General features: G+C 37.9%; 2 protein-coding genes across 4 annotated transcripts; one reads left to right on the top strand and one right to left on the bottom strand.

Annotated features, from left to right (window-relative positions):
* Window positions 1–23,915: 23,915 nt before the first annotated feature.
* On the bottom strand, window positions 23,916–26,161 carry htr7a (5-hydroxytryptamine (serotonin) receptor 7a). The gene is made up of 2 exons (XM_066686812.1): window positions 25,617–26,161; window positions 23,916–24,747 (listed from the first exon to the last, which is right to left on the bottom strand). Exons 1-2 carry the CDS (start codon window positions 26,159–26,161, stop codon window positions 23,916–23,918), a joined length of 1,377 nt encoding a protein of 458 aa, XP_066542909.1.
* Window positions 26,162–34,687: 8,526 nt separating this feature from the next.
* On the top strand, window positions 34,688–62,142 carry pank1a (pantothenate kinase 1a). 3 transcript variants are annotated; one of them, XM_066681671.1, is made up of 7 exons: window positions 34,688–35,239; window positions 44,219–44,571; window positions 45,570–45,823; window positions 48,979–49,155; window positions 49,751–49,874; window positions 51,741–51,866; window positions 54,006–55,907. In XM_066681671.1, the coding sequence occupies exons 1-7, from the start codon at window positions 35,026–35,028 to the stop codon at window positions 54,063–54,065; spliced, it is 1,308 nt and encodes a 435-aa protein (XP_066537768.1). In that variant the 5' UTR covers window positions 34,688–35,025; the 3' UTR covers window positions 54,066–55,907. The 3 variants fall into 3 exon arrangements, with proteins under 3 accessions (XP_066537768.1, XP_066537776.1, XP_066537785.1); XM_066681688.1 differs by lacking the exon at window positions 34,688–35,239 and adding an exon at window positions 36,592–36,642; XM_066681679.1 differs by lacking the exons at window positions 51,741–51,866; window positions 54,006–55,907 and adding an exon at window positions 62,013–62,142.
* The last annotated feature ends 858 nt before the right edge of the window (window positions 62,143–63,000 follow it).

The raw sequence follows: 63,000 nt of genomic DNA, 5'->3' as shown, positions 1-63,000 counted from the left end.
ACAAGGAATGGGAACAATTTCAGACCCTGCAAGCACTAGTTCTTTCTGTTTCCCTTAAGTTTCCTGTTTAGTTCATTTCAGTTCAGTTCAGTTCACATAACAACTGTCTGTCACTGAAAAATTACAGGTTTGATCCCATTGATGCCAAAGCATTCCTCAGTACAATGGCCCTCTCCACCATCACTCAGTATGATACTACCGTATGATACTACAGTGATACTATAGTATGATACTACTACAGCATGGTTGTCTGTTAGCTAACATTACAGAACAGGTATTATCTGCTTTTGTTCTGTTGAGCTTCTCCTGCAAGCATTTTCAGAGACAATGTCCTTATTGAGTGGCAGTTCAAAAACATGCACATACTGACTTCACATGTCTCAGAGGAAGCCTGTGCTACCTTCCACAGCGTTGTGTGATGGGCTATTCCTAGCTACTTTATGGAAGTGGCAATGATTTCCCCAATGCCAAGAGTCTGCCCAAGTGTAGAAAGCAGTAGCTCCATCTAGTACTATTTTGATGAGTCAAAGTGGTTGACTTTGTTTCTCTCTCTTTTTGTTTCTCTCTCGCTTTGTTTCTCTCTCTTTTTGTCTCTTTTTGTCCTTCTGGGCACCAGAGTATCTGTTGGGGCTGGTCTCGGTTTGTGGTTCTCGCTTCCACTTTACCCTTTTTATAATAAAGTCCAAATTGCTCACGTCTGCCTCTAACCATTGTTTACGGCCAGTAAGGAGCTGAAACTGGAACACCTGTCCTGCCGCCCTTCGCCACCTTCCCTTACAGAAGTAATGAACTACGTTTTATGCATAGCCCATATTGTATTTTTTTAACACAAACAAATTTTAATGGGATCTCGTGAAACATTATGTAATTTACATGAAACATTAGATTTTCAGTTATTAATTAATCCCTTAAATATAGTACCTTTTTCAAGATCATCTGGCATACCACCTCTTGATATTTTGTGTACCTCCAGTGGTTTTCGTAACACAGTTTGAGAACCACTGATTTAGGTTATAGGCTTCATAGAAAAGTAGTGGCTGAAACTGCAAGAAAAGGATGATAAACTAAATGCCATTCTGAACCCGGAGTGATGCAAATCATTCTGTGCGACTGTTAAATTATGGAGGAGCTGGTGTGAGATCCTGTATCTGGAGATGGTGACTGAAGTCTGGTAAAGGAGGCGAAAGGAGAGAGAAGTAACTCAGAGGTGAAAAAGGGACGAAAGTAGGAAGGAGTCTCAGGGATCACAGTTCTTAAGGGGTCTTTAAATGCCTGAGGTTAAGTTAAAGACATCCTAAGTTCAAAAGTATAATTTTCTGAGAGTCCCTTTCTTCTTAGTCAAAGAGAACTTGAAGTTTGTTTGACATCTGAGGGTTCAAAGACATGCTCATACAATAGTGGTTTCCAGTTTTGTCCTAGAGTGAGATTTACTCCACCCTGTGTTGTATACTTTTTGAACATTTTTACAATTTTCTCATTAAAGGGGACTTCTATGATTGTGCGGAAATGTTGTTCTCTCAAATATGTTTCTGAAAAAAAATTACTTGCTTGTACATGGCCAAAGTCTAACATGTCTGTAAGTTTTTATCCTCTGTTTGAATTGCCTCATAAACTCATTTGTAACTCAAATTGTTTAGTTCTGTAGGACTTTCGGTACTGCAGTTAACCGTCTCCCAAGTTTGGAAACCTTTCCACTTTAACTGTTCTGAACAGCAAAAATAAGTCCCACTTATGGACCAGGAATTGAGCAATATCCTCTCAGTGTGTGCTTTTCAAAGTTTGGAGTTCTCTCCATGGTCTAAAAAAAAGAACTCCAGATGCCTCTGCCGTGCACAGAGACACAGAGAGAAAACCCAGCATACTGGACAGAGACCGTTTGTTTTTTTAATAATTTACAGACACTGGGGCATGGTAAACACATAAGATGCAAATATACTGGAGAGCTAGCAATTGGCCTCAATTTCAAAATGAGTGAATATTTGTGAAAAAACAAAGAGGTTTTTCCATTTGAACATTAACCATCTTGTTTTTGTAGTGTATTCAATTGAATATAGGTTGAAAGGGATTTGCAAATAATCGTATTCTGCTTATATTTATGTTTTACGCAACGTTCCCAACTTCATTGGAATTGGGGTTGTACAATCGTGCATATCGCCTTTATGTTTGGCACAGAACTGTGGCCACAATCTGCCGGAATCTGCCGTGGATACTCCATTTTACAACTTTTATATTCTCCAACTGCTAACTGCAGATGTTTCAAAACGGTCTAGATTGCCCAACTTTGACCCTGTCAAATATTTATGGATATAATGCATGTATCAAATTCTAAATTTATTTGTATTTACAACATGCAAGCAAGTTGATCATCCAAAATTATTTCAGTTTAAGAGAATTAACATTTATTGCATATTACAAACATCCTAACAGTATATACACAAACAAATACACCATACGTCTAGGACAGTTAGGATTTTTGTAATATATATATATATATATATATTAATTATGTGTGTGTATATCTCACTTTTACATAGACAAAATACAGATTAAAAAAGTTATACTCAAATGGCAGCAGCTTAACAACCTTAGCAAATTTTGTTAACATCAGCTTAGATAGTTATTCATGATCTTTAACCTTCTATTTATCATAGTTATTGGACTTCCTTTGGAATACTTAGAAATAGTTTGAGAATTCTACCTCTGCTAAAAATAAGGAAATATTTTCTGGAATACATTTCAATTCATTGCAATATTCCATTTAATGTATTTTTGCACCATTAACATTGCATGCACTTAACAATGCACTTAAGCTTTTCACACTCTTTTAGCATGACAGAACACTCATATGCATAATGAAGACATTATGTACAGACCTGGCTGTTTCCACCTGCTGTTTGTGTTGTTAGTCAAGATCAAATTCAACTAGAGGCTATTTGTACTGAATTCATACTGATGCCATGCAGAAACAGAACAATCCCATTAGAGTCCAAGGCTAAAGGCATTTGTTAATGAATTAAATGGGCTTCAGTTGACAAGTATGTTTTTGTGTACACCAGAATATCACATTGTAAAGACAAAACCTGATTGCACACTCACATTGTGGGGCGTTCTCATAATTTTTAGGACCTCAAGCTAGTTCCAGAAACATAAATCATTACATTTGAAAGAGAAATTTTAGATTTTGGGTTGAGGTAAAGGTTCGGGTTAGGCTAGCAGTACCTATGGATAGGGTAAGGCTAAATCTCCACAAAATAAATGTAAGTCTTGGCCCTGCAATGCATGAAAACACACAGTGTATATGTATGTGGGGTAAACTAGAGCTCAGTGTCCAGAAGCTGGTCCTCAGCACAAGCCAGTGGGTGTGTGTTACGCCATAGTGTGGTGTCTCCTTTCATTTTCTCCTTCACTTCATCCTGAAAGTCGTTCCAATGTCCCAGCCCTACACCTTTCTCTCCACTGGCTTGCACGCTCTCTCTCTCTCTCTCTCTCTCTCTCTCTCTCTCTCTCTCTCTCTCTCTCTCTCTATCTCTCTCTCTCTCTGTATGGTACAATGACCTGGCAAAAGTAACTAATGTATTATCTATTATTAATTGAACATAGAGGTACTGATGTCTGGCAATAATCAGTCAGCTTATAAGGCTTTAGTTATAGACAACTTTACATTTCTTTTGCTCATTTTGAATTATTCTAGTGCTGTTTTAATGCTTGTTTATTAGTACTCAACAAATAGAGTGATAAATCAGGTGATTCATTGCAAAATCATTTGTTTGTTGATATTTTAAATACCTGTAAAAGTCAGAAGAACTTTAAACCTCTTGTATTTTTCAGTTGTGCCTTAAAAATGCATAACATCTTCAAACGTCTAAATTAACATTTTTGCAACTGCCAAACTCTAATTGCTAAAATATTTTGGGTCTTCAATTTTATTTATAATGTAAAATTTCATGACACAATTTTCAGAGTAGCAGCATTGTTGATCATGGTTTGAAACAAAATAATTTATGATGCAATCAGGAAAATAGACATAATTTTGTTTAAATTAGGGTTAAATTGGGGTTAAATTTGTCTACTAGCACAATTTTTCATGTTCACTTAATACTAGCTAGCTTCACTCTTAAATAAAAAAAAACTCCTGTTTTTCACTTCACTTTCAATTTTGAGAGTGCAGACATCCAGCTGGATGGGCTATCTTTTGTTCTGCTAGCCACAACAGTACAATTAACATTTTACAGATTTTTAAAAGAGGATTTAGCCCAAGATGGCATGGAATCAACAAAAACACTCATTTCCATCTACCAAAATAAAACAGGCTTTTAATGGACACATATAATTTCATTTACAGTTTCACTGTAAAAGGCAAATGGCTTGAGGAAAAACAATGTCAGCTGAGGTGATCCATAAATCTTGCAGTTTAGAAAAGTTCAATGTCTGTTGCATTTGAAATTAGAGACATAAATGGCTATATGGCCAGCTTTGTAAGCTGCTGCTTGTAGAATGCGTATTGTTAAATGTTTGACATTGTAGAATGTCTAACTTTTCAGGATTTCATCACAGCTGGATTTGACCCCTGGTTACTTAAAGGGAACGTCTGTGATTGTGGGGAAACAGTTTGAGTGAAAATAATAATTGTTGTTGTTTGTACGTGGCTGAAATTGATCTTGTCTGTAAGTTTATATTCACTGTTTGAAATATCACAGAACCTCGTTTGTAACACAAGCTGTTTAGTTTTGTAGCACGTTCGGTAATGAAGTTAGCTGTCTCTCGAGTGTGGAGCCTTTTCCATCTTAAGTGATCTGAAACCGCAAAAATAATTAAATATTACTCACATATCGAGGAGGAATAGAGCAGTCCTTATTTCGGTTTGTGCTTTTCAACGTTTGGAGTTCTGTTTGTTGTTTTAAACAGCTCCAGATGCCCCTGCCATTTTCACAGAGAGAGAGAGAGAAACTAGCATACCAGACAGAAACCATTTCTTTTTGCATTCAGACAATGGGGCTTCGTAAGCACCAACCGGTTTTGAGCATACAAACAGATTTGAGAGCTAGCAAATGGTGAGGAAACATTTTAAGAATTTTATAAAGCTGGTTTTTGATTACAGTCATGATTTAGGCCTTTAAATTCTAATTTCTGCATTTTTTTAAAGAATATTACATAATATTTTGACCACCAGTACCACTGCAGCTCAGCACAGCAGAAAGTGCACTGTTGTAAATTTAGGGGAAGGGTAGGAAAGCTATGCCTCTCATCACTGATTTACACTAGGCTGAGCCCCAGGAGCTAAAACCCAAATCTTACCTAGTGTTCCTTTAAGGAGCAGATTAAGCAAAAGTGGCTAAAAATGATTGGAAATGAGAGCCATCAATTTACCTCATGCTAATTCAACAGCTATGTATGCTAAAACCTGTGGCAAGATTTATGGTTGTTTCATCCAATATTTATTCATAAACAAGAGTTGTTAAGTTGTTATTTGAAATTTGCACTAGTGGATAATAGAGGTTTTGTATTTTATTTTTTTCCCCAAAAATGATGGGTCAAAACAAAATGTAGCCATAATAAACACAGAGGGCCCAAGTATATGTTGCATATTCAAGCATATTTTTTTTGTTCAGTGGGCTTCATGCATGCACTGATCAACCTAATGTTTTACCACAAGTTCAATGCCCACAATCAGATGGCATGCTTTTAAGTTAGGCACCTAACCCCCAGAGCGCTGGGGATGGCTCAGGATATATCAGGCTGCATGGACAGAGCTCTTGATATGTTGAAAGCAAGAAAAAGGGTAAGCATATGGATCCGAGTGACTTCAAAAAAGGCCCATTTGTAATGTCATAATAACCACTAACCACTGCATACCAGTAACACCCCACAATATCTGCTGCTTTGGAGATGGTTTGGCCAAAACATTACCTCCATCACAATTTGGCCCTTTCTCAGGTCCTTTTGCTGGCCCATTTCTCTTACTCTTCCAACACAGCAACTTCAAGAACTGACTGTTCAATTGCTGCCTAATATATCCCACGCCATACAGGTGCCATTGTAATGAGAAAATCAATGTTCTTCACTTTATCTGTCAGTGGTTATAATCTTCTGGCTGACTGGTGTATTATTATATATCATTAATGACATAAACTGTCTGCTTTTTCTGAACTGTATTTTTAAACCTTTTGGTTCCAGACAGTGAGTGTAATACATTTAACTTGCCTTTGTTCCAAATATAGCACATCATTAAAACAGCAACTCTTGCTTTAATCCCTTTCTTCTCTCTTCATCAGAGTTTTTATTGGTTGTCCCCTGTGTTATTACCATTGTGCTGGGTTTAAAGTTGGGTTATTTTATGGTTTTGGGTGGGTCTTGCTCTTGTTAGCCATGCTCTGTGAAGCATGATTGGCTCCAGTTTGAAGTTATTTTTGGGTGTTTTCTTAAGGTCACTCAATAAAAGTCACATTTGGAATTTCGCCCTTTTAAAGAGCAAGACCTCAGCAGGCAGAAGATTTGACCATGACAGGTCAATGTCTTGGGTCAGAATTACTTCTCCCTTTGTTTTTGTCCTCCCCTCCTCTGTCTCTCTCTTTCTGGCCCACTCTCTACCTGACTCTCCCTCTCTGTTTCTCTCTCCCTGTCTAAAGGTCAGATGTCTATCTCCATCTTTCTTGTTCTGTCTCAGCATCACAGTCTGATCTATATGTCATAATTTTCCCTCTGGACACTGTAATGGACAATAATTTTGTCATCATCATCACCATCATCATCATCACCCCATTTTGTTGTTAGTGATGTCATCATGTCATCTCTGAAAAGCAGAACACTCATTTAGAGGAAGATTTAAACCATCAAATCCATTATCCTAGAATTATCAAGGTACAAGCCAGCACCCCCATTCAGTGGCCATTCAGGAGCTGAACTGAAGATATAACATGTCAGGCCAAGAACATAATAATGGCAGGTTTGGGGCAGCTGTGGCCTAATCGTTAGAGAAGATGGCTTAGGACTGAAAGATCGTTGGTTTGGTTCCCATGACTGGCAGGAAAACTGGGGGCAATGGGAGAGAAGGAAGAGCACTGTTCTCCTTAAATCCACGGCTGTGCCCTTGAGCAAGACACCCACAACTGCTCCCTGGGCACCGGGGATGGCTGCCTGACACTCTGGGTGTGTGTTCACTGCCACAGATGGGTTAAATGCAGAAGACATTACAATGACAAATAACTACACATTACCATTATCATTTTTATTTGCAGTAGGTGACGCACAATTGTGGAACCTACATTACTGAAGGTGGATTAGAGAGTGTGTGATTGTTTGTTGTGTTATTTAGTTATTAGAAAGGAAAAACGTACATTACGTAAAAGTACATTAACATTAAAATAAAGGCAGCTTACTCTTAAATCCCATATAGGTGCTAGGAGAAATGTGCAAATCCTCATTTTTCCCCCATGTTTTGAAACTTATGAATCCTCTTTCTCTCTATCCCTCAAGTATGAAGGGGAATTGTTCCTTTTCTCCTCTCTCTCTCTCTCTCTCTCTCTCTCTCTCTCTCTCTCTCTCTCTCTCTCTCTCATTTGCTAAATGGCCTACATGTGAGACATTGCATTTTGTCTAAACTGAAGGTCTTGATTCAGGAGTTTGTTCCAATTATTCTTTAAGTAACTGCCTTTACTCTGCATGTTAGTGTTAAGCTCTGTTTAAACCCTTTCTGTAATGTATTTAAACTCTTCCAGAGGACTTTGAATCCCAAACGTAATGAGGCAGAGCTCTGAGCGAGAAAAAAGTTAAATAAAATGAATGTGTGTGTGCCACTGTACTATAATCATGACATCGCTGGCCAGACTTAATTAAGTTAATCTACTTAGCTACACAAACCATCCCGTTGCTTATGTGTGCGGCTCTACTGTAAATCCTTAAATCACTTTAATTGCCTATGCCAATCAGTCCATTAAAACATCTTAATAACACTGACCACTCCAGAAAGACTGATCTCTCACCCTCTGTCTTCTGTTCTCTCCACTAATAAACCTTGGAACAAAGCCAAAGCAGTGCTCATCATCCTCAATAATGAAGCATGACAGCGTTTTGAAGTTTAAGTTAATATACTCACTGGTTAGTCCTGCTTTCACTTGTGATGACATAAATAAATATGCAAGTCTAAAAATGATTAAAATCAGTGGGAAGCATTTTGATCCCAAACAGGCTCCAAAACAAATCAGCCAACGTCAATATATGACTTTTCTAATGTTAATGTGGCTGAATGCAGCCAAATCTTCTGAAAAGCATTCCAGCATGAAAATGCTTAGACACATGGTTTATTTTTTTTGTTTTTTATGTATTGTCCAGAGATATGCTTCATTTATTTAAGCTCCAGTAAAAACTGCTTTAAAAAGATTTAAAAACATTTTTGTAATCAATCTTTCAATAATTACTCTGTCAACCCTTTTGCAAAAAGATATTTTTCCACACCTCCAAAGTAAGTAATGAAATGTTCATTTTAATGATCCATGTAATCCAAAACACATTCAGTGTTGTAGAAGTCTGGGCTCTCTGACTTGTTTTCACATATGAACTCCAGAGTATCTCTGAAAAATCAGGTGAACAGTGAAAGAGTTTATGTGTCAGACGTATTTTTGCGGCTGGAAATGTTCAGTGTGCTTTAGGCATGTGGTGGTGCTAGTGCAGCACATGCAGTGAATACAATGTGACTCTCTGGAACATTAGCGGCTCTATTCACAGTTGGATTTTATTTGAAGTTTGTACTAGGGCTAGGGGGGTAATATCTGGGAAAGTCCAGGACAAATATAACAGATGTTTGTATTCACACATACAGCTCCTCTGGGTGTATTCTAATTACAGTATGTGTGTGTGTGTGTGTGTGTGTGAGAAAGGGGCATCTGAGCAGCACTTTTATTCTTCCTTTTTGTCTGTTTCCTTATCTCAGTGAAGTCTTCTTCACACTTCCAGCACTTATAGTATTGAGTTATTCTCCTCACGGTATAATGGACACCAACAGCTGTGGATATGTTCAGATCTGAAGCGAGATTGGAGTTTGAATTACTCCTCTAGCAAAAGAATTTGCATGTGCATCCAAAATTGATTCACAGCTGTGTAATTACTGTTTGTTTGGTGGTCTATTTAAATTAAAGATGTGGGTGGGACTAATATAAGGCTTTATATAAGGCTTTTTAAAATCTGAGCCCATTTAAGCTCTGTGTAGCTCTGTGGAAGTGGGTGTAAATTTGTATTGGTGTGTGTGTGTGTGTGTGTGTGTGTGTGTGTGTGTGTCTAGCTTCAGATCAGATGCTCTAACAGAATAAATTCTATGTGAATAGGATGTTGTCTGTTTAATAAGATAATTAGTAATGTACAGGGAGAGTGAGACTGTGGAGAATGAAATCCAATCAGAGAGCTGATGGAGAGATGAGTGTGTTTTGGAGATGTACCAAAAATAAAGGCCACTGGCACTGTGTGTGTGTGTGTGTTTTATGGTGTATCATACCAGAATGCCTGTCTGTGTTATTGTAGTTACCTTCCTAGAGGTGGTGCATCCTGAATCCTGACCAGTGCAGAAGTCAAGGTTACCCCCAGTAGCCAAGCAGGAGAACTACCCTAGCATTCTCCTCAGTAGTTTTGGTTTTCTCAGGCACAGAATGCACATTCACTGAGGCCATTGCTAAAATTGGTATCAGCAGCTGCAGTCTAAACTACACAAACTTGGCTGATTCTATTCAATGCAAATTGTAATGTAAGTTACTTTATGTTTCCCATCTGTGCTTTTTCAGAGGTTCTGGTAACCAAATTTGTTCATGCGTATTTGTGGGGGAAAAAAATATGCTGGTGCTTATGTAGCAGAAATAAAGGAATATCCTCAAATCTTTTCATGCCTTTCAACATTCTGAAATCTTGCCACCATCCAAAGACTTCTCAGGTAGGGAGAGTGCCAGAGCCAGCAACAGAGAGAGGGAGCACCAGAGCCTGTAACAGAAGAGGTTAGCACTGGGGCCATCAGTGGAGAGCTTCTGAGTCAGTGACAGATAGGCAGAGGGCTGAGGCTGGTAGCAGGGAGGGGGGCTGTTGGGAGCAGTAGTGTTTTGCTGTTTGGTGTGAACCACTATTTTTTTCCCCCCATTTAAAAAGCCAGGGTTCCATACAAACACTGGATTTTTTTTTCAGTGAACCAACATATCAAACATTCATTAAATTTTACAAAACTGAGCTTTAAAAATATTTTATTAGATTTTTGGGTAGGCCACAAAGGACGGGCCACTGAAAATTAGTGGACAACAATGTGTGGGCACCCCTGCCTTAACATCACTTCATTAATTTCCTCTTGTCTGAAAGCATGTCATTTTAGGTTATAAATATGAGATTATTTATTTACACTTTATGTGACAGCTGCTTAACTACATACAAATTTAGAAATCGACTAATGATTCCCCTCTAGTGTCTGTCCTCGTCTTGCATCCAGTGATTCTGGGTAGGCACCATGACCCTGAATTGGATAAGAAGTTACAGACAATGAATGAATGAATGAAAATCTCTTAATAACTTACAAATTCCTCAGACCTAACTCTACACTTTGCATTCATTCAATTTGCACAGATCTATGAACATGCAAGATTCTGCTCATCTAATACACAAAAGTCTGTTAATATTGTAGTGCTAATATTGCATTAAAGTCATCCATTTTCTCAAAAACCAATCTCTGACAAACAAGTCATTTTTCAAGCAATGATTTTATTACTGTCCATCAGTTTCAACTTGGCCCTCCATCCACTGGGTCAGTAGGTTTATTACGGTCAGCACACTCTAACTTCAAGTTCTTTAATGCCCCACATATCAGCAGTGAAAGTAACTGAATAGCTGCACTTTTCCAAGAATATTTTTGGAATGCAAGCATATATGCAAGCAGAGACTACCACACTTTTGAATATCCATGTGTTACTATAAGTGTAACAAAACCTTGTTATTTATCAGGCACAGACCACTGAAATTCCATGCAAATGTTATGGATTCCTTTGCTTTTATGCTGTCATCTCCACTGATACTGATCACAATGTCATTGCTGTTGACTTTAATGCACACAGTGTTAATTTCCAGGACAATAATGTCAAACTCAAAATCTGACTAGTTTGGGCTTTCAAAGCTTACACATAACTGGGCCTACACATATATCTAATGTAATCATTTAATGGACACACATTACATCTGGTCATATCAAAGGATCTCAAATTAACCACAATTAAGGATATAGCTCTATTACATCATTGTTTAATTTTCTTTTGTAATGTTGGCCTGACATGCAGAATAGATGTGTTAGTAAGTATACTTATAGCAACAGGAGTGCAAATTGGTTTACTTACATTTACATTTATGCCATTCGGCAGAAGCTTTCATCCAGAACATCCTATGATTGTAATCATAGTTTGGAACACACCTGAGGAGAAAGAGAAAACGTGAGTCTTGAACAAGACACGTGAAACGATCTGTAGGAGACTATGTTCCTCTTAAGTGAAGGGAGAAATGTGCTTCATGTAGCTCTGCATTCCTCTTTCTCTCTCTCTCTCCCTCTCTCTTTTTTAAAATCTGAAAGCTAGCAAGGGCTTTCATCTGACTGGCAGTGTAGCTATTCATACTCTGCAGATATCCTTAATTACAGCCTACAATTAGACTCATGAAGGCCACTTGCCCTTTCCCCGCATTTAAAGCCAACTTCTTTTGTGTTCATCACAGTTGGCAGTTCAGAATGTCTTTGAATAACCAAAAAAAAAAAAAAAAAGCTCTCAGACAAATAGCTGCTGAGCCATTTTTCAGACAAAGCAAATGATTAACTGTGTTAGTTTGTTCTGGTGCATATGGAGCTCTGAAAGACAAACTTGTGTCATGATGATGGGCCCCTTCCAATTGTGGACAGTGGACACTCGTAGTTAGTGAAACATTATAGCACCAGCAGCCTCCTCAAACAAAACATTTCAAAAGCTGGCTAGCCACTGTGAGCCATGCTGAGTTTTACAGGTAAATTGCAGAAATATTACCTGGATATTTCAGGAATATGACAGAAATGCCAAAAATACTGTACAGACCATAATATCTCATGGGAGTGTTTCTGTCCTATTCAAAACGTATGGCATTAGATTTGTGTATACTTTTTAATATAATTAATTCAGGAAGAAACTAAAACTGCTTGGATGTGTAAAACTGAAGAACATCAGATACATAAGAAAGAGCTAGATCACTGAGAGCTGAACAAGGAGAACACACTAAACTCATCACACTATAACCAATACTATACCACAGATCATTTGACCCTGCAATGTGATTGGCTGAGATGTTCTAGGAGTGCCATGCAGGACCAATATCTCCCGTTATGGCACTCTCTCTTGTGTAGTATTACTTAAATATGGGGCTGGTTCTGCCCATAGCTATAACAGTTAGTTTATAGTTAGTTTTCACAGTCTGATCATTCAAATTCACATAACACTTTCTTGCAAAATATGTGTAAAGGCAAAAAGCATGGCTACATTTTCAGTTAATGTTTATTTATTGTACATTGTTGGTCAGTTTTACATTTATTCATGCACAAATATTATTGCATACAAATAGATCCTAGCAATAAAACTGGAAAAATATCATGCTACATCTGTTCTGTGTTTGACAATAAGGTTGTCACATCTTGGCACTTTCTTGTTTGTTTTCCCCTTCCATGTGGCTATGTCTGTCTGTCATTGTTCATATCTCTGCCCTAGCTCCACCTTGTTTCCGCTTCCTCGTGTCAGGTGTCTCTTGTTTGTTCACATATATAAGTTCCGGTGTTGTCACTTCCCGTTATCGGTCATTTGTTGTGTTGTTTGTGTTGTTTTTGTAGTCTGTGTTTCTCTAGCTTGTTTCTCGTTTCGTCTCCTGCCTGTTTCCTGCCCCAGTCCTGTAGTGTTGTTTCCTGCTCTTTCCTATGTTTATAAGTAATGTTATTTCGTGTTTCTCGTCAAGTTCGTTTGTTCTGTTTGCTCTTTATTAAACTGTCTGTGTTGTAGCGAGTGTGTCCGCCTCCGTAAGTTCACCCTTCACGTCCCCGTGACAAAGGTCACAAAATTGATTCAGATTTCTGTCATATTTCTGCTGCCACTGATTTAACAGCCTTCCTGAAATTATTCTGTTGCACTAAGATCAACACTATCACTTGATATTGGTGATTTTTATTTATATACATGTGCTGTTGCTCACCTGGACTCTTTATATTCTTTATATAATTGACTCTGTGTTGTTTTATTGTGTTGTGGCAATTTTCTTTACCCTTAGAACTTTAAAAACAACCGGCTTTAGAGAAATCACCCCTCTTTCTAAGCTGAGAGAGTCATGCAAAGACACAAAATCAGACACAAGACAATGTTTTCATTTGCTATATTACCTTGTTTTATTCTTTCTGAAACGTCTGCTTCTCTTCTGTTAATGAGCGCAATATTCACTGTTCTGCTGTCCACCACCAATAGCACCAATGGTTACAAGAGTATCAGAATGTGACCATGGAGCAACAGAAGGAGGTGGCCTTGTCTGATGAATCATATTTTCTTCTATATTATGTAGACAGTCGAGTGCATGTTAGTCACATACCCAAGGAAGAGATGGTAACAGGATGCACCATTGGTGGATGGCATGTCCAAGGCAGTTTAACACTAAGAAGCCTTGGGCCATGCATGTGGATTATATTTTGTCATGTATCACCTACCTAAACATTTCTGCAGACCAAGTACAACAGTATTCTCTAATTGCAGTCATCCTATTATAATGATAATGTGTCTTGTCACACTACAATTTTTTGAGAAACATGAGTTGGTGTTGACTTGGCCAACAAATTAGCCAGATCTCAATCCAACTGAACATCTGTGGGATGTGCCGGAAAGTCAGTATACACATACATACATACATGCATCAATGTTGCCTTGTCTTATGAATAAATATTACGCCATTTTTTTTCTGTCTGACATTCATACACTGCACTTTTCTGTCCAGCACACAAACAATGCTGCGGTTTTTATGTAAAAGCCATTTGATCTGTGCTTGAATTTAGAGAGCGAAGCTATTATTGGCCACAGGAAGCTGTTAGCGCTGTGGACGGCTTTTTTCGAGCCCAATTGCTTTAGATGTACTGACAGCTTAATGGAAGTTAAATACTGTTAGTGTTTCTGCTATCACACTGCTTCTCTGGCAGCACTATGACACAGTGGGGGGCTTATATGAAGACCACCCTCCAAACATACACTGCAGAACAAAATAGCAATGTTTTGAAGAAGTGTTCTTGCTGTGCACCTCTGTTCACTTCTTTTGCTGTATCTTTTCCTGTTCTGTTTTCTCCACTTTTTAACCCTAAATTTTTTTTCATTCATTCATTATCTGTAACCGCTTATCCAATTCAGGGTCATGGTGGGTCCAGAGCCTACCTGGAATCATTGGGCGCAAGGCGGGAATACACCCAGTCCTTCACAGGGCAACACACACACACACACACCTACGGTCACTTTTGAGTCGCCAATCCACCTACCAACGTGTGTTTTTGGACTGTGGGAGGAAACCGGAGCACCCGGAGGAAACCAACACGGACACGGGGAGAACACTCCAACTTCTCACAGACAGTCACCTGGAGCAAGAATCGAACCCACAACCTCCAGGTCCCTGGAGCTGTGTGACTGCGACACTACCTGCTGCACCACCGTGACGCCCAAATTTTTTTTCTTTTCATTTTTTTAACTGATTTCAACCCCTATAAATCAAAAATGTGCATGACCAATTTTAAATCTACACCAAATTATGATTTGAGGCTGCATATAGACATTACCATCATCATCATCTTCTTCTTTGCCGCTTAATCCATTTGAGGATCACGGTTGCATAAAGACATGCTTTACATAAACAAAGATACTTTACTTCTTTGCTGGCTTTTTTAATATTATACTTTAACTGGCACTGCATTTAAGTCCTGGAAGATTCATTGTGTTTATGTTAAAATCACAATTTGAAAGAGTGCAACTTGTAAGAATTTACTTTTCTTTCTCACTTGTATTATCAAGAATGTTTTCTTGAGCTTTTAATGCAGATATTTAGCTGTTAGATATTAGACCAGGCAGAGGTGACCAAATAATGTGCTTTGGTTAGGGTTGGGGTTAGAACTTAACTTAAAGAAAATATTTCATTTAAATGGCAAATTCAACATTGGTCCAAAGTATTGCTCAAAATATTTTTCCCAAATCTTTCAGCCATAATGCATTCGGTATGTGTTATGTTTCCTATGATATTCTTCTACATGAAGGATAAAATATCAAATTCAGCTTGCAATTACTTTTCAAGTGCAATAATGTCAATTGACGTGGCTCTTGAACAGCTAGAGGGGAATACATACCAGCAGTAATAGCAGAAACTGTGTATTCTGTTTGTATTCAAATTTACAGTGTGTAATTATTTTTTGTTCGGAGGAATACATGTGTATCTACATATGTCACTGTGTGTTTTTATGTGTATGTGATACCATGAGCATGTGTGTGCATGTATGTTAATGCATGTATTGTCTGGAGGGATTATAGGTAACTTAGTGTGTGTCCGTGCTGTGGAATTATGAGATTCCTGGAGAGAGAGCAGCCCTTTAATCATCCTCTCAGGAGGGAGTGGACCTCAGGGTGCAGTTACCAAATATCTCGGGATGACAGCATGTGGGGCCTATTTGTTGTGTTGTTGTATGCCCAGTAGCTTGTTTGGTTTTTTAATCTGTTTTGTTTTGTTTTGTTTTGTTTTGTTTTTCATTATGCTCTGTCCTGCTGAGAGCCTGGACCTCTGTAAATTAGCACATAGCCTCATCCCACAACAGAGAGTTAATTCAGGGTTTGAGTTGTTTCTTTTTTTAAAGGGGAAAAAACCCTCCACATCCAACCTAAGAGCAGGCTCTGTGTTATGTAAGAGCTGAGCAGCATCAGCTAAGGATTTATACAGAGATTAAAAGGAATACCTTAGCTACACTATGCTTTCCCGCATAAAACTAGCATTTAATGTCATTAGTTGTGTGTTGTTCACCTGTCATCACACCCTCCAGGTCTTTGTAAAATTGTATCAGTCAGTTGTATCACATGATTGTAAAGCCTATGTAAGTGCAAGACATGTATTAATGCTTAAAGCTCCTTGGACGTGGGCTGTAGAGCTGCTCTCTACAATGATGGACTTTGTAATGTGTCAAAATAGCATCAATAGATACATGCTCTGGAAAAAAATGTAGTCAAATGTATATAATGTAGTCAAAATACAACTACGGACAATGCTAAAAGGGTTGAAAAGAAAGGTTCTTAATAAAGAAAAGAAGGGTTCAAATGTAGCTTAACTGGCAGAGGGACACAGGGAGGGTCAAATTGCTTCCATCTTGAAAATTTCAAAAACTGTGGTTCATAAAAACAAGGCCAAGCAACAGGACAATGCTCCATGTCACACAGCCAGGTCTGTCAAAGTGTAGATGAGGGACCACCAGGTCAAGACCCTATCATGATCGGCCCAATCTCCAAACCTGAACCCCAATGAAAACCTCTGGAATGTGATTAAGAGGAAGATGGATAAACACGAGCCTCCAAACAAAGCACAGCTCCTGGAAATTCTAAAGCAATAAAGCATTGTACCCAACAGCAATGTGAAAGACTGGTGGAAATCATGAAAGCTGTGATTAAAAATCAGTGTTATTCCACAAAATATTTATTTCTGGATTCATCCCAAGTTGAAATATTAGTACTGTGTTGTTTATAAATAAATATGAGGTTGTTTTCTTTGCATTATTTGTGGTCTGAAATTACTATTAGTAATTACCAATAGTAATTAAAGAAGACAAATACAATAATACAATATTTTTATTTAGATTTTGGAAGAAATGTTGCCAATAGTTTATAGAATAAATCAAAACTGCTCAGCCTGGTCAAACACATAGCCATCAATTGTAAAAGTTGAAAAATGTTGTAGTGGTTTCTTATTTTTTTCAGAGCTGTATATAAATATTCCCTCACTAATGACACTGCTATCAAATCCTGACAGCTATGTTCCAACATTTAATGTGACTCATGACTGCCACCATATCCTCTTCAATATCTGGTAGAGCCCGTTAATTCAGTAAAGTAAAAGCACACTCCATATTAATGCCCTTCAGATGAAAACTTGAATAAATATTGTAAGTGCAACGATAATGATTAAAGAAGCATGCATTTTTAATGAAAGCAGCTAATGTCCGATTATATTTGCTGTTTTCTCAATTATTCCTTTAATTAAGAGCTCTGTCACTAGTTGCTTAATGATATACATACATAGAGTATTTATTTCAGTTCTGGAGGCACAGGGCGCATGGCAGTAAACTCATTAGTGAGAAGCTCCTGCTTTTAAAGCAGCGCTTGGTCCTGATCTCTGATGAATAAGAGCTATATGGCTGCCCCCTGTTCAGTAATCGAATTAGAAACAAATTAAAACTATTTAGTCTAAGTGACCCTTTATAAGTCGTAAACAAATACTGCCTATATTTTTGTGAGTTGGATTAATAATTTTTCAAAGAGAATCAATCACAAACTAAACCAGACCCTGCCTCTTTTCTGCTCTCTTCCATTATTTACAGCCATTTATTTCCTCAGCAAGACATTACCATTTGGATGAACACATATGAGCATTAATACAGAGATGATTGTGGTATTTTATATCATAAACCAATGATAGGCCTTACACTAGATGCTGGAATACTGCTCTGATGGTTTGGTGGTATTTTGCCATGTGTGTATCAGTGAAGACGGATACTAATGTGGATCCCAACAGTACTGGATGGAGCTCCATTATTCACTAGAACTCATTTCCGCTGCTCCAAAGACCAAGGTTGGTGGAGGCACATATAACCCTCTAGCTGACACTGGCCATAGAGCATGGTGAATCTGGGAATGGAAGAGAAAAAAACAGGTGGAATACAGAGAGAAAGAGAATGGAAGGCTCTTGGGAAACATGGGCTACATAAATATGTATTTAAACACAAATCGAAACCATGAGTAAAAAAATACTTTTTGACCACATCTTTTGCAACCTCTCTTTCTTGCTTTCGCTCTCTGTCTCTTTCCTTTCTTTCTCTTTCCCCAAGCATTTTTTCTCTCTTGCTCACACATTCCCACTGCTCTTTACCTATTTCTCTCTCCCCCTCCTCTCTTTTTCCTCCTAACGCTCTCCCCCCCATCTTTCCTTCATTCTCTCTCTCTCTGAGTTTTGCTGAGCTTGAAGAACTGATCTGCTGAGCTCTTGAAAGCTCCTTGGATGAGCTGTCAGCTCAGTGTTGAAATAATACAAAGAGAGCATGAGGAACTACATGTATAAATATGCAAATATGCATTATGTGATGTTCTAGTCTTTTTTTTTTCTTTACTCCGTTCTCTTGCCGGCATTATCTTAGAGCCCCTCCACCACATAACCCAATGCTTCCAAATGCTTTTCAGACTGCTTTTATCACACTGCATTTTTGCAGCTAAACGCATTTGGAAGAGAACACAATCTGCCCAGTTCTGTTATTTTAGCAGACATATGTTCTATTGTTGCTCAGTGATCAATGAAGAAAAAGACCTTCCTACCCACCCGAAAAGAGAAAGCTCAACATTGTTTGTTACTAAAAATAAATCATACATTTTGAATGCAGTATACATATTAGCTAACAATCTAAAATACATAGTATCTAAGTATCTTAAGTTTCTTATTTGACATAAAAACTTCAATGACTTGTATTCCTGTTTCAAGCTTCTATATTAAGGATTCCAAATTTGTTTACCAGCTATGGCAACAGGGCGGCACGGTACCTGGACCTCCAGGGACCTGGAGGTTGTGGGTTCAAGTCCCGCTCCGGGTGACTGTCTGTGAGGAGTTTGGTGTGTTCTCCCTGTGTCTGTGTCCCAAAACACACATTGGTAGGTGGATTGGTGACTTAAAAAGTGTCCTTAAGTGTGAATGTGAGTGTGTGTGTTGCGCTGTGAAGGACCGCCAGAGTGTGTTCCTGCCTTGCGCCCAGTGATTCTGCGTAGGCTCCAGACCCACCGTGACCCTGAACTGGATAAGAGGTTACAGACAATGAATAAATGAATGAATGAACTATGACAACAAGCTTGTTAAACTCTTCTCAATTGCTGCTGGATATTTTTTTTTCAAAAGATGCTGTTGAAAATACCCATGTAAGAACATAAAATTGACAATAATAGAGTTTTACATAGACACATTGACACTGTGTCTATGACTTGTCAAAAGAGTGACTATTCACCACATCATAATTTATCTGCAGTTTATTTATGTCCTTATTAACTCATCACCATCATCATCAGCAGCAGCGGTGTTGCCAACAAATACCATTCCCACCATATCCTTCATCATCATAATCTTCTTCATCATCACTATCATCAACACAGTCACTATAATCTCCATTATCATTATCACTATCACTATCACCAGCATCATCAGCCTAATCAAAATTAGCATCACCAGCATCACTATTATCACCGTCATAATCATCATCATCATCATCATCATCATCATCATCATCATCATTATCATCACCATCATCATAATTACCATTAGCAGCTGCAGCTGTGAATAGTTTTACTACATGTCTTTCATTTACCTGTGGAAGGTATCATTCCCAGGTTGAAAAGTCAGGCCTTTTAAACCACCCAGCCACTCTCCCACTACACTCTAACTCTCTCTCTCTCTCTCTCTCTCTCTCTCTCTCTCTCTCTCTCTCTCTCGCTCTCTCTCTCTCTTTCACAAACACATACACACAAAAATGTGTTCAAAGAACAGACGGCTTATTAGATTTGAGTCATCTTGAGTGATTCAGAACAGAATGAGAACACTTCCTTCACAACTTGTTCTACCTCATTCTCACTCTCTCTCTCTCTCTCTCCTTCTCTCTCTCTGTCTCCTCTCTCTCTGTGTCTCCTCTCTCTCTCTCTCTCTCTCTCTCTCTCTCTCTTTCCTTCTCTCTCTCTCTCTCTCTCTCTCTCTCCTCTCTCCTTCTCTCTCTCTCTCTCTCCTTCTCTCCTGGAAATCATCATCATCCTCACCAAATGTGATCTACAGGAAGCCCACGATATTTAATGTAATAATCTTTTTACAATGATAGTTGCTCCATAACAATAGAAACTTATTAAGTAGGAATGTAATATCTTCTAATTTTAATTATATTATCTTTGGATATCACAGCTTTATTAGAAACACTTTCCTGTGTTTCCACCTCGCTCATTCAGTATTGCACAAAAAAATGTGGGTCTCCATTACAGAGGAAATGAGACTAACAAATGTGCACCAAAAACTTTCCTCATCAGATAAAAAGCACTTAAAGCTGTCATCTTTTTTCAGCTGCTTGTGTCCATCTTTTCATCTGTGAGAAAGACAATGAAACATTGGGGGCTGAAATGATGTGGCACTTTTGAGAGGTTTGCACTAAGAAACAGAAATAGGTACAAATGATATATAAACCAGATGCTGGTGTTTCTCAGGTCATTGGACTGGCCACAGAGTCCAGATTTGAAAGTAACTTTTAGAGAGTGCAACCAATTTCTGAGACTGAAATTTGGAAGTAGGGTTGGACATGTCTCTGAAAGTGAAACTAAAAGTGATTCTCCAGAGAAGAATGGAAGCCATGGACACAATTAATAAATAATTAATGAAATTATTTTAATTGCTTCAGTGTAATATTCTAAAAATATTCCTCAAAAAATAAATGTGACAGAAAATAAAATAAATGAAGGGAGGTCTCTCTCTGGTGCTACTATGTTATAAAGTCTTCAAATCACGTGTGACTGAAAATTGAGCTCAGAAGTTTATAAGAGAAACTAAAGCATCAGGGAGGTGATTTTCCATGTGATGCGGCTCCAAATCTGCATCTGTCAGATATGCAAAAGAACAGCATTCATCAACATGCATTTATTTACATACCCGGCTTGAAAATGAATGAGAACTCATGGACATGGAGGTTGAGAAGGTATGCAGTACCACAATGTATACTGGCACTTTCGTTTTTATGGAGCTCTTGTTTACGTGTGTGTAAATATGAAGACAAAATTATGTCTTTTTTTTTCAGTGTATTTCACACAGTACAGATGAGGGTGAATTCAACAAATAGAACATAATTATATTTCATGCATGGTATATTTTATAGTACAAATAGATTTACTGTACAAAATCAAACACATCACATAGCGTCGAAAATACTAATCTACACAAGGGTTTAAGACTAGTTTAGGGGGAACCCCACTTCATTTTTAAATTTTCATTAAAAAAATGTTTAAGATGTGAACAAAGTGATTGAGAGTGTGTTTTAATTTGATGTCAACTGTTTTTAGACAAACCTAAACTAAGGATTGACAGTGGTGCTGAATGGGGCCAGACGTCCAAAACCCAATTAAGCCTTTAAAAACTCAGACAGAAAGTTGTTTAAAATAATTTCAAATGTAATCTTTTTTTGGGATTTGTTGACACTGTGAAATTTTGAATCAACATATTTTTCCTTTAAAATGTTACATTTACTCAGATTTAACTTTTGATCTGTCATCTATGTTCTATTACGAATAAAATATTGACATTTGCCATCTCCACATCATTGCATTCAGTTTTTATTCACAATTTGTTTAGTGTCCCAACTTTTTTGGAATCCGGTTTGTACATGAAATTAACAAGAAGTGCTGAAGAGTGTTGGTCTGTGAAGGACGTGTCATTTAAACAATAACCAGGTACGTAAACTTTTGCAAATACGTTGATGCACTTTTTTTTTTTATTGGAGACATCATGATGCCTTGTTTTTATCATCATCACTATAAAGAAATATATTCGCTATGTGTTTCTACAATCAGCCATTCCACGGCAAAACACTGAATGTGTTTGTTTATACCTCAACTATTAAAAAATGGGTGGAGGTCCCCTTTCATAAAAGTAAATGCAGTATGATCAACGTTAGGCCCAAACACTACTGAGGAGATATATTTCCCCCCAAGCTCCATTTGGGGGATAACTGATATCTTGCATCAGATTCCTTTTATCACTCTTTAAAGGGAACATCTACGACTGTGGGGAAAGACAGTTCTCACTGGTTTTGTACATTCAGAAGCTCTGCATCTTTTAAGGTGGAACAGGAAAGAATTTGGAAACCTTTCCATCTTAAGTGATCTGAACAGAAAATATAAATCCAACTTGTGGAGCAGGAATAGAGCAATATCTCGATTCATGCTTTTCAACATTTAGAGTTCTCTCCGTTGTCAAAATATTCCAGATGCCTCTGCCATGAGCTGAGAGAGAGCATGAGAGAGAGAGAGAAAAATATAGCATACTGGGGCTTCGTGAACACAGTCCGGTTTCATTTGCGCTAACAGACTGGAGAGCAGCAAATGGTGTGGTTTGATTACAGTCGTAAACGTCAGACCTGCTTTTGATGACAGTTATTTGGTGCTTTTTGATGTAAATTATAACACTGAACATCTTCACAACGGATGTAACTTTTAGTGTTGACATTCTCTTTTCAAATGGGGTGTCTAGGTACTTGGACGTACAGTTTAACTGTTTTTCCCACAGCAAAAAATAATAAGAGCCAGTTGTCGCAAAATTATTTTAGCTGATATGGGATGTGTGGAGTTCCCAAAAGTGCTTTCTTTATCAGAGGTGGTTCTAAGTCCTTGCGGTATCTCCTTGAACACGGACACTGATAAATCACTTTAGTTGCTTTAACCCACGGTGGCAGCCATGGTTCAGTGTTTCACGGAAAAAAACTTGGTTTTTGCAGCAATCTTCTATTCTTAAAATAGAAAAAAAACACAGTCAAGATAACCTGATTTACCCCTTCACTCCTAAAAAATACAACAATACATCAATACTGTCTGACCTCTAGACAAACTGACTGCCCTCTCAACACCTAGTGAAGGCCAAACTAAATTTTCATCTGCCCAAGACTGATTGATTTTGTAAAATCACCATTAGCAACAGTGCAAGGGGCACTCCTGCCTCTAGCATTTTATATTTGTTTTTACTGTATTATTAAATATCATACAACTACAGAAGAATTACATGACCACAGAGCTCTTTTGGGAATCCCTTATCAGCTACAAAAGTGATAAATTAATCAAATTACGTACATTCTAATTAATACAAATGTGATGTCTGTCTTCTTACTACTGTAGCCTGCTAGCGTTTAAAAGACTATGAATATGGCTTTTGAAAATGTTGTGGCTTCCCTCTAAGAATTGTTCAGTATGATTTTTATTTGTCCCAAGAGCAACCCTGGGTTGTAACTACCCATTAATAGAATCTGTGTGAAGACCCTTAATGCTGTTTGTATACTGTTGGATGTTTGATGTAATGAAGCTCAAGTCAAGCCTACTTTGCCAGGTCTTCTCACAAAACGACTCTATATCTGTGCAGTTGCATTGACTAAATCTACACGACCAGACATCACTGCTGCAGACTGTCAAGGCTTCTTCATGATTATTTATCACCTAGTTTCAGTTCAGTACAAAACTCAGCATTTGTCAGTAGTACACAATCCTTGTTAGGTTACCCTGATTCCAAACTCAAATATCCAAAGTCATTAAGGACTATCAGTTCCATGGTTCAGTCAGATTCCCTTATCTGAACCATGGGTCATCTCAGTGCCCCCCTGTCCCCCTGGCACTGCTCAAGTGTCTGGACCCATATTTTTGGAAACCTACTTTGTGAAAACATTATAAATCATGAATTAAGCTTAAAATCCTTGGCCCCCTTGATAAAAGCTTCCAAAGGGTCATAACATATGTTTAGAAAAACATCTCCATTGCCTCAGTCTTGGTCAAGGTTCCCAAAATAACTGAGAGATCTGAAATGTAAGGATTTTTTATTTCCTGCTCAGATCCTCAGATTTCCTCTGTGTCTTCTGGACTCCAGGATCACCCAGACACGGTGGTCTCGGGTCTCTCCACCAGCCGGAGTGCTTCGTGCATGCCTACTGCAGAGAGCCTGCGGTTTATGTTGCGATAGCGGCAGCTGAGGAGGCTGCGGTAAGTGGTACGTAGATCTCGGTTGAAGAAGGCATAGATGAAGGGATTGATGAGTGAGTTGGCATAGCCCAGCCACAGCAGGGTCCTCTCCACCCACAACGGCACACAGCTGCATTCCGTGCCGCAGATGAATGGGCGAGCTGTGGACAGAAGGAAAAATGGCAGCCAGCAGAAGCTAAAGGCCCCCACTACGACTCCCAGAGTTGCGGCTGCTTTCTGCTCCCGTTTGAATATGGAGATGCTCTTGCGATCCGAGGAACCTCCAGCCATTCTTCGCAAGAGTCTGGGCAAACGGGTGCATTCTTCCACTTCCCTGTGAAGCTTCATGGCTACCGTGACGCAGTCCACACCTGTAGACACTTCAGCAGAGTCCCCGTGGTCTTCCTCATCTTTCTCAGCTTCGCTTCCCTTCTCGTGCGGACGAGGGAAACCTGTGATGGTGTGTTTGGCCGCACTCAGCTTGGCTGCACGGTAAATTCTGTAGTACATGATCAGCATCACAGTCATGGGGATGTAGAAGGCCACAGCGGTGGAGTAGATGGTGTAGCCGAAGTCCTGGCTGATGAGACACACTTTGTCGTCGTTCACATTCTGAGCCCAGCCGAACAACGGCGGGAGGGTGATGGAGGCTGAGAGCAGCCACACAGAGAGAACCATCTTAGCCATGCACCAGCCGTTCTGCCTCACAGGGTACGTCAGTGGTCTGGTGATGCCCAGATACCTGGAATTAAAGAGGCAACCTTGTAAGACATAACCTTTTATATAAAATAATTAATGAACAGTTTACAGACCTTAAGCAGACAGAGTCGAACACAATCTTTTATATCTGAAAGAGCGCCCAGATAAGAACAAAACATAAAGTACTGACTGGTGTTTACATATTTCAAAAAACCTCTCACAGTAGAGTAACATGTTCAAGTGTTTACAGATTTCCTTCCAAATGAACTACTGTAATACTGAGTTCTATCAAACCGTGTCTAGACATTCTTAAGGAGTACTGAATATACATTCTAAAGTCCTGAATTGTGTTTACAGTGTATGGACAGTCACATAAACCTATCAAAGTAGCCTCCTTAATAGCACAATTATTCTGGATGGCGTCTGCTTGCTAAGAAGGACACCTGAAGATCACATTAGGGCCAAACGCCATTGGAAGTCACTTTCTGGGCCACTTTTGGTGAGGCAGTCAGTTTGCCATGGTTAGCACATCCATGTCTTTACCGGAAGTGGGCAAGATCTCTTTTGTGACATGTGGCCAAATGTGAATTTTAGATGTAAGCCTCTTATGGTTCACATGCGATTTGCCAGTGCAGACAGTGAAACACAGTGTGCTTTAACTTGGCCAGAAGTGGTCCACATCCATCTTCTCTCTGGACTGTACCAGGTTATTTACAGAATTTCAAACAGAACAAAATACATCAGAAATCAAAACCAAGTGTAAAGTGCTGATTGCAGTCCTGAACTTTAGTGCCCCATTCGATTTAGAAAGAAACATAAAGTACAGTTAAACAAACAAAATTTGTGTTTGTATCTTGAATGTTGTGTAAAGTTTGTTGTAGGTTGTTTATTAAGTTTGTTTCTCCTCCTCACCGGTCAATGCTGATGACGCAGAGAGTCATGATGGATGCCGTGCAGCACATGACATCCATGGCGATGAAGACGTTGCAGAAGACGTGTCCAAACACCCAGCGTCCACCGATCAGGTCTGTGATGCTGACGAAGGGCATGACCGCGAGCGCCACGGACAGGTCAGCGAGCGCGAGCGACACGATCAAGTAATTGGAGGGCTGCCGAAGCTTCTTCACGAAGCACACAGACACGAGCACCAGCGCGTTCCCGCACACGGTGCTGAGCGTGAGCGCGCCCAGCACGGCTCCGATTAGTACCTTCTCCGCGCCGCCGTAGCTCAGCGTGTGCTCGGCGCAGCGCGTGCGGTTGGCCGTCTCCATCACGAGGCTCGCGGGCATGTCCGCGGGACCGGGCGCGTGTACGTGTGCGGCGGGCACGCGCTCCCCGTCGCTGCCGTCGTGCACGAGCCCCAACAGCAGCGCCTCCGAAAGGGGCTCCCGCGCGCGCGCCTCCGCCATCAGCGCGCGAGCGCTCTCTCCGGTTCTGTTCGTGTCTCCCAGCACCATCGGAATGGAAAGGATGGATGCGCGCGCTCTGTCCCTGCCTCGGGGCGCATTCACGTGCAACGTTTTGCGGAGGAAGGGGAGCGAATGTCTTTAAAAAAAAAAATCACACAAGGCAGGATAAGGATGAAAGCTCCACGCGTACAATCAGCTCACACGAGAGAGAGAGAGAGAGAGAGAGAGAGAGAGAGAGAGAGAGAGAGAGAGGGAGAGAGAGAGAGAGAGAACTGATTACATTATAAATGCGCCTGTTCCTCTGTACTGTAAATCATCCATCGTCTGTTACTGACTCTCAGAAGAGTTTGGACAAAAATTAAATGTAAATAAACACTACATCAACAGAAAAACCCGAATATGATGCCGTATCCGTCGTGCGCATTCACGCGCTCGTTGAGGAAAATAATGCGAAATTGGATCCGCGGACGCAAAGAGAGAGAGAGAGAGAGAGAGAGAGAGAGAGAGGGGGTAAAAGTGAGCGTGGCGCCTTATATTGATAACGTGACGTCACCCAATCTGAGCAGTAATCAGTGAGATAAATCACTTTCACTGTTTCCTCAGTTCAGTCTGAGGAGCTGTTCTGGGTGTAATGTGATGGTGTGTTGTTGTTGCTGTGCTGCTCTGTGATTGGGTCGCACCACTGAATTTGGGTCTTAGGCTTTCAGCTCATCTTAATCCACACCGATCCAGAAGGAGGACCGAATTGGACACTTTTCACCTCCTGTGCTGATAGATGCTGCATGTTCTGAAAAGTTCCACTGACCACTAAAGGGCTCATATTCAAACTAAATCTGTTTTTGAGAAGGTATCCTTTATATTTATTACATGGTTATTAATTAGGTTGTTAAAAGTCATTAAAATAATTTCTAACACAGGGATAGAAGCTACTTGGCAAACAACAGGGTTTTTGGTTTGTTTGTTTGTTTTGGTGAACTGACACTTATCATCCAGCTTCCGTACATGACTTCGCTGATGGTAATAAATTATGAGGCTGAATCCACACAGGCCAACATCATTCCCAGAAGAAAATGAACCGTTAACTGAAGCAAACAGGAAGAAATTCCCGCCGACACCATGAGAGTGACCAATGAAACGAGAGGTAACAGTGCCACCTTGTGGTCAATATTATCATCAACGGTCACAAACACACTTGCCCCTGCTGGAAAACCCAGCCTAAATCAACATGTCACAGTCGGAACATAACCTCGAATGTAGATTTTGTCCTTTCATTTTCCCTTATTTTACATAATGTAAATCTACCAACCGCTGTTTACTTTGTATCAGAATTTAATGATGAACAGAATAAAAGAGCGTTTGCAAAAATATTGTTGGCTACCTGTCAATAGCCCTGCAAAGAAATTAAGTGAATAAAGAAATGAATGAATAAATAATTACATGCATTTTTTTATTAAATTATCACAGGCGCTGATCTGGAGGAGGAGCGTTCCAAAGTTTAGAGGAGGTAGCGGTAGCAAATCTGTCTCATCAGACTTTATTACTACGTTTGAATTTGTAGCACTGAATTTTTTATTTTATTTTTTATTTTTTTGCACTGAAATTATAATTATTATTATAATTAAAAAAATATTAATTTTATATAATTGCTCTTGATTAGGGCGGCACGGTGGTGCAGCAGGTAGTGTCGCAGTCACACAGCTCCAGGGACCTGTGGGTTTGATTCCCGCTCTGGGTGACTGTCTGTGAGGGGTTGGTGTGTTCTCCGCATGGGTTTCTTCCCACAGTCCAAAAACACACGTTGGTAGGTGGATTGGCGACTCAAAAGTGTCCGTAGGTGTGAGTGAATGTGAATGTGTGTGTATGTGTGTCTGTGTTGCCCTGTGAAGGACTAGCGCTCCCTCCAGGGTGTATTCCCGCTTTGCGCCCAATGATTCCAGGTGGGCTTTGGACCCACTGCGACCCTGAACTGGATAAGCGCTTACAGAGAATGAATGAATGAATGCTCTTGAATAGAGCTTGTGAATTTTCAAAAACACGTTTTCACTGTTATTATTCAAGATTAATAAATTCAGATAAAAACATTTATAAACAATATATTTAACAATAAGTTGTTCAAATTCGATAGGCCAAATTCAGAGACCAAAATACGAGTTACAAAAAATTCAGACACACATCCGGGACACCAAGGATGAACAATCGATTAATTTGGATTTTCTCTTTCACCTTAAATGCTGCACTAGTTGCATTCTGTCGCCGCTAGGAGGCGAAATACGAACACAACTTCCACACCGTGGAAAAACTACACGTTTAGCTTCCTTCCGCGGATATTATCTTTTTATTTTCAAAGTGTTTCAAAAATATGAAAGCCTCACTAAAGACACAACATAACAGACTATTAATATCCTGAAGATGAAGAAATTTTGCTGTGGAAATGTTTTGTAATGACCCTTTTTATCTGAATGTATTAACCTTGAATAATAAACAGTGAAAACCTGTTCTTGAAAATTTACGAGTTCAATTCAAGAGCATTTATATTCAGATGCATAATTGCGAAGCAAAAAAATTCAGTGCTACAGATTCAAAGGTGGTAATATTTCAAAATCTGATGAGATAGATTTGCTTCCATACAGCAGCACTGAAAGATCTACCACCCAGGGGTTAACGCTGAGGGGACAGGAGAGACCAGAGTTGGAGAAGAGGAGGAAGCGGGAGGGACAGTACACAGATATGAAGGAGCCAGACCATGCAGAGCCTTAAAGATGAAAGGCAGGATTTTGTATGTAATCCTAAGCTCAACAGGAAGCCAAAGCAGCTGCTGAAGAACAGGTGTAATATGTGTTGTGCGCTTGGTGGAGGTAAGGACCCTAGCTGCAGAATTCTGGATATATATGAAAATATATTGAGGATATAAGTGTAGAACCTGCAAGACAAGTTGATCCCAAAAAGTTAAATTAGAACCAAGCACTCACGAAATAATTTGCTCTAGAAATCTCTATGTCTGTATCTCTATGTCACCAACGTGTAGATTCTGAGGAGGATCTCAGGGTTTACAACCTCATTTGGGACAGGGCTAATGTTAAAACTGCCATTTTGTGTAAGTGTCATTCTCTCTAATAGGCTGTGGAGCAGTGGAACTGCCTTCTGCTGAGCGATGGGCCAAAATATATTTTTTATAAAAAAAAATTCTTCAGTTTATTTTCCTGTTGGACAATGGTTAGATCCCAGTGAACTTTCAATCAGAAGAAAAGATCTAACAGAAATTAGAAAGGTCAAAAGTTGCTGTTTTTTCAGTCGTGCAACGTGTGTCCCTGGTAAAAAAAAAAACATCCATAATTTGGAGTCCAAGAGAATGTAATTTGTCTAAAATAGGTGCACATTTTAGACACCCTTTTTTGTTTGTGTGTGCCTGTCTATGATTGTGGGAAACGCTGTTCTCTGGTTTGTTTACATCCAGAAACTCCATGTCTTTTAAGGTGGAATGATGTGTTTGAGGGGAAAAAAATGACTGTTCACTGTACAACGACTGTACTTGGCTAAACTTGAACTTATTTGTACGTTTTCATTCACTATTTCAGATACCACAGAAATGTATTTATTAGTTGAGTTGTTTAGTTGTTGTTGTTGTTGTTGTTTTTTTGAGCACTTTGTCTGTTTTTACTTTCATGAATTAGCGCTCTCCTGAATTTAGAATCTGTTTAATGCACAGCGTGGTTTCAAGCAAACAGACTGGAGAGCTAGGAAATGGCCAGGAGATAGCTCAGAATTTAATAAAAGTTATGTTTTTTTTTTTTTTCAAATTCAAATTGTGAACATCACTCTAAGTCAACTGATAGTTCTTATAGGGGGCGTATAACTGTTAAATAAAGCAAATCAGTCAGTTATTTGTCACCTGCTGTAGTCTGAAAAGAAGTTGTTCTGAATTTGAGCTTTTATAGAATACAGACACTTCTGAATTGTCCCTCCACTCCTCGTGAGTAGCTCCAGTATAGCAAAATAAACACAGAAATTCAGAAGCCCAAATTTACTGACAAAATATGGCAACATCTTATACAGAGAATTATAGAAAACCAAATGGGGGGGGGGGGGGGGCGACTCCTCCCTCCTGTGCTCCCACACTGTACTTGAGCTGTGGTTCTTTCTTTTGGCTACTGAAACTGGTCATCTGAATAGGGTAGTTTAGACTAAGAGTGGTGTTGTATTGCTCACTTCTTGTGGTATTTTCACTTAAGCATGTCACAGACATTTAATTAAGACACCAGGCATTTGTTTTAAATTGGCAAAAACTGTGTTTGATATGTCCTCTTTAAACAAGAAGCTAGAACTAATATGATGGTTGCATTTTATTTTTATCCTGGGATGTAAATAGTTTCTTTCCACTAGCATCTTTACTGGTTCATTCATCATTAAACTTTTACACAGTGTGAAAGACAGCTGCTGTGTTCAAATGATGCAGTAGACTAACATTTGGCAAACATGGAGATACATGCTTTTCATTGGACAGAGATTATATGTTTGTCTGATTTTGTCCATGATTTTTGACATCGATCTCCTTCTGTTCATGTTTAGTTCTAGGAGGCTGGTAAAGTTAATATTGTTCAAAGCCGCTCTGAACATGGCCACCAGGAACCTGTCTAGTTAGCTGGGATAATTCCATTCCAAAATAGTGTATATCTCTCTCCATCCTGGGACACTGAACGGATCTGTCTCACCTATACCTCAAGAACGTTCCCTCACACAAACTCTTCAGCACTCAATCCTCTGTCCAGTGCCTTATGAAAATCCAGTATAGCCCAGAGCTTCCCTAATAAACATCTTTAACAAAATTAATAAAATAGTTAATGGTAGATACCTGTTGTGGAAAATGGTAATTCTATTGTTATGTACTGGAGGAATTAAGAAGAAAACAATTTAATTACGTACTGAATTTTTCACATTGTGCCTAATAGGGCTGGACCTGAAAATTCCGTTGTTGGGTGAAAATACTTTATTTTATTCTAAAATTCAGATATTATTTTCTCTTTATTTTTGGCTAAATGTTGATTATTAATAAAGGTGAACTGCAAAATGTTGTTATGTTCAGGAACCATGTACAGTCAATTGTGTTTTTTTGCATTAAAAAATGAAAGAGACAATTAGTCTCCATTGATTTAAAATGGGCAGCATGGATGCAGCAGGTAGTGTCGCAGTCACACAGCTCCAGTGACCTCTCCCTGTTCTCTCTGTGTCCGTATGGGTTTGCTCCGGGTGCTCCGGTTTCCTCCCACGGTCCAAAAACACACATTGGTAGGTGGATTGGCCACTCAAAAGTATCTATAGGTGTGTGTGTGTGTGTGTGTGTGTTTGTGTGTGTGTGTATGTGTGCCGCCCTGTGAAGGACTGACGTCCCACCCAGGGTGTGTTCCTGCCTTGTGCCCATTGATTCCAGACTCACCGTGACCCTGAACTGGATAAAGTGTTACAGATAATGAATGAATTTTTTAATTAAACTTAAGAACTAAAGATCTACATATCCCATTCAGAATGTTCTTCAAATATTTTATATTAAGTAAATGCTTTTGCATTTGTATCTGTTTGTCTGTTAACACACTAAACTAAAAATACATGAAATATCAAGCGGAGTATCTATTGTACTTACAAAACTATGGGTATCAAAAGCAGAGTGCCCAGCATCTTGAACTATGGTGATATGTAATACCACCTTTATTTTTAAAAGTTGCCTGGTTTAGCATTTATGCACATTAATTTACTGTGAACCATTTTAGTCATTTTGCATACAAATGTCAGAAAATGTGCAGGAGTTAATGACTTGTTTATGGGGGAGGTAATGTCTCATTTACTGACCCTCAATTGTCCAAACATTTTTAACCCAACTGTTTACTGTAATTTGCGTCTATTTTTGACATCACCTAAAAAAAACAACCTCCTACAACAGCAGGCCTATCTAAATAAATCTAGTGACCTATTAATCATATGATTTGATTGTGACATTGTCTTGTTATATACAAAAAATAGGGCAGATAGAAACTATACACTTTTAAATCGCAAGTTCAGTGTCAAGTTGTCCCTGATCTTAATAGTAGTTTTATTTTTACTTATCTCCCACTAGATGGCCATAAAGATCTTGATAATTCTTGACACTCCTTCTAATATGTGAACTCATTACTGAATACATCTATTGTAGACGCTGGCATTCAATATTATACAAACAGCTTAAACAATCTCTACAGAAAAAAAAACATTAAAAGAAAGGAATGCTCTGTAGAAAATTTGCAAACAAGCCTGAGGTCACCATTTCCAGTGCCAAGAGGATAATCAAGAGAGATGTAAGGCCAAATAGCATTCGCCTGTGGAGCAGTGGAAATATGAGATTGCATCAGTTAGAGTGAAGGCTATGTCTTGCAAACAGAAAGCACCATGGAGAAACGCTTCTGTTGTTCAAATCCAAAAGAGGGAATGTTGCAAGGCAGAACGCAGATGGCGTTAAAACAAGTCTTCATATTTACAAAGAAATCTACAAAGATAGGCTACGTGAATACAACACAACAATATGCGAAACACGACAATCCTATTTCTCTAGCATCAGCAACAACAACATTAACAACAGCAAAATCCTCTTCACCACGGTCGACAGACTTACGAACTCACCCACACCAATGGCCCCTGAATTTGTATCAACTGAGAGATGTAATGAGTTAGTATTCTTTTTTAACACTAAAATCCAGAATATCAGACAAGTGATTAGTACATCTATATCCAACAATGAGTCTATACCCTCTCCATCACCTCATAAAGACACCTTAGTTAAAATGTCAGAGTTCAGAACTGTTGATCATTTTATTTTAATTGACACAGTTAGTCATCTCAAGCCATCCATTTGCAGTCTTGAGACACTACCAACCAAATTTTTAAAGAGTGTTTTTCACACTATAGCACCAGATTTACTCCACATTGTAAGCACCTCACTCATGTGGAGGATCTTTCCAATCTCACTAAAAACTGCAGTTGTAAACCTTCTTCTAAAAAAGAAAAATTTTGAATCATCTTATATAAGTAACTACAGACCAATTTCTAATTTACCATTCATTGAGAAAATCATTGAGGAAATAGTTTTCAGGCAAATCACTAGCTTCTTGTCCATAAACAGCATCTTAGAGAAATTCCAGTCCAGATTCCAGTCTAATCACAGCACTGAGACTACTCTAATTCAGGTAATTATTGACATTTGTTTAAATACAGAGGCTGGAAAGGTGTCTCTTCTATTACTTCTTGACCTTTGATATCATTGACCATAAGATTCTTATAGATAGACTCGCAAACCGGGTTGGACTCTCAGGAACAGTTCTAAAGTGGTTTGTTTCAAACCTGCAAGGCAGGAACTACTTTGTAGAAATAGAAAATAATAGTGCTGAGAACATGCAAGTGACTTGTGGTGTCCCCCAGGGTTCTATTGTTGGTCCACTTTTATTTAATTTATACATGCTTCCTCTCTGACAGATTCTACAGGACTATGGGCTGTCCTATCACAGCTAAGCAGATGATATTCAGATTTACATGGCCCTGTCCCCAAATGATTCTGGTCCAGTTGACTTATTATACAAGTACCTTGAACACATCACTAACTGGATGGGACACACCTTTCTACAGTTGAATAAAGATAAAAGAGAGATTATTCTATTTGGGAACAGCAATGAGAGACACGGATTGGCTGCATATCTGGACTCGAGAGCCCTCAAATCTAAAGAACTGGCCTTGGTGTTTTAATGGACTCAGATCTCCGTTTTAGTAGTGATATTAAAGCGGTTAATAGCGGTATAAAAGCGGTTTAGTAGTAATATATAAAGCTTTATAATATTTAGGTAGCTAAATGCCATCAGATCCTCATGAAAATGCTTATGCTCTCTCTCTCTCTCTTTCACATGTAAAATAAATAGGCTGATCAGGTGATGTCTGACCATTGTTAAACTAAGTGGTTTATCAGTCTTCTTTCACTGAAACCTGAGAAGAAACACACTGAAACTTCTCTTTGACCCATTTCACCAACCTCATATAGAGTAGCTGCTTGAAGTTTAATGTCAACTTTAATATAACAGCAGCTATTTTATATAAAAGTTATTAGTTTCATATAAATTGTACAAATCTTTGCACTGTATATGGTCCAATCCATGTCATTTTGTCATCTATTAAGTAAACATAAGCAAACACATCCTATGAATAATAAAATCTTTCTTGTTCTGTATATTCCTAGGCACCGTTTGCATTTATTTATTTATGATATTGGGAAAAACAACATATAAATATATAATATATATGTATAAAAAAAGGCCTCGTGTAAAGCAAGACCCACTCCAAGGTTTATTCAGGGAAACTCAGGCACAATTTAGGGTGGGAAAAACACGGAATACTGTTATAACATATGGGGCAATAAAATATTTGCCATTTTTATATGTTGTGTTATGTGTGTATGTTTTTAAATACATTATTTTTTCACGAACATTGTAATTACTTTCAAGTGGAGCATTAAACAACTTCTGTAGCCTTCTGTGTGCATTTAGCCCAACCGCCATCATCCTCCTCCGTGACGTAGGAGGCCGGCTGTTGGAAGGGGGGAGGGGCGGTCTGCCTTCTGTACTGCTGCAGCAGAAGCGGACCTTTGTGAGGACAGTGTAGCTCTGACCGACAGTGACCCGGTGAGTGAGTGAGTGAGTGTGGTAGTCATTGATCCCCCTCCTCACGTCTTCGCCAAACAAAAAAACAGTTAAACGAGTGGTCTCTCCAGCGCAGAAGCCTTGTCATTAGAGCCGGTGTACGTGTGCCTCCACTCGGCTGTGAATCTGAGCCCACGCCGCTGTAGCTCGTCCATTCTTGGTTCGATAAACTGACACCAAGCAACTACTCGATCCGAGCCCAGACACATGGACAAGGCCAAGGCGATGGTGGACCCCCCGGGGCCGGGTCCTCGCTTCACAAACGGACTCCATAAGGCGTTTATGGCTCAAATGAGCAACGGGGGTCCATACGACCCTCAAACCCAGACCATTGGTTCCACCGACTGCAACGTTAATGGTTCCCCAGCCAAACGCTGTCGGCTCAGGAGGCGACTGGACTCGTTCAAAAAGAACAGACCCCGTAAGTGCTCGCTTGTCATTTGTGTCACCTGTCAATGTCACCGTGTCTTTGACTTGCCGTTCCACCTTAACTGGTGCTGTCTAACTGAACAGCGTTTGAGGTTTCAGCTTATTAAATTAACTGCTGCACCGTTTAAGGTGGATTCGAAATTCGGAAATGGAGGCTGTTGAATTATGTTAAGTTAATCCTTAATTCGCTTATTGCATACGTTGTGTATCTCAGTTACTGTTCTCTTGTTTTCGTTAGACGTTTTCGTTCTTTCTCAATCGATGCAACGAGAAACTGCTGCACAGTTTAAGGTGGAATGCAGCTCAGCCAAGCAAATCATGTTTGGTCAACGCAAACACACCCTTTGAATACCTCATTATCACTGTTGGACAGGTTTCATGTGATATTCGATTTCAAAAGAATCTGGGGCGTGATATTAACCAGTTCAGCTTTAACCAATCATAAAGGCTGGTTTCGTTCAGCTCAGACACACGCTCGTCTATGCGCCAGCCTCTTATTCTGAGTGTACACTCCACCTTAAGTAATGATGGAGTTGCACTTTTAAGGTGGAATTGAAGGTTTTAATAAGAAATTACAACTACAAACTATTGAATATACCTCTGTGGAATATTAAAAATCCCTCTAAATATAAAGCAACAAGGCAATGAATTATAGTTTTATTAAAAATATACCCAGTTCATGAGAGCTAAAAAAAACCTTAAAACGCCCAGTTTAGTCATAATTAACTTTTTAGGAGTATTTTTTTTTATTGTGCAATCTGTATTATTATTGTATGGATTTAATTAGTTATAAGACATTTTCCTAATATTTTTATTAAACAAACGATGAACTTTCTGCCAGTTAAATTTAAGGGGAAAAGCTTGATGCATGCTCTGAGAGCAAAGGTGATTTCTATGTTGTCATTCTAAGTCATGGAAACAATTATGTAAAACATAAACTTTATGTCATTATTTCAATAACAGTATATGTATTTGACTCATTTGGGGTCAAACTTCAGTCATTAAAAACTTGGTGTTAAAGAAAGTCGTTCTTTTGTTTTTATGGCTGCTTTTGAGATTTCTCTATTCGGTCTCTGATTGGTCTGCGGCTGGTCAGGAGGTGTCGTCACCAACGCGCCTCTTCGCGTCTAGCCAATCGGCGCAAGGCATTTGTATGCACGAGGCTGTTAAAGAGCCCGCAAGCACTGCCCCCTGAAATAGGCAGGACATCTCAGGCTTCCATAGAAAACTCAGCTCTGCTTCAGATGAGCGGCAGTGTCAGGAAGGATTCCGTTTCCGACGTGAAACGGCATTGTTTTTGGGATTGATTTCAAAAGAGGAAGGTTTTAAACTTCTTTTGGAAGACGTTGCACAACTGAGCAATCACAATGAAGCTGAAAAGTGTTAAGAAGCCAGGTAAGTGGAGCTGAGTTTCCAAATTAAACATTCACTTTAAACTTGCGTTTGCATGTATTGCATTTTTATTATTTTTTTTTCCTCACATTTGTAAACCCATTGGCAGCATTTGTATTACTGTGTCAACATCCACTATGAATTGACCAGTTACATCAATACAATGACATTTACTACATTAATATCCACTACAGTCTAAGAAATGTTTTTCTGCTGCTGTAATGTTTCCATTACAGAGATGCCTGAAACATTGGCAGTGATAATTAAAAAAAGATTGCAGACTTTTGACTACTGCAGGTACATATCCATTTGGGGCACTGTGTGCAAGCTTATTGGATGTTTTTAATGAAGGGTGGGACTTACCATGTAAACACAAACCATGTTTAGCTTTAAAAGTTTCCCCACAGTATCCTCTCTCCTCCCTCACAAGGTCTCTACTTCGAACCTTGCCATTTGAAATGTGAAATAATTATGTTTGTAATTACAGTATAAAAACAATTAATTCCTCCTCCCTAGTTTCACTACAGACATTTTCAGTACAGTCATTTGGTGAGCCCAAACATAGCCTCTAATCACTGGTTTCTGTAGAAGAATAGTGGTTGCTTTGGTTGCAGTCTCTGGACTAATCCAGCTCTCCAGCATTCCGTAACCCTGTGTCCTAAGTTCACTGAGCAGTATTTACATTGAGGATCTCAATTGTTTCCTCTCATTGTGAAAATAATACACTTGGTCGTGTCCAGATTTAAACCTCATTTGCCCTATGTATCCAAACATGTGTACACACTCCTTGTAATTTGCAAATTCATCTACATTAAGGTGCACCAATTTGTATACTATCTATAAAAAAGCAAGCGTTAAAAGCATTAATCTGTAGCAGCTAGACATGAGTTTGAAGTCATCATGCTCAATGGCAGGTGTTGGCTAGAAGGGTAAAAAGTCCCCGGTTTAAGCTGTGGCACTGATAGCATGATAGAGGTCCATGCATTAAGTTTAGTCTGATTTAGGGTTCCGAAATGATCCTAAATCAGTGCCTGTCCTTACAAAGTGTTTTGTGGCTGAATGCCATCAAATCCTCTCAGCGGTTTTACAACATCTAGTCTGAAACACTTCCAGAAGAGTAAAGGCTAACTACTGCAACGAAGAAACCAACTTTCTGATTAACGTTCTTTATTTCACAAGAAACGTCAGAAGAACCTTCGGCCACATAGTGTGAGTGAGATACATTGTGTTGTTTGTCAATCTCTATTTCTAATCGGCGCTGCACAGTTCTACACAGTTACAGATTAACTGGACGAATTACAGCTGCACTGATTGTCATGTCATCACAGAGACTGCTGGAACTGGGTTGTGAAAACGTCCAGTTACGAAAGACAAAGTGCTCAATCTCAGCAGTTAACCCAGTTCCAAAATTGCTGGAATGAGCTGACGGTCTGGGCTCATACACTGAGTTCTGTCAAAAGTTTTGGGACACCTGGCCTCCTTTTAAAAATGATAGTTTTTTTGTCAAACATCTGTTTACTGATCTCATTTTAAAAATGTGTCTTTCTTGGATTCTTGGTTTGACCACAATTATTGAAGAGGTTTCCACCATTTATTGATATGAATGCTGAGAGAATAAACAGGGAGTGTAGAAAAAGGATGTGGTCATAATGTTATAGCTGGTGTGTGTGTGTGTGTGTGTGTGTGTGTGTGTGTGTGTCAAGAAGATTCTAGGGAGTACTGTGGTGCAATGTGGTAGTAAAATTGTAGAGAATTACACAAATCTCTGAAGAAAAAAAGATGTTTCGGGCATAGGTGCTTCACCCACAATGTACACTTTATAAACTATTGTAAAACAACATGTAGGGCATCACAAGGTATATGATACCTGTTAATGTATTAAAATTTTTTAAATGCATTAAACACATTTGATGTCTGGTTCCATTCACCACCAGCCTAATTTGTGAACACATTTGTCTTGGGTGGAACAATTCAGTATTATGCTGCAAATTGGGGTAAAACGAGGAATTCTCTTTAGATGAATGTATTGAAACTCCTGAAAAATTTGTGTATCAACACAACAGAACTTTCTGGGTTCTGGGAATTTTTGCAGAAATGTAGTATTTAATATATTTAATACACAAATTCACACTGACAAAGAGAACATGCTCATGTGAAAAGCCATGTGCCTTCAGAATGCTGAATGGCAGTTATATCTATGAGATCTCTTGTGATCTCTCTCTGTCTCCTTCTGTCTATTATCTTCTTTTTACTTTGTTTTATTTTACATCTCTCACTTACTTCTACTTCTGTGTTTATTTCTCTCTCTCTCTCTCTCTGCTACTGTGTGTAAATCAAGGAGGGGGGCAGGTTTCTGTGTGGGGGGTGGTAAACAGACCATTCACCCTCATGGGCTGTCCTCCTAGTCTCATGGTCAATGTCGCACCACTCTGCACTCAGTGCCAGGTCATTGAAAATTGTAATATTTTTCTAAACACTATTACAGACATCATTACACCACTGTCACAGTATTATAACAACCTGACACACATGGCATTGTGACATTTGTCCAGTTGTGCAAAAAAGGTTCAGATCAGTTTTGTACATTTACAGCGTGATGTTATAAATGTTAATCCAAATAATTTCCTACGCCGATAGTCCGTATGTCCCTACATAGTAAAGGACAGATAAGAAAGTGGTAATTAAAAACCAATAGAAATATATATATATATATATATATATATATATATATTTATTTCATAAATCTTAATATTTGTTAGGTGTCCATATGAATACACAGGTTCTTAAGTCTTCACATGAATAAGGACATGTGTCCTTTGATGCAAAATCATTAATGCAAAGTACTAAACAGCACCACCTGTGGACTAGTTCCTACCTGTGAGTGAGCAAGGTTCAAATCGGATCCTTGCCCAAATAAATAAAGTTAACAACCTGAGATTGGACAAATGACTATTTAATTTTAGGGTCAGTAATTTTCAAGAGGTCAATTCCACACAGTCAACAGTGAGGACGATATCATGAAAACATAAAATACGTTTTGAGTCATTAGATTTACTGAGTCAGCACTATTTCCAATTACTGTATTTTTATATATATATATATATATATATATATATATATATATATATATATAATGCGTATGCTTTATTATTTGGATCTTACATTATGTTGATTACTATTGTCCACCATTTATATGAACATGGATAATGCCATGGTTGATGCAGTATTTCTTTGTTTTGCCTTCTTTGTGTCTTCATCCATCGTGTCATTTCATATTGCACCCAACTGGACTGGAAAGTGTGTTGAACTCAATCCCATATGCTTCCAAGTCATGTTTTGTACAATAGCCAGGTGGGACTGGTTTTTATATATATATATAAGTGTGTGTATGTCTGTGATAGTTCCTTGGAAGTATATGATGTATGTCATCATGGAATAGCCATGTGCTAAATAAGGGCTGAAGGAAACAAGTGATATTTGAGACACAGCCCAAATTGGATTGGATTGAAATCTGTCAGCCGCCCAGCTCTGAGTTTGTTGTGGTTCTAATATTACAATGTGTGTGTGTGTGTGTGTGGTCATATAAATATGGTGTGTGTTTATATTAAAAAAAAAAAAAAGTATACATATATTTTTAAATAAATCTAAGTGAGTGTACCAGTTTCCAACAAATCTTTCTGAATAACTGAAAAATATGTAATATTTTAAAATTTGTTGTGTTATTTTTGGAAGCAAGAAAATCACTAAAATGTGTAAAGCACAAGTTTTAAATTCTACATTTGTAATGTCCAGTTACTTCAGGTCAGAATGTCTAGGGTCAGAACAATGCTGGACATTAATTCCACACAGCTATGTCTGGCTTTGCCAAATGACCTTTCACCTCTTTATGTGAGGTTGTGTAATAGTTTCAGCTGCTTGAATAAAGAGTGTTTTGCCTGCCTGACCTTGGGTATTCCACTTAATTCTAAAATTAATATCTTTATAATACTATAATTACTGAAGCCAGATTAAGAGGCAGTATTTATTGATTTAAATTCGGCCTCTTTCCAGATATTCACATTTTAATTAACTATCAGTGCACGTGGAGTAGCAGACATCTTTGAACATTAGAATTTAAGTGTTTATGTTGTTATTGTTTTATTATTATCCTAGGTAGGATTAGGCACATATTTTAGGTATTGAAGAAAGCTGAAATTAGCAAAATTCATCAGACTTAACTGAATGTCTGTTTGTATCTGACCTTAAATATGACCAGATATTTAGCCCAAATCTTAACAATAAATGAAGATGGGGAAAGAAATTCTTACTCTGCATGTATTTCAATTCTTACTTTTCTATGGAGATTATACACAGATCTACCTTAAATTATGAAAACGTCTTGTTTCTAAACTCACTGTCCCTTCTTTCAGTTCCAGTGACCATACTTTAGTTCTACAGTTTCAGGCTGTATTTCATCTATTGCTCTGCATACTTTTTGCCCCCTTTCACCATTCTTTAATTGTCATGTCCACTATAGGGCAGGTATGGTTTGGTGGTTGATATACAGAGCTGCACTGACACTGATGATGATGTTGTAATGTATGTTGTGTTGGTATGAGCAGGGCTGCTTGATGAGATGCTCTGGAGCAGCTGCTTAATGCCAAATGTAGGCTTAAATGGTATTAGTCCCCAAACACTGAGCTGTGGAGTAGTGAAAGTGGATTCTGTAGAGTACCTTTTGTATGAGTTGGCATTTACCTGAGCTCACTAATGTTCTTGTGGCTGAGTGCAAACTAAAACTTAGCGGAAATGTTCCAACAAAGTGTAAAACCTTTCTGGAAGGGTAGAAGCTGCTACTGCAGTAAAGGACAACAGACCCCTGAATACCATTCATTTCAGAATAATGAGCAATTTGTGCAATCTGGTTTCAACAAACTTGTAGCCATGTAGTATACCAAAGGCAATGAAGGTTTAACACAATGTAAAAGTGTTTAACTGTAGCATTTCAGTGTGTTTGTTTTTTGCTTCCTGCTGAGAAATCCTCTATCAGTCATGTTCAGTGCTGCTGTATCCATGGCAACAGTGCTTCTCTTCCTTGAATGACCATCCCATGACAAAAAAATGCACCATATATTGTGAGAATGTGTGTGCTAAGCTACTTCCAGAGGTTCCACAATCACAACACTGATCTGTGATTTGCTGAATTATAGCTAATTTTCCACAAACATCCTCCGAACAGACTGTGTTTTTATTCTGGGCTAATTTAGTTTTTGGTCATGAAATGGGTTTAACTCCTGCCTGCTGAACACTTAGGTCATCTGGCATGTATCAAGTCTTGTATGGTCCTGAGCTGTTGTGAACTACATGCTTACCAGGTGTATGCCTTATGTACTAGGGGTTAACAATACATGGTGATATTCCATGATGTAAATATGCATAATGGAGTTATACCAAGACATTGTGAAAAAAGTCAAGAATTCTGGCTACAGGTCTTACATCTGATTACTCCACTGTGCAACAACATGAATGCAGTCATTTTACTTTATATATTTCTTAAAATTATACTGTGAGAGTGTTTAATTGTGAAACCACAACCATATTAAATAGTGGGGCAGGCACAATTATGCACCTAATAATTACATCAGCAAATACACATGTACTTTATTATTTCAGGAATCTAAAGATGGAAAAATATATTGTTTAGAGACTTATTGTTCCCTCAGTTTAACAATGTGTTCCCTTGCTCTTTGCCCTTATATTGTATGCACCTACAATTTGTGAAGTACTCCAGACCCTTGCAACAGATTTAATATAGAGTGTAATATAAATAACACTTTTTTTATAAATGTAATATAAAGTTTTTTTTCTTTGTTGAAAATTAAATAAAATTGTAACAACAGCAGATGAATTGGACTTTAAAAATGATTTGATTGAGAATGAGATGCAATTTTTGCTGTGTTCACTAACAATGTATGCACAGAAGCAGGCAGTTAACCAATCCAGTAACAGCAGGAGCAGGAGCAACAAAATGTCCATCTAGAAAAATCTGTGCAAATTAGTAAGTAGTCGTGTAATAATTACAGCACATAAATAAGCATGCATAACAGCTAAATATTCAATAAGACTGTAATAAATGCATTCTAAACATGTGACACAAAGAAACATGTGAACAACACATGAATTGTGTGTTGTGGAACCTGAAGCCTTTAAAGTCTCAAAAAACAATCTCGCACAGAATTCAGGTTATATATGGTGTTGTATTTATTAAATATACAGCTTTATATAGTTATTAATGCAGCTGTGTATTTACCAAATACTTGGCTGTATTTTAAACAAGTTTATTTAACAAAGAGTTTTCCCATAAACATGGTAAAGCTGCATCTTTATTTGTAATTATTTGATTAATTTTAGCCTACATATGTATATGTTTATAGAGGCTGTTTACATTTTACTATGTTATCTGCAACGTAGCATAACCTATGAAGCAAAGTCACTATATTTTAATTCATGCTTTGTGTTGAAAATAAACAGCCTGCTTAACAATAAAATTAAAGGTAGCGCGAGACATATCTTTTTTCTTAAGGCCTTTTCAAACCAGACGCACATTACCCTCTTATATTAATCGATATAGACAGTCGTTATCAATCAATAAACCCCTCACCCCCACACCACTAGCACTAGCTTTAGTTTTTCAGAAGAAAATAATATTCCAGGACAAAACATCTTTGTTTGGTGTAGAGCGGGACAAACCCTGATGATTTTTTTGGCAGATCAACACAGTGCAGGCTTCTGTGTTGTACATAGCTGGCAGCAGTTATCGTGCATGCTCTGAAAATGATTCCTACCAGCACCCAGTGTCACAGATTTCCTACAAAACAACCTGTTTTGATGTAAAACAGTGTAATATTTAATAGCCAAAAGCCTAAAATATGTAGAATTATTTCATGTTCATCAAGTTCAAAGTTAAATTGAATAAAATCCAAGTTGTTCAAGTCCTGTGTACTGCATAATATTTTTACTTATTTTTAAGTTATTTTATTATTTTTTAAATCCTCTCCTCTTTGTGTAAAGCGACCTTGGGTATTAGAAAGGCGCTATATTAATCTAACGTATTATTATAATATGTACTGAAACTGAGAACTCCAGTTGGCATCAATATATTATCAGTGTATTTAGAAATTAATAGAAAGCATTTTTAAATTAAGGGAACAATTTGTGTAATTGAGAGAATGATTTGTTAAATTCAGAGAACAATTTGGTAAATTGAGGGGACCATTTGTTATTTTGATGAAACAGATTTTTAAAATAGAGGGAATAATAAATAAAGTTTAACTATTTAAGTTCTCAAAATATATATTTCCACCTTTTAGACTTTAGGGGCTCCATATGGGGAGCACACAAAAACACAATACATTTTCATCTATGGAATATACATATACTGGCCTCCAGAGGTAGACTAATGCTTTAAAATGTATATAAAATGCATTGCCAACACTAATAATAAAGAAAAAAAATCACCCAAAAACAACTTTCAGTTCCAATCCACCTTTACTCTTTTGACCTTCTTTTTTTCCCCCTTCCCCTTCCTCCTTCTCTCCAGCCTTCCCCTGGTTTGGCATGGACATTGGTGGAACCCTAGTGAAGCTGGTTTACTTTGAACCCAAAGACATCACAGCAGAGGAGGAACAGGAGGAGGTAGAGAGCCTCAAAAGCATCCGGCGGTATCTGACATCAAACACAGCATATGGCAAGACGGGTGTCCGGGACGTGCACTTAGAGCTCCGGAACTTCCGTATGTGTGGCCGCACAGGAACACTGCACTTCATCCGATTCCCCACCGCTGCCATGCATCGCTTTATCCAGATGGGCCGTGACAAGAACTTCTCCAGCCTCCACACCACTCTCTGCGCCACCGGGGGTGGGGCCTACAAGTTTGAGAGTGATTTCAGGACGGTGAGCTCAAAATAAGGCACTGCAATTGGTCAAATATTCTGTTTACATTGTTTGACCACAACTCTTAACCAGAGCATTTAATCATGTTACAGAGAGGAGGTGAATGTAGCATTAGGAGTCTTGCCCAAGTCCTTTTGTTAGTAGTACATGGTGTTCCTGTCCTAGCAAGGACCACAGTCTGCTATGTGGAAATCTGTAGTAGTACCCTCTATGTTACAACAATCTCAGTTTGTGTGTCTAGAAAGGAGCTGACAATAAATAGATTTGGTAGGAAATATGTTGAAAGTGTTTTTGGTTGTTATTGGTCTTGTAATTCCACATAAACTGTAAAAAAAAAAGATTATAGGCCCTTTGTAAAGAAGCAGAGAATGAGGGCAAGCACTCATTGAAGTACCACCAGTTTAGTGTATGCACACAGACACAGAGCGTGTGCATGATGTAAGCAGAGGACACTTCATTAGGAAGCAACACTGAATTAAGACCACAACTAAAACCCTGCCTCTGTTTCTGTGCCCCGAGTTTTGGCCTCATTCTCAGACTGATTTCCAGGAATTAAAGCTATATAACCTGCTAAATCTAATCCTTATTGCCTCTCAGTACACCATTCAGGTTACCCTGCTTTTCATTACTGATTTCTGTTCCCTATGAACATTTTGTCTATGATCACAAAGCTGTGGGCTACTAAGCTTTCCAGCCTTGAGTTGTGGAACAGAATGTTGTTCTCTGCAGTGATAGAGCTCTCCCCAGTAGCATCTGAGCTCTATCCAGTATACTCTGGTTATTATTGGGTCCAGAATTAACATTCCAACATCAGCATCTGTCCTCACTAATGTAATCAGTTGCTCAGATAGTGTTTCAATAAACATTAGAAGGTGTTATTACAACAAAAGGACAACACATTCCTAATTAATACCCTTCATTTTAGAAAGAACCCCGAGCAAGCAGGCTCTCTACAAATTTTCACCAACGCTCTCTGCCGTTCTCTTTTTTCTCTGTAGATGGCTGACCTGGAGCTACTGAAGCTGGATGAACTAGACTGTCTGATCCATGGTTTGCTCTATGTGGACTCTATGGGTTTTAATGGTCACCCAGAGTGTTATTACTTTGAGAATCCATCCGACACCCTCAACTGCATCAAGTGCCCATACTGCCTGGACAACCCCTTCCCCATGCTGCTGGTCAACATTGGCTCAGGGGTTAGCATCCTGGCTGTCTACTCGAAGGACAACTACAAACGAGTCACAGGAACCAGGTAAATAATACAGACAGCAAAGGTTTTTGTTGTCTTATGTAGGGGTGGGCGATATGGCCCTAAAATAATATCACAATATTTTAGGGTATTTTGGCGATGACAATATTCTTGGTGATATGACAAAACACGGAAAATTATTTTATTCCTCTCAAGAATACACTATTGCAACAAAATTTATTTTATATTCTTATTAATAACATATTTCATTTCTAATTATTTTAGTACTAAATCTAACAATTTCAAACATTCAGAAGAAACAACAAATAAATGTGTAAACATTTGCTTATTTTTGTAAACAACTGTAACTGTACCAAGATTCTGATATTGTATAAAAAAAATTTAGAATATTGATTTTATATCCTTACCACGTCCACATGTCTGAAGTCACACGTCTTTTGCAGGACATTTTCCACTGTACGTGTCGCCATGCCTGAATGACTCAAGTAATGAATGTACACCATGTTAGGTGTAACTGCATGACATCATTACGTAAACAAGTCAGAATATCACGATAATCACAATATTGATTTATTTATTTTTTTTTATCGTTTAAAAACATTTTGTGATACTATTGCTCATGATACGATATGGCACAGGCCTGGTCTTATGCCCAATTTGTGCCTCTGGATCAAACCTACGCTGTAAGTGAGGCATCAATAGGAACCTTATGCAAACTCTATGCCATAGCTTGATGTGCACCTCTCCAGAAATGTAATCGCAACAACTGTGATTGGTCTGTAGTCGGACGGACATTGTTTATGTTGAACCACAGAAGTACATTAACTCTCTCCTCCACACTAAACAGACTGTAGGTAGCAGCAAATTCATGGTGAGTGATTCACTCAGACATGGTTTGGACAGCAGGGATGAATAATAAAGTTTAACACAGGAAAAATATGGATGTCTCTCAAAGAAAAAAAAATATGCACAAGGAGAAAGTGTTTCAAAGGTGTTGAAGTGCAGAAAGATCTGCAGCAATGCAGTGTAAAAATCAAGTGGGGGAGGGAGACAGACAGAGAGAGAGACTCTTTTACAGTGTCTGTCAGAGGTGCTGTTTAGGACACGAAAACTGCCCCGTGATGTGACACTGTCACTAGTGACAGTATTGCTAAGCATATATGTCTAAATTACACAGCCCTAAAATTCATTTTGCACTTTTAGTCTTGCATACCGCAGTATTACAGCATGTAAGAAATACAGACTGTAGGACGAATTAGAAACGAAATACCGAATGAAGCAGTATACCGTCCAGCATGAGGCTTGAATTTCCATTGACTAATCACTGAAGTCAACAGACAAGCATTTGTTATATATTAAATTTTGCATGATCATGTAATATAAGTTATTGATTTGTAAGGAAGTATATGCTGAACAGAAAATATTTACCAGGGAATAACACTCCTTCTTGAGTTGAGCTGTAAATTAGCTGTAAATTTTATCAGATGTGTGGCAGCTCTGTTTCCTTTTCTCTCTCATAGATTATATTTTTTAGAGTTATCTGATTTGGACAGTTTTGGTAGTTTATACTTGGTCTTGCATGATTGTTAGGGGCACTATATTCTTCATGTACAATCTGTATAGAGTATGTTTTGATGGGAAATTGTACATATGAATGAATCAATTCTCTGACCTTTGCACATAAACCGATCAGCCATAACATATTAAAATGAGTTTTTTGTTTCTACATACACTATCCATTTTATCAGCTGAATTTTATAGTTCTGCTCTGTGGGCCACCTGTTGCTCTTATAATAGCAAACATTTACAATGCTTATGAATGGTCAGGACCCCAAAAGGATCACCAGAATATTTGTATTCTTCACTGGTCAGTCATTCCTGGGCACTACACTGACATTGACTTGGTGGTGGTGGTGGTGTGGTAGTGTGTTTTTCCACTGGTACAAGTGGATCAAACATATCAGTGCTGCTGCCCATTCACTGTATTACATACTCATACCTAAGTGAGAGAAAGTAACTGCTGCTGCAGTTTGTGCAAGTCATTCCCTATTCCTCTATTCCATGGATGTGGCCCACAGGATGCTGTTGTCTTATTGTTTTATTCACTTTTTTTGTGGTGGACATTACTCAGTTCAGCAGTGACACAGAGGTATTTCAAATCATCTCAAACCAGTACAACAACTACATCACTGTCACTGCAGTGCTAAGACTGAGACACCACCCAATTAATGCATGTTCTTTGGTGGTCCTGTGAGGGTACTGACTATTGACAAATGGATTGCAGAGCAACAAGTGGACTACAGTCTGTAACTGTAGAACGTCTAAGTGCACATATATGAACAGTGGAGCTGATATATTAGTATAACTGACTAGCCTACGTGTCTGCATAAGTTTGCAATGTTTTTACCAAGCAAAGTTAATATGGTGTTAAATTGCTTTATATATTTGGCAGCTTGAGAAATAATGTCTCTGAATGAGTCAACCAGAAAGTTTTTTTTGTTTGTTTGTTTTGTTTTTAATGTGGTGTAGGAAATGGAAATGAATAGTTATGCTTTTATTCTTGATCACAATCTCAAAACATGTTTGTGTGTGTTTTCATGTGCATCTGCTGAAGTGTGTTTAATGGTTCAGTTTGTGATGTAACACTTCCTATCAGCTCTGCACTCAAAGGTACACTCCTGTTCTCCTTGGAAATCTTAGTTAACCCTGTGACAATGGCCTTTTAAAGAATATTTTTGTTGATATGGATTTTTTTATCTATACACACCGATAAGACTGAATGAGGTAAAGTTCAAACCTGGAACAAAGCAAAGAGCTAATGATTAGCTAAGAAGGTCTTCTGTTTGTGTGCTTGTTTAGGGATATTTCCCAATAAATATGTATTAAATGAGTGTTATGTTTTTTTCATATCTTCAATAAGTTTGTTTATTTGCTGGCACACATTGCTCAGTTTCATGTGGGGGACTGGCTTTGCTATGGCTCCATTTTGAAAGCTGCTACATAAAAAGCAGTTGGCTTTACTTTTCAAAATATGTCATTTGACTAAAGCCATCTGAATTTTGCATAGGACTGTAATGTAGGATTTGTTATCAATTAATTTGGCTAATTTTCAAACAAGTAGATTATTTACTTACTAATGTCAAGTATTGCATTAGTCCATTTCTTAATACTATATCTCTGACTCTCTCTCATTTTAGTCTTGGTGGAGGAACATTTTTGGGGCTTTGTTGTTTATTGACTGGTTGTGAGACATTTGAAGAAGCACTGGAAATGGCAAGTAAAGGGGACAGCACCAATGTAGACAAGCTGGTCAGAGACATTTATGGTGGAGATTATCAGCGTTTCTGCCTTCAGGGATCAGCTGTGGCCTCCAGGTAATGTGTGTGTGTGTGTGTGTGTGTGTGTGTGTGTGTGTGAAAAATATATCTTTAGATCAGCAAGTGTTTGTTCTAGATGTTCCAAGTAACATTTATAAATATTATTCTAGAATTATAAGAATAATTCCATAAAGTGTGGTTAAATCCAGCAAAAGCCTGTTGAACTCTGTGCCAGTTAGTAAACAGTGAGGTGTGATTCTGCACTTTGTTTAGTGTCAATAAAAACAGGTTTGTAGAGTAAATTTTAAACAAGGTAAGACTTCAGTGAAACTTTCTCTTTCATTTTTGTAGTGAAAAGATATTCAGCGTCAAGTTTCCCTGTTTCAATATGCACAGCACAGTGAATAAAAAGCTAAAGCTATATTTTATGTCCAAAAGTTTGTTGCTCATTGAACACTACTTCTAAAATGAAGAGTACTAACAGTTAATGTGCATATTTTCCGATTCGTTTTTTCAGTGAGTAGATACACTTCACAACTGATGAATCTTTCAGAAGTTAAATTCACTATTTAAAAGACGTGTCAGTAGGACTCGACATGTAGCATACATTCAAATGGACAGTAAATGATAGAAATTAATGTTTGTCTTCCAGTTTTGGTCATATGATGAGCAAGGAGAAGAGAGAAACCATTTCTAAAGAAGACTTGGCCAGAGCGACCCTTGTCACCATCACCAACAACATTGGCTCCATTGCTCGCATGTGTGCCGTTAACGAGGTGTGTGTTTGTGTGCCGGGCTGGTTGAGATGCATACTTGCAGTCTGAATGAAACATGTGCTTATCCATTAAGAAAATAATAGATTCACTGTTGAACCACTCTCCATTTTAGGCTTAAGTTATTTGTCATACTGGACAGTCCTACTTTGTTGAACAACTTTTGTGTGGTTCTGAGGTCTGTCTGGTTTCTCTGAGCTTCTTTACAGTGTTGCCTTGTAGCCTGGGGATCAAGCAGCATTGTACAGGGCTATCAGAGCACCCAGAACATCAGCTGCATAACATGATTCGCTGATATTGTAGTTTTCCTGCATGCTTTTTTTTAGTGACATTAAATTAGAAGTGTTTATTTTATATTAACAATGAGATATATATGCTTTTTATTTTCTTTTAAGTGATTTCAAATGTTGCACTCCTGTTTATTCATAGCTAAGATCTCAATTGGATCTAATCGCACATGCCACCGCCTAGCTCCACCCCTTAGCACATTTGGAAGAGAACACTAATGGTGCAATTGCTCTTTTGCTTTTCCACTGGCCAAATTTGGTACCTAGTCCCTGGAACCGGGTAAGTTTTCAGTCCCAGTTCACTAGGGTTCCAGCTGTGCTGAGTAGGCACTAAATAGTGATGTGTAAACCCTGCAGAGCATTGATCGGCCAGAGAGATGTCTATCACCACGAAATGCAGAGCACATTTAAATTCAGCACAAAGCGCCACTTGTTAAATCTCTTAAGTTACAGCAGCTTTCACATATATTTTTATCTGACTTGCAGCGGTAGCTCGTAACTTTACTTCGAGGTGTTCTGAAGAGGTTTAAATGCTTCTTGGGCCGATGGAACAGGTAAAACTGATCTGTGAGAACTGGGGCGTCCAAAAAACTCAAAACAACACGCGAATACATGATGAGTAAACGTTGCCTAACTTTACTGCCGCCGTTATGGTTTTGAAAGTCAGCAATTCCTGTTACGTCAGCTTCATTTCACGGGGGAGCTCTGCCAGTGGAAAAGCGACAAAGCTTTAAGAGTGCCATGTCAACTCGCCTACATTTGATGCCTACAACACACTCCAAAAATGTCCTCTGACATTCTTCTGTCTACAGCATTTTTGCATGGAAATGATTTATGGATTTCTTCTTGCATAATAGAGTTTCAGGTAAAATTGCTTGGTTTTTCAGATGTACTTCCAAACCCATGTGGTGGTATTTGTCACAGCAGCCTCATGGTTTCAAGCAATGCTGTATATATGGTTGGTTGTCACCTACATTAAACAGTAGTTTCTGTCATTGCCCTCCACCAACTCTTGATTCCCTGAATATTTTCACAATGCTACGTACAGTGCATGGTGAAATATCTAAAAGGTTTGCAATCTTGCATTGCAAAATGTTCTTTTTAAACTGTTTGACAATTCTCTCACAAAAAATGGGACAAAGTGATGACCCAGAACCCATTTTTGACTGCAAAAGCTGAGACTTTGATGGGAGCTTTTTTTAATAACACTTAACTCTCCTGCTTAATATGGAATATTTGAACATGGTGTAATTTTAATTTACTATAATATTTTTACTTTTATTTTGCCCTTGTTCCAACCTCATTTGAGTGTGTTACAGGCATCAATTTTTAGATTTGTTCATATTTTAACAATTCGGTGAAATTGGTCAATGAAAACACTTCTGTCAGTTCAATAATACTTCACATGAATAAACAAAGCGAAGATCCTGTTTTTTTAATGAAATATTAAGCTATACATTTTAGAGATATTCTTCCAAGCAAATGTAAAGATAATTTCTTGGCTTCACTTGTTGTGCCCATAACAGTGGAAGTGCAGTAGTGCACATGGCTGTGAATTTAAGGTTTTCTGGTTTCTTCTCAGAAAATCGAGAGAGTGGTGTTTGTGGGGAATTTCTTGCGGATAAACACTGTGTCCACGAAACTTCTGGCCTACGCCATGGACTTCTGGTCCAAGGGTCAACTGAGGGCACTCTTCTTAGAACATGAGGCAGGAACTTTTCATTTTTTTTGTGGAATGTATTTTTTGCTATAGGCTACTGTTAAGACATATTTATGAACCAAAATGAAGCAGGACTGTGGTGCAATTTATTTTAAAGGTTGAGTGTTTTTTCCTGGTGTTGTGTGTTAAACTGTTAGGTACTCTAAATTTGATTACCCTTATTTTAAATAGTTCAAGGACTTTTTCTTTTTATCCTGCTTATAATACAACCAAATTGATAGATAATTTAGCTACAGTTGGCAGAGACATACCCAATAATTAATTTCATAATGTCTGATCTACAAGCCCAATTCCAATGAAGTTGGGATGTTGTGTAAAACATAAATAAGAACAGAATACGACGATTTGCAAATCCTTTTCAACCTATATTCAATTGAACACACTACAAAGACAAGACATTTAATGTTCAAACGGATAAACTTCGTTTATTTATTTTTTTATTTTGAATTTGAGGCCTAAAACACATTCCAAAATAGTTTTTTTTTTTTTCATTTTACAACACTCAATAAGCGTTTGGAAACTGAGGACACTAATTGTTGAAGCTTTGTAGGTGGAATTCTTTCCCGTTCTTGCTTGATGTACAACTTGATGTTCAGTTGTTCAACAGTTCGGCGTCTTTGTTGTCATATTTTGCGCTTTATAATGTGCCACACATTTTCAATGGGAGACAGGTCTGGACAGTAGGGAGGCCAGTCTTGTACCCGCACTCTTTTAGTACAAAGCCACACTGTTGTAACATGTGCAGAATGTGGCTTGTCATGGTTTTGCTGAAATAAGCAGTGACGTCCCTGAAAAAGACGTTGCTTGGATGGCAGCATACATTGCTCCAAAACCTGTATGTACCTTTCAGCATTAATGGGGCCTTCACAGATGAGCAAGTTACCCATGCCATCGGCACTAACACCCCCATACCATCAGAGATGCTGGCTTTTGAGCTTTGCGGTGAAAAAATCCGGACAGTCCCTTTCCTCTTTGGCTTGGAGGACACGGCGTCCATGACTTCCAAAAACAATTTGAAATGTAGTCTCATCACATTCAACTTTGTGTCAGTCCATCTCAGATGAGCTCGGGCCCAGAGAAGCTGGCAGCGCTTCTGGTTGTTGTTGATATATGGCCTTTGATTTGCATGGTAGAGTTTTAACTTGTAGATGGAGCGATAAACTGTGTTCACTGACAGTGGTTTTCTGATGTGTTCCTGAGCCCATGTGGTAATATCCGTTACAGAATGACGTTGGATTTTAATGGAGTGCTGCCTGAGGGATCGAAGGTCACGGGCATTCAATGTTGGTTTCTGGCCTTGCCGCTTACTTGCAGAGATTTCTCCAGATTCTCTGAATCTTTTGCTGATATTATGGATTGTAGATGCTGAAATCCCTAAATTCCTTGCAATCGTACATTAAGAAACACTGTTCTTAAACTGTTGGATGATTTGCTCACGCACTTGTTCACAAAGTGGTGAACCTCGACCCATTCTTGCTTGTGAACGACTGAGCCCTTCAGGGAGGCTCCCTTTATACCCAATCACAACACTCACCTGTCTCCAATTCACCTGTTCACCTGTGGAATGTTCCAAACTGGTGTTTTTGAGCATTCCTCAACTTTCCCAGTCTTTTGTTGCCCCTGTCCCACCTCTTTTTAGAACGCATTGCAGGCCTCGATTTTAAAATGAGTGAATATTTAAATAAATAAACAAACAGTTTATCCATTTGAACATTAAATATCTTGTCTTTGTAGCGTATTCAACTGTATATAAGTTGCAAAGGATTTGCAAATCATTGTATTCTGTTTTTACACAACGTCCCATCTTCATTGGAATTGGGGTTGTAAATGTTAAATACTAATAAGGAAGCTCCTTTTAGATATGCCTGAAGTAGAATTAATAAACTTACCTCATTTTAATATGCTGTGTATAAATACAGAATCTGATTTTATCCTGTGGCCCTCTTGGCACATATTTGATGACTTATATAATCTATTGAAGTCTTTTGTAACATCACTAAACTATTGATAATACATTTTTTGTTTTTGTATTAAAGTTAAAATTCTGCTATAATCACAAACCTGAAATTCAGTTATCCCCTTATTACGATCAGTACAATTATACAGTTTTGTGTGTCTTGTGTTCAGGGATATTTTGGAGCTGTTGGTGCTTTGTTAGAGCTACTGAAGTCATCAGAGGACCCATGAGGAGACGTGTCTCCACATATTCAACTAAAAAAAACAAAGCTGCTCAAAGGTTTTCATGTGAAAACCTCCCACAGGAACTTTGGGAATTGTGGGAAAACTAGGAACTACTAGGAAATACTGGGAGAAGCATTGATGCTATTTTAACTGTAAAAATCCCTTAAATCCCAACCTACTTTTGTTGTAAGATAAGATGTTTAATGACTAACTTCAGCTTCCCTGAACTGATGATTGTGATTCATTTTTGTTTGTTGGTTTGTTTTATACTGTATAAAGATATGTATTTAGTGTGTAGAGAATTCACTGATGGCCAGATCCGGCTGGGATGAAACCACCTGTTTCTAGACAGCCAGCTTTAAATGCTCAAAACAAAACCAGCTTTGTTTAGACTAGTGATCATTTCATGTGGTCTAAATTGGAGATCTGAACGTATTCAGATGTTCACAATCTGAGAAAAGCCCAGGTACATACTGGATGCATGAAAAAGAGCATGTTTCAATACCAAAAGTACTGTTGCATCTGGCAGGCCAGTTTAGGTGCTGTAACAGTTACAGGTATTAACATTTTACTGTAAATATTTCAATTTTCTTGATTTTTGGCCCATTAAAATCTAACTTTCTATGCCTTTAAACTCCTGTTGTTAAAATTAGAGCGTATCTTGGGACACAGATTTACTGTAGTATGAGAGATAACACATTTTCTGGTGAGGGGGTGAATGATATATCAACATAGTATTTATGCAAACAATTTAAAACTATATCACCACATCAGTGTCAGAATTAAAACTGAATGTTTGGCCCTATTTATGGTCCTATATATTGTCTCTAGCAGTGGGCATAGTGTGAACTAATATTAAAATGTGGTGAAGAAAAATGATCTGTATTCTACCAAAATAAAGTGTTGCTTTTATTATCACCAGGTCACTATTAGAGACAATACAGTACTGTAGTGAATATCAGTGTAGGCCTAATTCCAAATGGACTGGGACCCAGAAGGCACAGTAGTGGTCATGTCACCCCCTTCTCTTTGAGTTCTCAACTTTGGAAATATTATTTAAACTGTAAATATTGACAAGCTCCTTCATGACTTGCCCCTTAGTGCCAGCTAAGTGAAAATAGTCTTTTTAAAGGGCAGAGCTTGACCAAATACACTTAACAAACCTAAATCTGAATACAAAGCTCATAGCCCCCAATGAGAAATTGGTCAACCCCCTAACACTATTAACTTGTCCACTTACCTCAAAAGGAATAAATCAATTTTACCACTACAAATAGCAATCAGTATTACTTAATATAGTTATTTATTTTATACTCTGATTAGAGGAAGAGCAGTAGTCCTTGAACCTGTTTATGCTCCATAATGCAGGTTGTGCTTAAAATAGGTTTAGCACAGTGTCTCCGATACATCCAGGCCACTAGGTGGGAGTGTAATTGATGAAGGAGACTCACTGGAGAAAATAACTGACTGCTCCTTTAAGTGCAAGACACTGTGTTAACTTTAACACAAAACAATATGATAAATACCGTCTCGTAATGGTGACTACAACAATGTTATTTAACATGTCACTTTTACGACCTTAACTGATGGCTGTAGCATTTTTGACTGGATTGTTCCTTTAGGGTGAGACCAAGTTTCCAGCAGCTTCTACAGTTGTCCTACAACATGTGAAGTATACAATTCTTATAGATTATTCCTTAAAGTGGATAACTCAAAGAACAGGAAAATATGTTTTTATATCAGGTCCTAGCCAGATGCCAAAGAGCAATACAGTTAATTTCTCCTTTTTTTTTTTTTTTTTTTTTTTTTACAAAACTTAGCTACTAGACCCAGTAACCTCCTTCATCTCTTTAACTGCCACTTTTTCTGCTGTACTGTGCCCTTCGTTTTCAAATCAAGGCCAACCAACCAACACACACACACACACACACACACTCACACAGAGAGAGAGAGAGAGAGAGAGAGAGAGCTTGTCTGTTTCATTTGTAAACATGTTCCAAGCCTTTAGAACTACTAAATTACAGTGACTTATTCATTTTATACTTTTAAATATTCCTTCGTTTGTTTTTTTTTTTTTTTTTTTTTTTTTCCTACGGAAGCCCATTTCTGCCACTTGAAATAAATATATGGCATTTATCAATGTAAGGGAAAAATCGATCATTTTTATTACCAGAAAAAGCAATTAATATTTATATTTCTCATGAGATTTTGTTTGTGGACATAGAGGGGATATCCTACATGTGGTCTGCATGTTAAAAATGTCTTAGGTATGTTATACAGACCACTAGGTTTCAGTCTAATGGCATAAGTTGAAAAAGAATCTGCAGAAAAAACTGAAAGCTTTTATTAATCACAATGGCCTGGTGTAAAGATTAGAATGTTTATCATCTCATTACTATCAAAAATATTCTCATTGACATTTAAATGGCTGTATATATTTTTAATGTAGTAGAAACTGGGTTCCATACTTTCTTGGCTATGCCTTTATTCTCTGTGTATTATGCAGATGGCCTATATTTTTCTTGTGGTTTGTTAGTTTGTTTCATTTTTTAATTACTCACTTTTTAACCAGAGTTTTGTCACAAGCTTGTGATGTTATATAGCCTGTATATGGAGGGTAATTGGAGCCAAATGGAAATGAACCATTGTTTCCAATGGCGTGCCAAAGTAGGCAATGTGTTGAACCATTCACAAAAAGGCCTGTCAATCGCTATGTTGGTTAGAACTAAATAGATTTTATTTATATTTACATCTAGTGAACAGTGATTCAAAACTGCAAATCACAATTATTTGATTAAAATGAGACTTTCCCACTTGTATAATTTAACGGTTGAGATGTAAATAATGTAATGGTGTGTGATTTGTTGTGAAATTGTTGATTGTTGAGAAATTTGTGGATTGGTTTGTTTAAAATGGTGGTAAATGGAACCAGGCATCTCCTTGTTTACAGCACAAAAGGATACATTTTATTTACCCTCAAATCATGAAGTCCACCAGTCTAAAGAGCTTATATGGAATGGTGTTAAATCTGAAAGAAAAAATATACTCTTTGAAGACTGATTTGCTTTAGAAGGCCCCATATGTATCTCTCCACCATTTAATAGATTTTTTTTAAAAACCAAAACATTTTCTCAGTTATCTGTTGATAGTCTGTAATGTAAGTTTCTATTAATTCCCCTTGAACGGAGCATTTCACAGCAAACCAAACTCACCTCTCTGTGACTTTGTTTATATCTTAACCTTTTAATTATGCAGATGTTTTGTAAAACCAATGAATTTCAATTGTAAATGAAAGATTTTAAGAGTGTCCATTTCTAAACATCTGTTGCCTTCTTTGTTCCTATTCTGCCGAGCTCTGTATTTGTGTACTGTTTTCTTTTATAATAGGGGTAGCATTTTCTTCGGCCATGATTTTAAACCTATTTTAATTTAGTTGATGATGTATTTAATTTTTTTTTAACTAACTTGAATGCACATCATGCATTCGTGTGTGTGTGTCTGTGTGTATGTATGTGTGTATCTATATATAAATTTTTCCCCTTTATCTTTGATTTATATATATATATAATTTAAATGTTATTTGTTTTGTTTTAAACTGTGTTGAGATTACTCTGGCATTACTTTTCTTTTTCTTTTTTTTTGCACAAAACACAGAGATTAATATAAGAAATAAGTGCTATATTTTACATGAAAGCTCTACCTGACAGAAAAGAGGTCCTTTTCTGTTGAATTTGCAGTTTTATGTAAGATTTCAGATCATGTTGTGTGTATTTATAATTTGAATGTGTGCCCTTAACAAGAAAAAATAACTTCTCTGAACTGATCAATGTTGAAATTAGTGTTTTATGTTACATTATTAAATGCCCATGATAGAATTTAATTGTATTTGAGGAAATGTTTGTATTAATCAGTCATTATGATCAAGTCATGGCATAATACAGAATCATAATAACATCATCATCATCATAAATAATACCATCATAATAAACAGTCATTTAGTGTTGGCCACACAGGCACTTTTTGTGCCTTGGCTGACTTGTATGACCTTAGAATACTCCTTTAAAGTGAAAGTTTTACATGTTTTAAATTTTTTATAATTAATATCATGCTATGTCTTCTCCAGCCCACACTGGCTTTATCTGTATATATTGATGCTAACACACTGACCAATCAGTCATAACATTAAAGCCACCTCCTTGTTTCTACACTCCTTGTCCAGTTTATCAGCTCCACTGACCATATGCGAGCAGTTTGAAGATCTACACTTACAGAATGTAGTTGATCTGTGTACCATAAACCTCTTGCATCCCATTCTTCAATGGTTAGTTCCTCGTGGTGTGTTGCACTGGTATAAGTGGGTCAGACACAGCAGTGCTGCAGGATTTTTTTTAATTTATACAAATTTATATTTTGTTCACTTGGTAAATGTAAAGCCAGGGTTAACTTCCATTCAGTCCTTTATCAGGGGTCATAGGACACTGTTGGCTGGATACTTATGGTTAGTGAACTATACTCAATCCAGCATTGACACAGGTGTGTATAGAACACCCTATACATTTCTGGATACTAAATAAATGGCATATTTTGCTTAGACCTAAAATCTATATTGGTAGAAAAATGTCAGACTAGCTGCAGAACCTAATCAGTTATTGTATTATAGTGCTGCCCTTAAAATATTACAAACAGTGCATATTTACATAACAATAGTTTGTTACTACATAGCAGCACAGGCTTGAAACTTGAGATTAGAGATACTGAAAGCAGCTAGAGGTTTTGGGTTTGAATATTTGTGCTCTGGAAAATAGCCTTTAAAATGATCTAATGTGCTTTGACTGTACAGGAATGAAATACACATACCCAAGGCTATCCAGGAATCCAATCTGGTGTTGATATAAAAAGGTTTGTATTCTGGAACTTTCTGTGGAGAAATCCAATTTTCAACTAAAATACTGACAATTCCTTAAGTACAGTTCGTGGGCAACCATGCTCCACTATGTTGTGCTTTAGAATGCTGGTCAAGCAGCATTAATCTACAATATACTGATCAGTTATGTTCTATTGGTACAAAGATTATTATCTTATACAGTTATGGCTTTTAATTCTGAGGAAAGACTACATACTTCCTAACAACCCCATCTACAGTCATAAGATTGACTGGTGTTAAAAGACCAATCTGTAATACTGACACCAAGTGTTTAAAATCTGAACTATAATACAGTTTCAAAACAGTGGAAAGAGCTGTTGGAACGTTGCACTGGAATGTAACCTCAATATGAGGTTAGGTCCGACATTGAATAAATGTTGAATAAACAACCAAGGCCAACACAAAATCAAAACTCATTCAACATTGAATTACCATCAAGAAAAAAACATTGAATCAACATTGATTTCTGATTTTGATTCAGAATTGAAACAGTTTGTTTATATTTGAAAATGTAACAATTATAAATGAAATAAATCAGCTGATCCACTGTCCAGAAAAATCATTTACAAGTGAAACAACTGCCAAGAGTAAGCCGCAAGATGCATAAAGTCTACAACAATACCAAGTTGTTATCATGGGACCTACAGATCGCCCTTGCCACAGAAAGACTTCAGATGTTTGAAAAGTGTCAAAAACTTTTTCCCAGCCGATATCAGAGATTGGAAGATGGTTATAGGAAAGGTCTAACTGAAGTTATTTCAGCCAAAGGGCGAAACACCAGTTATCACGCCATAGGGTTTTCCTAACTCTTTCCTCACAAGAAATGCACATTTTTGTTCATAATATTTTACAACTTATTTTTAAAAAATAATTTCTTCAGTTTTCTTTGTTCAGTTACATGCTCCATCTCTCAGTACTATTCAAATGAAACTCAAAAGTCCATTAGATTAAATACAGATCTGGAAAAACAAAGACACCACTGCAAAGTTTTCTAAAAATCAGCATCTCTACATGTATGACAGCCATTCCATTCCAGTGTCAGTTGAATTCTAACACAAGTACGTCTCATTCTACTTTACGTGGAGTGGTATAAGTTCACCCAAAAGCAGTGTGAAAGACTGGTGGAGAGGATGCCTAGACGCATGAAAACTGTGATTAAATATCAGGTTTATTCCACCAAATATTGATTTCTGAACTGAATGAACTCTTCTGATACTAAAACATTGGTATAGTTTTGTTTTCTAAATGAACTTGTATTCTTTGTAATATTTGAGGTCGGAAAGTACTGCATCTTTTTCCTTATTTTGACCATTTCTAATTTCTAATTTCGGCTAATAACTGCTCAAAATGACAGAAATTTTGTCAGTAGTTTATAGAATAAAACAAGTCCTGGAGGGGACATGGGTAAAAAAAAAAAGAATTTGAGTGAACGGTTTACAGTTCGTTAACACGTTTTAATTAATTCGAATGAATGAATTACAATTTGTGCGCATATTTTAGTTAATTCAGTGAGCAAATTAGTAATTTGTGCGCACGAATAACTAATTAATTCACTTAGGACGTAAAAGCCAGTTGCCTTTTGCCAAAACTCTTAAATTCGATAATGTGTAAACCCTTAAGTAACACTATAGAAAATGGCCCACTATTCAAATAAATATTTAAGGCAGCTCCTTTCCATTAATGGACATGGGAGAAATGGTGCTAATAATTTGCAAATAATCATAATTCAGCAAACCTACCATGACCACTCAGTCTTAGTGGGTGTATATGACAATAGAGTCAGTGCATGTAGCTACAAGTTAGGTGAACTTAATAAGATAGAAATTCACTGCGATGTAGTTATGGTATAGTGGGGCAATCTTTCAGGAAATTTGGCTCAACTTAAAACTAAGAATATAAATAGACATTCAGAGAAGTTCACTGTACTTCATCTAGTTCCTTTGCATGGTTTTAAATGATTCTTTACAGAAGTATGTCCTTGTTGTAGAGTATTATGTATTACTCTTTGTGTTCAGATGATCACATATGCTTTGATTTGGCATCAGAACCAGGTCCTGGAACACCCTACCCACAAAATTAAAATTATGACAGACAACAACTGTCCCCATTCAGATGTTTGCGGCACTGGTTTCTACTGCAAATCAAAACACTAACTTATGCCCGCTTTGGTGTCTTCCGAACACCGTACAAGTGAAGAGAATGCCTTCATTACATTCTCCCAAACTACAACACTGAAGGCCTAAATGCTGTGGGTTTTGCAAAAGGTTAGCAGACATCACTCTTATACGTTTACATTTACATTAACATTTACATTTATGCATTTGGCAGATGCTTTTATCCAAAGCGACTTACAAAAGAGGATCTAACATTCGAACTACAGCACAAATTATACAAATTATACGTCCAACGAAGACATGAGCACCGTCATTAGAACTATGTTCTCTGACTCTGAATGTGCAAAAACATTTAGTTGAAGCAGGGACAAAACTGCTTATCTTGCTCGATTTGGACTTGCTCCGTACATAAAAAGGGAGCTTCTGTCGAGTGTGAATCAATGTAGCTTCGTTGTCATGTTTGATAAAAGCATGAATGGGACCACCAAAAGCAAACAACAGGATTTAAAGATGTTATAATGAGAAAATTAAGTATGGATCCCATGTTTGTAAACAGCTCTATTCCTATCAGAGGAACTCCAGCAGTGTCCCAAAGTATCACCATATTCCCTACATAGTGCACATCACAGTTGATAAACCTAATAGACTTTTTTCAAGTTCTAGTTCTTTCTTTTATGGCCCCTAATGCAAAAAGGTGGTGTTCCTGTGCTTCTCAGTATTGTAAATCTCTCCAGCACAAGGAGAGATGCTGTGTATGAAAAGTTAATCCATCTTTCCGATCTATTTACACTAGTGCTGTGCTCTATATATTTATCAAGTGGCTGCAACCCATGGATACTCTTTCTTTCTCAAGCAAATTTTTACATGATATTTTGGGACTCTTAACAGGCTTGTTGTGAATTCTCTGTTCTGTAGGCCCTGAAGTTCATTTGGCTGGTCTGTGATTAGAAACGAAGAGGGAGAATGTCATGGCGGCCACATCTTTTGAGAAGAACTTTTTTTTATAGATTTGTTTAAATTCTTTTTCTCCAATATAAATTATGCGGATGTGATCAGCAAGGCAGCAAGCTGGTTATTAGCTTTCTCTTTTTATTAAATGTCTGAAAAAGTTACAGTTGAACTGCTGTTTTTCTTAAGAGCTACCAATAACTTGACAAGAAATAATGTTTGTAACAAAAAATATACAGCATCTCTAGAACTCTTCCAAAAGCACATGTTGGTAGGTGGATTGGCTACTCAAAAGTATCAGTAGGTATGAGTGTGTGTCGCCTTGTGAAGGACTGGTACCCCCTCCTTCCTCCCAGTGTTTCTGTGTAGGCTCCAGAACCACCTCAACCTTCAATTGGATAAGCAGTTACAAACAATGAATGAATGAATGTTATATCAATTGTCATATACACCCAAGGTGTTTCCCCTCCAAACCAACAGAGGACTCCTGAGTATTAAGCCCAATTGAGCGCCAAATCTACGGGAACACATCAAACTGAAACTTTATCTTATTAACGTAATGATTTTTCTTGCCAAATTTCATATTCACAAATATAAAGTCACTAATAAAAGACCATTTTTCCCAGTCTGCATCTTGGAATGCAAACACTTTCTCTTGCCAATCGAAAATCTGAAAAACAAAAGGGCTGTCAAAACTCTATATGTAATTCTTACAACATCTTCACTTAAACCACTTATTACTTATTTACGACTAAGTTTTAGGACCACGTCGTTGAAAAAACAAGATTCAGAGAATATTCTCTGAATAATTCTGAGAAAAAATCGGTGCACAAACCCATGGCATGTAGTTTTACATAACGCAATTAATGATGACGAAAATGCTAGATCCAGAGCGAGTGGAACTCCGGTGCGCCTACGAGGCTCCATCGCGTTACGGCTCATGGACTCTTACAAT

The sequence above is a fragment of the Hoplias malabaricus genome, chromosome 1 (assembly GCF_029633855.1).
Source record: "Hoplias malabaricus isolate fHopMal1 chromosome 1, fHopMal1.hap1, whole genome shotgun sequence".
Classification (NCBI taxonomy): Eukaryota; Metazoa; Chordata; class Actinopteri; order Characiformes; family Erythrinidae; genus Hoplias; species Hoplias malabaricus.
Note: the sequence above shows the minus strand (reverse complement) of the source record. Positions and strands in the feature narration are given on the sequence as shown.

Coding starts and splice junctions, on each gene's coding strand:
- htr7a (XM_066686812.1), bottom strand. CDS start 26,161: ATGGTGCTGGGAGACACGAACAGAACCGGAGAGAGCGCTCGCGCGCTG. Junction 24,748..25,616: donor TGCGTCATCAGCATTGACCG/GTGAGGAGGAGA, acceptor CTTTAATTCCAG/GTATCTGGGCATCACCAGAC.
- pank1a (XM_066681671.1), top strand. CDS start 35,026: ATGGACAAGGCCAAGGCGATGGTGGACCCCCCGGGGCCGGGTCCTCGC. Junction 44,572..45,569: donor TTGAGAGTGATTTCAGGACG/GTGAGCTCAAAA, acceptor TTTTCTCTGTAG/ATGGCTGACCTGGAGCTACT. Junction 51,867..54,005: donor CACTCTTCTTAGAACATGAG/GCAGGAACTTTT, acceptor TCTTGTGTTCAG/GGATATTTTGGAGCTGTTGG.